General features: G+C 47.2%; 8 protein-coding genes across 15 annotated transcripts in view; 5 read left to right on the top strand and 3 right to left on the bottom strand.

The window, feature by feature from the left end:
* Positions 1 to 6220, bottom strand: part of rab25b (RAB25, member RAS oncogene family b) — a 12707-nt gene extending 6487 nt beyond the window's left edge. Inside the window, exon 1 of the mRNA XM_083919014.1 lies at positions 5978 to 6220. Within this exon, the coding sequence (XP_083775140.1) occupies positions 5978 to 6014 (37 nt within the window). The 5' untranslated portion in view covers positions 6015 to 6220. The remainder of the gene's footprint in view (positions 1 to 5977) is intronic.
* A 2146-nt stretch (positions 6221 to 8366) lies between these two features.
* Positions 8367 to 12207, bottom strand: lamtor2 (late endosomal/lysosomal adaptor, MAPK and MTOR activator 2). Its single transcript, XM_083918094.1, has 4 exons — positions 12009 to 12207; positions 10569 to 10731; positions 10257 to 10346; positions 8367 to 9438 (listed from the first exon to the last, which is right to left on the bottom strand). The coding sequence occupies exons 1-4, from the start codon at positions 12074 to 12076 to the stop codon at positions 9382 to 9384; spliced, it is 378 nt and encodes a 125-aa protein (XP_083774220.1). The 5' UTR covers positions 12077 to 12207; the 3' UTR covers positions 8367 to 9381.
* A 3232-nt stretch (positions 12208 to 15439) lies between these two features.
* On the bottom strand, positions 15440 to 22918 carry LOC310950083 (ubiquilin-4-like; the record flags this gene model as incomplete). Its single annotated transcript, XM_083917746.1, has 9 exons — positions 15440 to 16830; positions 17068 to 17239; positions 17437 to 17552; positions 18742 to 19016; positions 19811 to 19992; positions 20066 to 20217; positions 21355 to 21592; positions 21919 to 22049; positions 22892 to 22918. 9 exons carry the CDS (start codon positions 22916 to 22918, stop codon positions 16690 to 16692), a joined length of 1434 nt encoding a protein of 477 aa, XP_083773872.1. The 3' UTR covers positions 15440 to 16689.
* Positions 22919 to 23094: 176 nt separating this feature from the next.
* Positions 23095 to 25422, top strand: LOC310950082 (1-phosphatidylinositol phosphodiesterase-like; the record flags this gene model as incomplete). Its single annotated transcript, XM_083917745.1, has 2 exons — positions 23095 to 23141; positions 24576 to 25422. The coding sequence occupies 2 exons, from the start codon at positions 23095 to 23097 to the stop codon at positions 25420 to 25422; spliced, it is 894 nt and encodes a 297-aa protein (XP_083773871.1).
* Positions 25423 to 26952: 1530 nt separating this feature from the next.
* LOC310951050 (transmembrane protein 176A-like) lies at positions 26953 to 36823 on the top strand. 2 transcript variants are annotated; one of them, XM_083919124.1, is made up of 7 exons: positions 26953 to 27044; positions 27141 to 27177; positions 28577 to 28764; positions 30343 to 30462; positions 34843 to 34899; positions 35644 to 35856; positions 36550 to 36823. In XM_083919124.1, exons 3-7 carry the CDS (start codon positions 28588 to 28590, stop codon positions 36673 to 36675), a joined length of 693 nt encoding a protein of 230 aa, XP_083775250.1. In that variant the 5' UTR covers positions 26953 to 27044; positions 27141 to 27177; positions 28577 to 28587; the 3' UTR covers positions 36676 to 36823. The 2 variants fall into 2 exon arrangements, with proteins under 2 accessions (XP_083775250.1, XP_083775249.1); XM_083919123.1 differs by having other exon boundaries at positions 26975 to 27173; positions 36550 to 36822.
* A 3364-nt stretch (positions 36824 to 40187) lies between these two features.
* On the top strand, positions 40188 to 44902 carry LOC310950362 (uncharacterized protein). The gene is made up of 7 exons (XM_083918111.1): positions 40188 to 40208; positions 41544 to 41690; positions 41776 to 41886; positions 42155 to 42211; positions 43489 to 43656; positions 43970 to 44086; positions 44315 to 44902. The coding sequence occupies exons 2-7, from the start codon at positions 41553 to 41555 to the stop codon at positions 44384 to 44386; spliced, it is 663 nt and encodes a 220-aa protein (XP_083774237.1). The 5' UTR covers positions 40188 to 40208; positions 41544 to 41552; the 3' UTR covers positions 44387 to 44902.
* A 1962-nt stretch (positions 44903 to 46864) lies between these two features.
* Positions 46865 to 55996, top strand: LOC310950583 (uncharacterized protein). 3 transcript variants are annotated; one of them, XM_083918479.1, is made up of 9 exons: positions 46879 to 46979; positions 47180 to 47377; positions 48002 to 48217; positions 48306 to 48416; positions 51391 to 51447; positions 51611 to 51726; positions 53074 to 53146; positions 54277 to 54393; positions 55900 to 55996. In XM_083918479.1, exons 3-9 carry the CDS (start codon positions 48158 to 48160, stop codon positions 55939 to 55941), a joined length of 576 nt encoding a protein of 191 aa, XP_083774605.1. In that variant the 5' UTR covers positions 46879 to 46979; positions 47180 to 47377; positions 48002 to 48157; the 3' UTR covers positions 55942 to 55996. The 3 variants fall into 3 exon arrangements, with proteins under 3 accessions (XP_083774606.1, XP_083774605.1, XP_083774604.1); XM_083918478.1 differs by having other exon boundaries at positions 46891 to 46979; positions 47166 to 47377; XM_083918480.1 differs by lacking the exon at positions 47180 to 47377 and having other exon boundaries at positions 46865 to 46979.
* A 519-nt stretch (positions 55997 to 56515) lies between these two features.
* LOC310949965 (uncharacterized protein) lies at positions 56516 to 64443 on the top strand. Of its 5 annotated transcripts, none has more exons than XM_083917597.1 (7): positions 56516 to 56575; positions 59824 to 60037; positions 60137 to 60247; positions 60403 to 60459; positions 61272 to 61436; positions 61683 to 61799; positions 63841 to 64443. In XM_083917597.1, the coding sequence occupies exons 2-7, from the start codon at positions 59867 to 59869 to the stop codon at positions 63907 to 63909; spliced, it is 690 nt and encodes a 229-aa protein (XP_083773723.1). In that variant the 5' UTR covers positions 56516 to 56575; positions 59824 to 59866; the 3' UTR covers positions 63910 to 64443. The 5 variants fall into 5 exon arrangements, with proteins under 5 accessions (XP_083773723.1, XP_083773724.1, XP_083773722.1 ...); XM_083917598.1 differs by having other exon boundaries at positions 56518 to 56575; positions 59858 to 60037; XM_083917596.1 differs by lacking the exon at positions 56516 to 56575 and adding an exon at positions 56852 to 56899 and having other exon boundaries at positions 59858 to 60037.
* Positions 64444 to 68346: the final 3903 nt, after the last annotated feature.

The raw sequence follows: 68346 nt of genomic DNA, 5'->3' as shown, positions 1-68346 counted from the left end.
AGTTTTTTATTTATTTATTTATTTAGACAGCCAGGAGTGAAGTTGGCAAGTAAAGGAAGCGAAGCTCAGGCAGGATTGAAACCAGTTGGTGCAGAAATATGGTTTGCAGAAGAAGTAGAGGACTTTACAATCACTTACAATCCTTTTCTTTCATACGTTTGTCCGTAATCGTCCCAAAATAGGCTTGGATTATGGTTTTCATTCATCACTGAAGCTGTGCATCAGTCATGCCTCGCTCGTGGTGTGAGCTGTCGATGTATAGAAACCTATTTTAGCAAAGCAGAAGGACGAATCTACTGTCTTTTCTGTTTTCCTCCACATTCTTGCTTGACGGAGAGGACGCACTTCCCCCTCTAGAAGAACCTACAAGGTACAAAACGTCTCACAAGTGAAGCTTTGTTTCAGGGAAATAAAAGGAGGCTCGAAGGTTGTAAACTGATTCCAAATCAGGTGGAACAAGTTACGCTGCAACTGCCTTTTTATCTTGGTCCCGAGAACCTACCTACTGGGTAAACAGGACGAGAAGGAACACAGACACCCCCTCTGTACGTTTCAGTGACTAATGTTTGGGTTTCAGTCGTTGGCGGCTGACTCAGAGAGAAAGAAGGCTGGGCTTCATTGGCACAGATAGGAAAATGCGGCCGCACCGTGAAAACACACTCTCTGCACAACTGAACAGGACACAGTCACAGCTTACTGCTGAGGTGTGTGCGCTTGTGAACAGTAAGATAATGATCCACGTCCTTGTGACACCTTCACAGCCACTAAATATGGAGTTAGGGTGTGATGGGAAGGGAAAGGATAGCTTGGCATTAGCTCGCCTATTAGCCTGTCCGTCCAAAGGTGACAGAAAAATCCACTTATCAACCAAAGTGGTCAAAAAACACATGATATTGTTTGTTAAATCTGTAGAAAACTGAAATGTAAAAACATAAATTGCGGGTTGTGTGTCAAGCTTGAGGCGCAGGTAGGTGTTTCTTAAAACAAGCTAGCTGTTCCCGGACTTTCTGCTATCCTAAAACCACAAAAGTTTATTTTATATGGATTAAACAAACGAGAGAAAACTGTTAATTAGCGAGGTGGAACTTTTATTTAACCAGTCGGACCCGTCGCTGTTTCGTCTGGTACCAAACAAATGACTGAGGCCTGTGGTGAGTAGGCGCAAATCCCAAGTTTCATCATGATACAGGATTATTTTCAGTTCTTTGGACAATGGACGTAGCATACCGGCCGGGGTCCGTTCTCTCAACTTGATCCAGTCATCCTTGCCCACGGGAGTCGCCATCTTGTCAGACTTTGACTCCGCCTCATTTCCTCTGACCAAAAAAGGGCATGTATGTGACGCTGGGGGGAGGGGCATACGACCATCTGGCTGACGTTTACCTCCGAGGAGAAGTGAGGGCCAGGGGCTAGCTGTCACTCAAGAGGCCACGCCCCTAATTATTCATAAACTTTAACCTCCAATAAAATAAAAACTAGCCCCTCCCCCTCAGTGTTGTCATGGAGATCTGAGCTAAACACACAGACTAGAATGTTCTTTTGTCCTTAAACAGGTTTAATGATGCTGTGTAAACGGCCTGTTTAACATGGGGCTCAATGAGAAACTGCTCTGTTATGAAACCTGCCCCTAGTGGACACTCAGAGAACTGCAGTTTTTGGCACTTCCTGATTGGATCAACCAGGAAGTCGCTGTGGTGAGGGCTTCATCCGTCCACATCAATGTATGGTGACTTTTCTTAACTGGACAAACTCCATCAGCTGATGAAGAACATTAAAAGCAACGGAACAGCTACGAAATAGACCTTCAAAATGGTAAATGGACTTTATACAGCGCCAATGTACTTATATAGCACCTTTCTAGTCTTCTGACTACTCAAGGCGCTTTCACAGTGTTTGTCACATTCACCCGTTCACACAGACATTCACACTGATGGCAGTGGACATCTACAGACCATCTAATCTAACCATTCACACCACATTGACACACCCATGCGCAGCACGGGGAGCAATTCAGGGTTCAGTGTCTTGCCCAAGGACACTTCAACATGTGGACCGGGGGAGGTGGGGATCAAACCACCAATCTCTCGAATGGAGGACGATCCACTCTTACACAGGTATCAAAGGAGCGAATGAGGTTCAGTTGGCGTTCCTGCCGACTCCCATGAAGGCGCAGTCTGACAGCACTTCTTACATCATGTTGAACCTGAAGACTGAGGCCACTACGAAGAGTGTTTTTACAAGCTGATCTACTTTCTTCTAGTTCTAGGTAATTGTTCACTCTGCAACCCAGTCACTTTTTCTTTCAGTGGGTGAGGTGCGAACGCCACTTCTCTCCCTCTGCTACTTCTCCTCCACTACTCAGTAACTTCTTATGCAAACAATACCAACCCCTTGTTTCTATGGCGATACACGACAAGAGGCCTTCAAGCCAGGTTTGTTGATCCAGAGGAAAAACTCACGTCTGTCAGTTAACGTTCAATACCAGGTTACTTAGTTTCATACAATAGTACAAAGGAAAGAAATAATTTGCATAGAAAACTCACTGCTGAAACTATCACTTTACCTGTTTTACACGTTTATATCTATCTATATATATATATATATATATTTATATCTTATCTATATATATCCGCCTCACAGTGAGAGGGTTCCTGGTTTGAATCCCTGCTGGGGCCCTTCTGTGTGGAGTTTGCATGTTGTCCCCGTGTCTGCGTGGGTTTTCTCCGGGTTCTCCGGTTTCCTCCCACAGTCCAAAGACGTGCAGGTGTTCGGTTCATTGATGACTCTAAATCACCCGTAGGTGTGAATGGTTGTCTGTCTCTGTTCGTCTCTATGTGTCCTGTGATAGACTGGCGTCCTGTCCAGGGTGGACCCCGCCTCACGCCCGATGTCAGCTGGGATCGGCTCCAGCCCCCCCGCGACCCCAACAGGGACAAGAGGCTGAAGATGAATGAATGAATTTATGTCTGATTATGCATTTGTTACATCCCTACTAACATCAATTTGCAATTAAAGTCTACTACTGTTATAAACTATTTACTTTTTCTATATTTTATCCCTGTATTATAACTTCCGCACTATGTTATGTATTAAAGTATATATATATATATGCAGCCTTGTTGTCGGGCACCTGAGATCTAAGACGTTCTTTGCCAATGACCGCTTCCACATTGTGCGCGCGTACAGTACGCAGAGGGTCGAGAGCGCGCAGGCTTACATTCCAGGCAACGGCTATAGACTCTGATGTTACTGATAAGTGTCTCTGTTTGACTGAACGGAGCTCAGGTGGAATGAAAACCCGCTCATACCATCAAGATACCATATCACACACACACACACTGCGGCAGTGAGTGAGTTTATTCAGCGATAGCGATCTGTTCCTGAGGGCCCCCAGCCTCCCTCCACTGAATGAAGGAACAGTTCTAATACTTTGGGGAACGCACTTGTTCAGAGTCGAGAGTTAAAGATCAGTCTCATATCTGTGCAGTAGATATGAAGCTAGAGCCTGAAGTCAGGGTAGTGTAAAGACTGGAAACAGAGGGAAACCACGGATGTATAAAAAGAACTGGATACAGCATCGGAGGTGGGGCCGCGTTGTTCAGTGGCGCATGAACCCCAACAAAGTTTGACTTCTCATCTCATCTTCAGCCTCTTATCTGGGGTCGGGTCTCGGGGGCAGCAGCTTTAGCAGGGGACCCCAAACTTCCCTTTCCCAGTTAGAGCACATTGACCAGCTCTAACTGGGGGATCCTGAGGCGTTCCCAGGCCAGTGTGGAGAAATAATAATAAAGGACCAGAATTGCCCACCCCTGCCATAGAGCTAGCAGTTTAGCACAACCGCTGAATTGAAATGGGATTAAATGATCTTGCACCTTTTCTACACTTTCCAAATGTTATCAGGCTGAAGGGTTTAAATTCTGAAATTAGTTAATTGGCGGGGTGATGATGCTAAATCATGACCCAAAGAACGAGCGTGAGTTTGGCCGGAGAATCGGAGCAGCGGGGGCGGTGCTGCAGTCGCTCTACGGCACCGTTGTGATGAAAAGAGAGCTGAGGAAGACAAAGCTCTGGATCTACCGCTCAGTCCTGGTTCCTACCCTCACCTGTGGTCATGAAAGCTGGGTCAGGACCCAAAGAACCAGGTCCAGGTCCAAGCGTCTGAAATGTGTTTCCTCAGGAGGGGGTCTGGAGTCTCCCTTAGAGAGAGGGGGAGAAGTTCAGCATCCGTGAGGAACTCGGAGTAGAGCCGCTGCTCCTTTGTGTTGAAAGGAGCCAGTTGAGGTGGTTCAGGATCATCTGGTAAGGATGAACCCTGGGCGCCTCCCTAGGGAGGTGTTCCAGGCACGTCCAGCTGGGAGGAGGCCTCTGGGAAGACATCACACCAACGTGAACCTTTCGCCGCCATTGTTTTAAATGTCTGCGCATGGTCCCTGCTTCTTTTTTCTATGTCCCAACAGGCGCACAGGAAATGACCTCAGAACCGCCGTAGGCCTCGTGCTCGTACACGTGCAAACGTGCTTTACAAAAGCCCATCTCTCCCAAACGGGCCGTGGACGGCAAGCGTGCCGCTCCTAGGCGCGGTACGGTTGCACTCACACTGGTCAAAGGAACCAGACTTTACCCGTAAAACCTGTTTGGGTACAGTACGGAGGGACAGTGTGAGTGCGCCCTAACACCCCTTTACAAATAAGCTCATAAATCTATTTCTTCATTCAAAGCCGGATGTATCAAGGCAACACATTTACAGATCCAAGAAGTGTCTCTCTAACGGTCTGTTGAGTGAACTATAAAAGTCTGTCTTTGCCGTTGTGACATTTGTTGAAATGGTGTTCCTGTCATTTTTAAACTCCAGCCTTTAGTGAGAGTCAGAACCCGGTGACACGGGCGCCACACGCCCTTTAAATGCTCCCCAAAGTTCCTCATTCAGCTCGTTATCCTCCTTATTTTAACCCATGAAGTCCCGACGTGACGCTGACGGAACATCTTGTCATGTGGTAGCTTGTGAATTTGTGTTTCCATGACAACATTTCCAAGATGGCTGTGTGCCTGGTCGACACGTGACAAAACTAGCTCAATTAAAAATGTTCTGATTCTGATCGTTGACAGCGTAGAGATAGACAGGACGTGTGTGTGTGTGTGTGTGTGTGTGTGTGTGTGTGTGAGTCTGTGCTATAAGAGTAAAACCCACTTGTCTATCTACATCTCACTTCGCAGAGGAGCTCGTTAATCCACTCGGTGCTGCCATCGGATGTTTTGGACACAGTAACTCTGGATTTACCATTCACCCGCAGAGCCTTTTTATCAACATGACACTTTGCACCCAAATGTCAAATCACTGTACCTGAACCAGATCACCTCTCTGAATGACTCCCACTTCCCTCTGCATCTGTTAAGAGCCACCTGGTGCTTTCACGCAGCTGCATCACATACATGTTTACTTTGTCATGTAGGTTAAGTGCAGAACGGACGGAGCGAGCGCGGAGGACAGAGAAGAACACACACTGGATGTGTTGTATGTGGGAAAACCACTGTCTGAGGAGTCACGCACTTTGTACAGAGCTTTAAACCAGATACTTTATAGCACCTTGTTCTGCATAGAAGGCTGCAGATAAGCAGGAATTAACGTACACATCCTGGTTTCAACATTAATCTGTACTATGCATGCTTACTCAACTGACAATGTGAATGTAGTATCACTTAACTTTGTATGAAACTCACCTAAAGCGAGCAAAATACTACAGAAACATAGCTGACAGGGCTGCACAGACATGTAACTTCAGGGTATCAGTCGTCAGAGCTGTGTATTACCATGTATTTACTAATACACTGCACTCTGTTTTTATGTATCCCTGTAGGAAAAGCCACGTTAATAACAAACAAGGAAGTAGCTTTAATGTCACATCAGTGAGAATAAACCCCCTTCAAAGACTGTGGGGATGCATCTGTACATAAAGTAGGCAGGAGAGCACGCACTCACCCTTAAAGACATAGTTGTAGGCCTCATCTGACCCCATATTCTGTCCATCCAGTGTTGCCGCCCCTCACTTCACTGCCGTGTCTCCAGCACTCACAGACTGGCTGCAGGATGTAAGACGACGCTGACTCACACCACAAACCCAGCCTGCCCCTCAGATCCCTCCAGGCTTCAGGAAAGAAAATGGCTGCACAGCGTTTCTGACATGTATGCCAGTCACCAGCTTCCTGCCCTTCGCTACCCTTCCCTATCTGAGTTAATAGTAAGCTGGCTTGTTTGAACAAAACATGCTGTATCCAGGTTGGTCTGCCTCTGCAGCAGGCGGGGCTTGTGTCAGGGAGTGGTGGTGCAGCTGCAGAGGTGGAGTCAGTGCGGGGGCAGGTTGGACAGGTGGGGCGACTGGCAGGTACAGCAGAGAGGGACTGCCAGGCGCCTTCTGCTGGGCCGATCACGTCGCTGCATGCAGGAAGCAGGAAGCAGGAAGCAAGTGTTATTGCTTCATTACAAGGGAAAACCACCCTGAAACAGAGTTCACACGGTGTTTCTGTAAAATAACTCCACGGCAAAGGTTCGATTTGTGATTTTTAATGTTAAGATGAACAGATCTGTTGTTCCTACACGTCCTAATTTGCTTCTTATTGGTTTTAGATATTCTTTAAAGCCTTCGTTTGCAGGTTTTTATTTAAATCTGACACTAAAAACATTGACGGCATTAAACTAGAAGAGGAAAACTGAAACGACGGCTAAATGTAAAGATGAATCAGGGGGGCTGACGGGGCTGAAGGTTCCCAGTCCTCCCAGTGTGTCTGGTGGGGTGGGCTCTGTAGTGGCTGTGGCCATCGGAGTTGGCAGTGAGCTCAGGATAGATGGCCGCTCCACCACGATGCCCTCACGCTCCTGGACAGGGAGACGACTGCAGGGACTGCCCTGTCGTCGTTTAAAGTGATACCTGTGATTAACGTTGTGTTTGCTTTGATGACGGTCACTGCTACTGTCCCAGTGTGATGTTATCGTGAAAGATGCAGTGAAAACCCGCTCTCATGAAGTGATACGTACGTATCATCCAAAACTGTAGATCTGGCACTTTGGAAAGTGGGGTGATTGAAATGTAACTCCTGTCACAGAGAGGATCACCCCGTTTTAAAAATCACTGCTGACAGATTTGTTGGGTCTCTGTAAATCATAAATAAGTCATAGAGTGTGGTCTTTACCTACTCTGTAAAGTGTCCTGAGATAACTTTGGTTATGATTTGACACTGTAAATAAAACTGAATTGAATTGAATCACGTGTTCATATGAGATTTGATCCTTTACCTTCTCCGTAATAAGCGCTCACTCCGTTCAGAGCATAAACACAAACTAAACAAGTGAATATTAATCAAAAAAAACGTTTATTTGACAGCTTGGAAATAAAGTTAAAGGTGCTGAACTCGAAATACTGACAAAACGAAGAGAAACCACCCTGAAACAGAGTTCACACGGTGTTTCTGTAAAACAACCTCCACAGCAAAGGTTCGATTTGTGAACTTTGATCTTCACATTAACAGATGTTTTGTTCCTGTTTGATCCCAAAGATGAAGTCCTGTTCTTTTATTGCATGTGGTAATTTTAGTATTGTGACAATATTCATTCATTACTACTTCATTAATATCACCTTAGCTGTGCTTGTTTCTACTGTTCTGCTGTATTAACCGCCATAACATATGAGTCATATTCACATTAACATAGATATTATTATAGTTACTGTTACGCTGTGGTTGCTTGCATCTCTGGAAGTGTGTCTGTCTCTCTGTCTTTGTGTCTCTCTCTCTGTAAAAACTCTGTGATCAAAGTGCACGTACGTAGAAAGGCTGACGAGGTCTTTCAGGTTTCTAATAATTACACTTTTATTAAAACGTGTTTCAGGTTTTAAAGGCAGCAGATGGAGAGAAGAGTGAGTCGAAAGCCTGATATAATGAAACAAATGTGTGGTGTTTGTCTGTGTCTTAACGCCACATCCTGAAGTAACGGACGTGTTTGCTGCAGTGAATCAAGAAATGCAGATTAGTGAGAAAGTCTTAACGTCAACAGCATCGTGGAAATGTGACTTTGATATAAATAAGAGCAAAATAACAACATGATCATCTCCATGTTGGTTTGCAGGCACCTAAAAGTGTTGTGAACAGTAATACCAATATAAAACATATATAATTCGCTTCTTATTGATTTTAGATATTCTTTAAAACTTTCATTCTCATGTTTTTATTTAAATGTGACACTAAAAACATTGACGCGTTAAACTATAAGAGAGAAACTGAAACGACGGCTAAATGTAAAGATTTGATCCTTTACCTTCTCCGTAATAATAAGAGCTCGCTCAGTTCAGAGCACAAACACAAACTAAACAAGTGAATGTTAATCAAAGAATGTTTATTTGACAGAAATAAGTCGTAGCAAATAAAGTTAAAGGTGCTGAACTCGAAAGTGGGCTGGGATTGTCTCCACACGGCTCTCACCGACTATTCTCCAACTCGTCAAATAGCTACGTGTGTTTTGTCGCGGCCCTCTGCGTCTGATGCCGACACACACACACACACACACACACACACACACACACACACACACACACACACACACACACACACACACACACACACACACACACACACACACACACACACACACACACACACACACACACACACACACACACACACACACACACACACACACACACACACACACACACACACACACACGTGAGACACACAACAGATGACAAAACACACGGAGGGAGAGTGTTGAGAGTGACTATTCTCCAACTCGTCAAATAGTTACGTGTGTTTTGTCGCGGCCCTATGCGTCTGATACCGACACAGGCACATGCACCAACACACAGACACGCGCACACGTGAGACACACAACAGATGACAAAACACACGGAGGGAGAGTGTTGAGAGTGACTATTCTCTGCTCGGGGACTTCATTATTCCATCTTTAAGTAGAATATAAACGTTTGCTGCTGCGTTAAAGCTCTGAATGTCGAGTTCAGCTCCTTTAACTCCATTTCATCACACGGACCGTTGTTCAAATCTCGTCTTTACTGTGAGCATCGCGCCGGCACTCAAACTGCACATGAACGAAGCGGTGACATGACGGTTGAGAGTGGAACCGTCACACTCAGAAGAAGAGTCAGAGGAGGGAGGGCGACATGTTAAAAACCCAGACATGTTAATAGTTTCAATACCATGATTATAAATACACGGACTCCTCCTCACCACACACACACACACGCACGCACACACACACACACACACACGCACATGCTCACTCATAGATATGTGCATGTACACAGAGTGTGACAGTAGTCCATCAGTGACCTGGATCACATGAGGCTTTTTCCCCCGACAGGCAGACAGAAGGCTGAACTATGACGCTGCCACTTGGGTCAATGGCTCCTCCAGGTACTGCACCAGAGCTTCTGCCTGTCAACAAAACACAGAACAGTGTTAACGAATGAGTTAGTTTAAGGCGTTTCCTGATGTGTCTGTACACTAAGGGCGCCCTCCCACTGTGCCTCTGTCCCGTGCCCCGGGCTTTAGGGTCGTTGTCCCCCCCTCCAGGCCCGTTTGTACTCACACTACCTGGGCCTCGGAGAATGCTTCTTGCTGCCTATACGTCATCACGCCGTAACACGTCACACGCATTGGTGACGTCATGGCGATGCGTGGCTTTGTTTCCAGATCTTTCCGTAGACCTCGGAGTTTTTGTGCGTCTTGTCGACTGTTTTTGAATCTTTTCATCGACCAAATCTGCAGTAAACACTCCACCTCCGCATCACACCAACGTGAACCTTTCACCTCCATTGTTTGAAATGTCCGCGCATGGTCCCTCCTTCTTTTTTCTATGTCCCAACAGGCGCACAGGAAATGACCTCAGAACCGCCGTAGGCCTCGTGCTCGTACACGTGCGCACGCTCGTGCTCGTACATGTGCAAACGTGCTTTACAAAAGCCCACCTCTCCCAAACGGGCCCTGGAGGGCAACCGTACCGCTCCTAGGCACGTTACGGTACGTCCAGCTGGGAGGAGGCCTCGGGGAAGACCCAGGACCAGGTGGAGAGATTAGATCTCCACACTGGCCTGGGAACGCCTCAGGATCCCCCAGTTAGAGCTGGTTAATGTGGCCCGGGAAAGGGAAGTTTGGGGTCCCCTGCTGGAGCTGCTGCGCCCGAGACCCGACCCCGGATAAGAAGCTGAAGATGAGATGAGACCATCAGCACTGACCGCTGAAAAAACTCTCACCTTTGCTTTGAGCATCCCGAAGCCCACTGTCTCTTTGGCGTACATGCACAGGAGTAGGTTGGCTACGCGTGTGATGGCCACTCGTCCCTCCTGAGAGAAAGAACGAGAGAAAAGGGCTGTAGTTTGAACACACACACACACACACACACACACACACACACACACACACACACACACACACACACACACACACACACACACACACACACACACACACACACACACACACACACACACACACACACACACACACACACACACACACACACACACACACACACACACACACACACACACACTGGAAGAACTTACCATACAATCCATGAGGATGAACTTGAGTTTGTCTTCGTTAAAGGCCTGGTGGCCGTTCTTGTCGTAGGCCGCCCAGATGTTGCTGGCGATGGCGGCGGTCACCCGTGCGTCAGTGTCCCCGTACCCAGAGTAGGCCAGGAGGGAGCCTTCATTGTTGAGTAAGCTGGTGAAGATGGAAAGGTGGAAGTTTGGGTCTCCAGCAGATGAACATGAACAACATCCCTATCTCTATCGAACTACCGAACATCGTTGGCAACACCTACAACCACACGCTCCTCTGTACACTGCTGTGGATTAAGTGAGTTTGCGGTGAGATTCCCTCAATAAGAGTTTCTTAATCTCTGTTTACAAAGTTTATTTTCTAATCTTCCTTTGTATGTATGGGTATTTATGTTGTATTTATGTTATTATTCTAAATACATACTGAATATAAAGTCATAGGGAACTGTTGTAAAGCCCCTGAACACACACACAGGTGTGTTTCCTCAGGACTGTGTCTACTGTGATCTTCCTGAGGGGTCGTCCACACAAACACGGGTACTTTTGAAAGCGTGTGTTTGGAGCTTGGGTAGCTCCGACGGCAGAGCATCAGACTCTTAATCTGAGGGTCCAGGGTTCAAGTCCCTGTTTGGGGCGGCAGTAGCTCAGTCCACAGGTGACTTGGCTGGGAGCCGGAGGGTCGCTGGTTGGAGTCCCTGTGTGGACCATGAATGGTCGTGGACCATGAATGGAGCGTGGACTGGTGGCTGGAGAGGTGCCAGTTCATCTCCTGGGCACTGCTGAGGTGCTGTTGAGCAAGGCAACGAACCCCCAACTGCTCGGGGTGCCGGTCACTGGCAACCCCCCTCGCTATGTGTATGTGCATATATGTGTATGTGCATATATGTGTATGTGCATATATGTGTATGTGCATATATGTGTATGTGCATATATGTGTATGTGCATATGTGTGTGTATGTATATGTGTATGTGCATTTATGTGTATGTGCATATATGTGTGTATATATGTGTATGTGCATTTATGTGCATTTATGTGTATGTGCATATATGTGTGTATATATGTGTATGTGCATTTATGTGCATTTATGTGTATGTGCATATATGTGTATGTACATATATGTGTGTATGTATGTGTATGTGCATATATGTGTGTATGTATATGTGTGTGTGCATATATATGTATGTGTCATTAAAGTGAGTTACAAAGAGCTACCATTGTAAAACATGCTAATATAGATTTAAGGGTCATTTTTATGACCTAATCTTGTCTTTTATCTGTTAATATATTATTTTATCAGACTCTTTGTGTTTCCGTGTGTGTCCAAAAGCCCACCTTTATAACCGTTACCATAACAACAAACAGCATAATGATAGAAAACCACATTAGCTCCTGTAGCTTAGCATCTCGTTAGCATGCTGCTAACAGCTAGCTGTACTCACAGTGTGCTCTGGACCCCGTTGGTGTTCGCCTGACTGAGAACCTGCGTCAGCGCCTTAGGTCGTAGCATAGCTGCTCACTCACTAACACACACTAATGCTAAACAATATAAATATATATTTATGTCTTTAAACTACCGAATAACTGACTCTCAACTGTCAAAACTACTCAACAACACAAGCAGAGTCAGCTGACAGTTGGCTTCCCTTTCCGGGTGCCGCGTTGCATTGTGGGAAATGTAGGCACATGGTGTTTCTCTAAACGTGCAGTGCAAAGTATGTTTACTCCAGACAAGTAGGCTATTGCACTGAAATGCACTTGAGTATTTGTGTTTTTGTGAAACTACACTTTTCATTCACTGTTATTTCCACCTGTTTATATGTATTCAGGAGAGCTAACTCCTCAGGCCTGGACTCTGCTGCCCACTCACACCTCAAGGAGAAAGCCCACTGCTTTGATGACAGCAATGTCCACATCCTGGACAGAGAGGACAGATGGTTTGAAAGAGGAGGAAAAGAAGCATCTATGTAAAAGTAGAGGAACCATTGCTAACCAGAGGAGGAGGTCTGAGACACCAGGACCAGGACCAGGCTGGGACTGGACCATCGCTAACCAGAGGAGGAGGTCTGAGCCACCAGGACCAGGACCAGGCTGGGACTGGACCATGGCTAACCAGAGGAGGAGGTCTGAGACACCAGGACCAGGACCAGGCTGGGACTGGACCATGGCTAACCAGAGGAGGAGGTCTGAGACACCAGGACCAGGACCAGGCTGGGACTGGACCATCTCTAACCAGAGGAGGAGGTCTGAGACACCATTTATCTCCAGTTTACAATGCTGCCCTTTCATCCCTTCATCCAACAGTCCAACCTCAAAGAACAACTGTTCACACATGGCCCCGTGTGACCCCAACGACTGACGTTCAGACTCAATAGAGCACTAACCAAGTCGAAACCAACTGCCCACCAACGACTGTCACTCTAATGACGGTCGTTGGCACTTGGAGCACAAAGGGTTCCAGTGACATCATCGGCTTTGTGAGAGGTTAAATACCTGGATCTCCACACCAGTTAGTTGGACCAGTCCCAGCCTGGTCCTGGTCCTGGTCCTGGTCCTGGTCCAGTCCCAGTCTGGTCAGATGGGTACATGAACTGATGAAGCCTCTTGGATGAGAGGTGAAACGTCTTCCTGACAAATAACCAAGTCCAGTTGCTTTTGACTGAAATTGCTTTGAGAACGACGACCTGGACACGAGAACATTCACAGGCACCTGTTTATATGGTTTAAAGCCCTGATACAGGGTGTTAGGGCTACACACGTTAGCAGCTGATGACTCCATTTATATGTATATATACATAAAATTGGAACATGAACGTTATTGATTCCAAGTTGACGTCTTCTTTAATTTGCATTATTATATCACACATTAGAAAAGCATCAAATCACCATATCTGAGAAGCTGGGGGCCATGAATATTTAATAATTATTAATACAATTATGGTCTATTTGTCAGTTTAAACCATTCTTGCGGCATGATCTCAAAGCCCCTGAACACACACACACTCACACAGGTGTTTCCACTCTGGCTGATCAGACCTCTGCTTGGGTTAAAGGTGGGCGGGGCTTTGATGGTACTTTATGAGGTCATAGATGTCCACAGGTGTGCTTTGTTCCACCTTCACAGGTGATACAGCGCTAACAGGAGACTCAGGCGTAGTTCACAGAACACGGGTATTTTTGAAACCAAACTTTTATGGCCCCTGGTTCCCGTCCACACCACCGGGGTGATAAGAAATATCTCCGTCCACATCCATCAATCTTCAGCCGCTTGTCTCTATCGGGGTCGCTGGGGCCGATCCCAGCTGACATCGGCAGGAGGCGGGGTCCACCCTGGACAGGACGCCAGTTTATATATATATATATATATTATATTAGCAATGTTGTTATTGTTAAGCTATTTGTGTTCTGCCAATGGATGCTGCTATAGGCCGAGTCTGCCGGGGGATAATCTTGTTCCTGGTCCTCTGAGCTTCTCTCCTCTCTGTCTGTATCATTCATGTCTCATCGGTGCATGTTACTAATTTACTTCTTGTGTGTGCCTGGAACACCTCCCTAGGGAGGCGCCCAGGGTTCATCCTAACCAGATGATCCTGAACCACCTCAACTGGCTCCTTTCAACACAAAGGAGCAGCGGCTCTACTCCGAGTTCCTCACGGATGCTGAACTTCTCCCCCTCTCTCTAAGGGAGACTCCAGCCCCCCTCCTGAGGAAACACATTTCAGACGCTTGGACCCGCGACCTGGTTCTTTGGGTCCTGACCCAGCTTTCATGACCACAGGTGAGGGTAGGAACCAGGACTGAGTGGTAGATCCAGAGCTTTGTCTTCCTCAGCTCTCTTTTCATCACAACGGTGCGGTAGAGCGACTGCAGCTCCGCCCCCGCTGCTCCGGCCAAACTCACGCTCCATCGTCCCCTCACTCGTGAACAAGATCCCCAGGTACTTGAACTCCTTCTGAAGCAAACTGCTTGAAATAATTTATATTCCTGTAACCCATGATCACAATGAAACACAGTAGAATTAGGACGCTGACACGTCAGAGAGAGAATCTTTTATAGTTCAGAACAAAACAATCAGAACGGGGGGAAGTTTATTGACTTTTACAATGTTATTCCACCGGAAATCAAACCTGTGACATAAAAGTTCATTCCAATGACACAGTCTAGACTGGTGGTGGGCAACATGAGTAAGACCCTGTGTCACAGTTTATGCATTTTTCTCTTTAAAGCGATCAGATGGTGTCGGATAATTCTGCAAACGACAAAAACGGACAAATACACTCGAGGAAAACCCTGTAACTCCAACATCAGCTCGGTTGCGTTGCCAGAGATATTAAAGTGGCATCTACGTCAACACGTCTCCATCCTCACTGTGCGTAATGCAACAGTGTCCAACCCTCACCGACGCACACGTTACACACACACACACTTGGTCCTTAAGTTTGATAGGGTTCACTTTCTTTCCCTCCTGAAACATTTTAGGCAGCACGGCAAATGGAAATGAAGCGTCACGCTTTGCGCAGTCGTATATCTCAACATGCACCGCGCGTTACTTCTTCTACGGGGGAACAAACAAAGACTCAGTGCTGAGACACGTTTGGGGGGGAAATACAAAGCATCGAGAAGCCGTCAGGGTGAACAAAAAACAATTAAATGAAGACGTAACTTTAATAAATACCGGTCAGCGAGGAAAGGGGATGAAACACAAACATGGAAATACGAGCTGAGAGCCCAGAGGAGCATCGTCCGACTACTGCAACAACAACACATAAGGGCCGAAATGCAACCTGTTGGAATTAAATAAGTTAATAATAAGGAAGTATGAAAAGTTAAGTTTTGTCATGTCAGGGGTAATTGATTGGTCGAGGCAGTGGTAGTGGTTGGATCATTTTACTTTATTACTGAATCATAGTAAATATATTATTCTGGGTTACACTGTTTACACTATTAATCAAACTGTCACTTTACCCTGTAACGCTCTTTAATCGCTCTTGTTTAGTTCAATTTCTTCTTTTTAGGGCTACACTTATATCATTCATTCTTATCTTATTTTGACCTTTTTTATGTACCGTATTTTCCGCATAATAAGGCGCATGGAACAGACGCCACAGTCGAGGCTGGGGTTATGTTAAGGAATTCACTGATGTTAAGTTTGCGTGCTAGCTCGAGTAGCATCCAGCTGCAGACCCGGAGCACGAGCCCCTCACTTGAAAAAAAAACTTTTGCGTCACTTCCGTCAAGCAAGGGGCTTGTGACAAGTGAGCGGCTTGTGCTCCGGGTCTGCAGCTGGACAGTATCGTGCTAGCGCTGTTGCCTTCAGTGGAACAGTGATCGTACGGACTCTTCTACTTGCTGCTCTCTGTTCAACAACCCACTGTTGGAGTTTGTCCTCCAGCTGCAGCCGTCTCGCTCTGTTCCCTCTAAACTCTGTTTAGTCTTCTTTACTCGGCGCAGGTCGTCTTGTTGCTTCCTCCACTTCCGCACCATTGATTGGTTCATGTTCAACTCTCTGGCTGCTGCTCTATTCCCGTGTTCTGCTGCGTGACTAATGGCCTTGAGTGTAAACTCTGCGTCGTAAGCGTGTCTCTTAACAGGAGCCATTTTGGGCTCTTTACACAAACACACACATGGAAATGAAACGTCACGCAGTCGTATATCTCAACATGCACCGCGCGTTACTTCTTCTACGGGGGAAAATAGAGTCGGCGGCTGCTCACCGTAGTTGAGACCTGTTGTGGCTCAATATTGGTCCATATATAAGGAGCACCGGATTATAAGGAGCACTGTCGGCTTTTGAGACATTTGAAGGTTTTTAGGGGAAACTTATAGTGCGGAGAATACGGTATTTCTTTCTTTGTGCTCCTGCGACGCCTGAATTTCCACACTGGGATCAAAAAGGGCTCGTCTCATCTGCCACGGCATTTAACATAAGACCAATTCATCCTTCCTCAACCTCTCCCACTACAAACCTCCCCATTTATCCTCCCAAAGGTCCACAGGTCATGTGAAGAGATAACTGCACCATGCTTCTGTGTTCACGTATTCCTTTCTTTTAAAAAAAAATCTCCCACGCCAGTCCCAGACTCTACCGTCCCCCGCCCTCAGTCCCAGAGTGAACCGAGAGGGTTAGGCCAGCAGTCTCTCGATGGCGGCGTTGACGTCTCCTCCCGTGGCGATGAGTGCCTGCAGGTTGGCTTGGCGGTCGATGAAGCCCATGGTGTTGAGCTGGTCGAGCTGCTGCTGGAAACGAACCTCGGGGGTCTGAAGCTGTGAGGGAGAAGACGACGCGTGAGGTTAGTGACAGGAGACAGGTTCTACTCGCTTTAGTGAGTGAACCAAATGTTTCTTTATACTCAAACGGCGGATTTTGACCCAATTTTGTACACATCTGCCGGACTTTATCCCAACACTGTACATCCGGTCAGCCAGGCTAACGTCTAGTTAACAATGAGTTGCTCTGTATTTACACAACAGGACTAAATTGTGCATTCGATGGAAACGTACTGATGGCCCTCCTCCTGCGAACATCTGTAACATCTGCTGCATGAGCTGTTGCTGAGAGGGACTGGTGGCTGAGGGGGGGCTGGATCCTGCTGCCATGGCACGGGGCTGGGGGTTCTCTGGGGGGATGCTGCCCCCTGTGGTTGGAGGAACTGAGAGACCTCCGGGAGACAACCTAGAGAGGGGAAAGAAATGTCATCAGTCCAGGAAACTGGGGCAGCTCCTGTGGATTTCAGCTAGGCATACTGTGACTCAGAATGACCACTACCAATACTGATCAACTATTAAACAGTATTCATACAGGAAAGGTAAACCTGTTTGGATAACACATTACATGTATTTACAAACAAGTATTTGATCTAGAGCCGGTACCTGGTCATGAATCCCGGGGCTTCGGTCTGTAAGGTCTGCAGGCCCTGTTGGATCTGTATGAGGGCCTGCATGGCTCTGGGGTTGGTCATCATGGATAGTGTTTGAGGATTCTGCATCTGCTCAATGACAAACCCACACCAGTCAACTCACAAGCCCCTAAAGATGTCCTTAAAGATGACACTTTCATCTTGTGCACCCAGGATAATAATTTGGACTTGTGTGTAAACTCTCCGTAGAGCGTTATAAACCCTGAGGACGCTGTCAGGGTTACTAAGCACCCGGTCCTGGATACGCATCATCTCTTGCATCATCTCTTGCATTGCTTGCCAACTCTATGAAGCCGACAAGGGACGAGAGGATTCAGATAACAAAAACAAACACAGTGAGAGCTGAGGGGGTCTAGAAGAAGCAGCAGCAGCAGCAGCATTGTAGAGCTTTGTTCTACATGAATCACGCTGGTGCCAAAGCTTTCATTCAAAGCAGTGAATTTGCCAACAGTTGAGGAGTGGAAGTGGGTGGTAGACGATATAGAAAGTAAACTGGTATGAATCGGCCCTGTGGTATGAATATTGACCATACCGTGCTTACCAGTAGAGCCCTCATCGCTCGGGGAGGGCTCCAATCAGCGCTGCCAGAGCGCAGTGGCATTACACACGTTCATTCACTCGGTTTATCTTCATTAAATGGTTTAAAACACCTCCAGTCTGCTCGTGTGACCATACAGACTTCTACACACATCGCACAGCTCAGATAGAACACGACTCAGCCAGACGTTTCTCTGATGGAGGAGGAGCTGGATGAGAGAACGCTGAAGGTTTTTCAATGGTTAGCGGACTTCTGCTCCTAGCTTAATGCAGTCAGATCGTTTTTTCAGCCTAACACTGTTGAAACAGAGCAGCTAATATTGGTGTGTGAGTGTGAAGAGAGAAATGTTACCGTAAATGACTGTAAAGTGAGTTGAAATGTCTTTTGGTTCAATTAAATGCATTATTTTTTTAATGATTCTCTTATTCTATGTTAAATATGACCTGGTAGTGTAGTTAAAGGTATAGTAGTAGCTGCCATGCATTTGTCATACCAGTCTTTTGCCCCTTCTAAGCCTTGATATTTACTGTTACAGCCTGTGCTTGAAGTTATAATGTGGTATAAATTTTAGGCCATGCAGTCCAGGTCTGGGTGGAGCGACACCTGTATCACAACACAGACTCTAAGAAAGGTTCTGCAATGTTGTAACAGGAGATGTTCATTTGATGAGTGGACGTTTATCAGTGCACTCATCACTATCATGAGCAGCTCTCCACTGACCTGTCTCATGAGGTCCGGGTTGCTGAACATGCCGGAGACGTCCGGGTTCCTTTCCATGAACTGCTGCATCTGAGGATTGCCGGCAAACATCTGTCTCATCAGGTCCGGGTTGGACATCATGTTCTGGACCATGGGGTTGCCCAAGACCTGCGACATCATCTGTGGGTTGGACATCAGCTGACTCTGCACCTGCTGCTGCATCTCCATGAAGCTGGAGGAGCCCATGCCCGAGCCCATGCCCATGCCTAACAAGCCGGACAGGTCACCGAGTCCACCTAGACGAGGAGGAGGAGGAGTGAAGCTGGAGATGAGTTACTTGCAGATATGTGGACAGGGCTGCAAACTCGCCACTCGCCACTCGCCAAACGCGACCAAAATATTACCCAGGCGTCTTACTTTTGGAGGGCTACATGGGTAAATGTTCGTCCTGATGGTCGCGCTTGTGCAATAAATTATGCATGAAAAAACATTGTAGCAGCTATACAATAAATTAGGACGGTAGCGAACGTTAGCGCTTAACCGGTGATTTGTTGTGTCGCGCTGAAGTAGCTCCCCCGACGTCACAGCTGTAGAAAATAGTTCCCCTCTGTGACTGAACCAAAGAGGAAAACACGGAGGAGATAGGTGGATTTACATTTACACACCCATGTGCAGCACGGGGAGCAATTCGGGGTTCAGTGTCTTGTTCAAGGACACTTCAACATGCGGACCGGGGAAGCTGGGGATCGAACTGCAGATCTCTCGAATGGAGGACGACCCACTCTACCGCTGCCCCCAGTGTCTGATGAGTGCTTTTATTCATTTGTTCTTAAGGTTTAGATTTCACCATCTGATCTTTAAATCGGACGTAACACCTTTTCAAAATACAACTTCTGGTTCCAAACGCTCTATCGGACAAAACAAACAACATTGGCCGAACCCGTGAACCTTTTACAATCACTTCTTTACTCAGGGAGACGTTTTATAATTTGACTCGGATCTGTTCAAACCACTTTTATCACAAGTGCATAATCTAGTGACAGCATCTGCCGTGTAAAAGCAAACAAGCAGGTTATATATTTGTACTCACTCATTGGATTGGCCGGTTGTGTTGGCGTCTGACTCGTGACACCTCCTCTGCTCTCTGTCCCAGTGGCGTCGGTGCTGCTGCTGCTGCTGCTGCTGCTGCTGCTGCTGCTGCTGCTGGTCGTGGTTGTATTTTGACGTGCTGCAGAAACGGAACTTGTCTGAGACGCACCGTCACCTGTTGATCTTAGGAAAGAAGTGAACCATCATTAAAAACTCCTCCTAACACACACACACACACCTCATGTACTGTACTTACTTGGGGGCAGTCTTGATGACAAGATGAACGGTCAAGCCATCTTTGATACCGTGCTGTTTTAAAGAATCGCCATCCTTCAGAATCTTTCCGGCAAATATCAACACCAGCTGGTCGAGCTGGGCCTCAAACTTTTTGGAAACCTCCTGTTTGAACTGGACCAATAAGACAAGAGCAGGTGAGCCACTGAAGCAAGTACAGAACAATATCAACTGTGCTATTGTGAAGCCTCGTGGGCCTCGGTCCTACGTTCCCTGGTCGCATGAGCCTCTGTCTTCGCTGATTTAATTCAGAATTTTGTTTGGGTTAGGTTTTAGGGTCTACATAGGACCCTTCCTGTGAAATGTGGGGAACATAGGACCCTTTAAAAAACACAAAGGTCCGCTGTTTCCCGGTCACAAACAAAGTGAGAACACAGGACCCGGGGGACACAGGATCCGGGGGACACAGGATCCGGGGGACACAGGATCGGGGGGGCACAGGACCAGGGGGGGCACAGGACCAGGGGGGGCACAGGACCAGGGGGACACAGGACCGGGGAAAGCAGGACAAGGGGTACACAGGACATGGGGAACACAAGACATGGGGAACACAAGACATGGGGAACACAAGACAAGGGGAACACAAGACAAGGGGAACACAGGACCAAGGGACACAGGTACGCTCCCTTTCTAAGAGGGGTCCTGTGTCAGAATTTTAAAAAACTTAATTGTTTTAGTTTATATTGTGTCCACATGGTGCTCATTCCTCATTCTGGATATCTTAATGTAGTTCTCACTAGTGAAATTGCAGCAGTACATAAACATAATGACATTTTTAATAGTCAAAATGTATTTTGGATAGTCAAAATTACATTATAGATATCTAGAAAGGTTTTTTTTACTTTGAGATATCGGAAATTAATATGATGATTGTAGATATCTTAGTGAGAATCACTTGTTTATAAATGTTTACTCTAGATATATCAAATGTAATCGTGGATATCTGGAATTTAAAGCCCAATACACATGAATGGCAAACGTGACGTCATAAGTACTAGTGCCGTTTTTTTCCGTTATCGCCCAAATGTCCCCCGTCTTTGGGAAAATGTCGGATTTAAACGTAGATTTCGCACTGATTAAACATTATATTAACGCGGACAGACAGTAAACACATGTTTTCCCATGTAAACACCTTTAAACACGGGTTAAAAGGGGCCGTTTTGACCTTTCCTCTACTTGTTTGCGAGGAGACGCTTCGTGACGTTAGCTTGATTTCCGCTGCCGGATGTTATAAAATGTCCGTTACGTCACCTGGGAGACAGAGGAGCCCTCCGGGATAGAAATGTCCTCTTTCCCGTTGGGTGTTTTGACGGTGACCACCATCACAGATGCTCCGGGAGCAACGTTTTTATCCATGTCGGTTTCCTCCGTACGGTCTGTGCTGCTGTTGTCCGCCATCTTTACTTCTTCTTCTTCGTCGTCGTCGTCTTCTTCTTCTTCTTCTTCCGGAAGAGTGGAACACAAAGGTCCGCCGGCGTGTTGCTGCCACCTAACGGTCAATAGTTCAACAACAGCTTTATATTTACGGATAAATAAGTTCTGAATCAATAACAAAATGTAATATTCAGAACTTTAACTTAAGTAAAGTAGTAATTCCACACTGTAGAAATACTCTCTTACAAACAAAGGTACTGTATTCTTTATTATTTATTAAAAGCTATATTTAAAAACAAATAATGCACCCACGGGGAGTTTTGAGGGGTACAGAATGAAAGTATTGCTTTTCTATAAAAAATATATTTAGTCTGAATTAGTATTTTACATTTTTTGATGGGTTTAACAGTGACTTTCTGTCAAGTTCTGTTTACATTGTACCAGCCATTAAGCGGCCGTGTTGCGGGTTGCCAGGGTTGTCTGTTGTTCGGCGCAGCTACCGGAGGCAGCGAAGAGGGGGCGGCTGAGTGAGCAGACGGGCAAAATCCAGAGTCAAGCATTAACTCCATGGACTGAGAGAAAGGAGTTCAACGGCATTAAAACGCAAGCCGAGATGGCTTCCATTCTCCTTGACCAGTAAGCTAACTTTCATCTCTACTTAGCTGGAACGGCTAACGCTAACTGTCAGTCAACCTCCTCTAATCCTTGTTTTTATGGTGTGATTTGAGGGGACGGGTTCAAACAGGCTCAAACAGACTCCGGTCTCCTGTAGGATACTGGGCCAGGTCTGACCAACCTGGCAACCTGAGCGGTGGAATTATTTTTTGTTGTTGCGACACAACATCATATTTCATAAGCTCTTCATTTGTAAAGTAGCTAGTAATTAAAGATGACGGACATATGTAGTGAAGTAGAAAGTACCATATTTCCCTCTGAGATGTAGTGTAAAATTATTATTGTTATTTTTACTTAAGCTAACTACAGTAAATGTGCTTAGTTCCAGTTGTAGATCCTCAGCTCCACCCTGTTTTCATTCGGGGACAAACCTTTATCGTATCGTTGCTGGTAAATGTTCAGTGGTGTCACCGGTTCTGTGGTAGAGACGATATCTTACAGGGCTCGGTGACTGTTTTGGTTGCACTGGTGTGGCTGCTTGCATTCCAGATAACTCCTGTTTAACTTTAATCTTATCCGACCCGATTCTTTCTGTTTTTAGGGACCCACCTTCTCAAACACCGCGGGAACAAACACCACAATCTGTACAAACACGTTGGATCGTCCAACGCCAAGAACTATGAGTTTAAATTACACGAAATATGAATTAATTATTAATAACAGAACGTGGTATTTGTGGTCCACGCCTCGAATTCTGCAGATAACCGAGCAATATAAGTTCTGCCGTCCACTTTCAGACCATCGGAGTGGACCGCTGTGACACCATCCTGGCTGTGAGGTAGAGTACATGCATTCATATGACCTGCTGATTAAAAGTTCATGCCTCTACCTTCGATAATTAATGTGTCTTTTATTCAGAATGAGTGATTTTAAAGGGATAAATGTCGGCCAGTCATTCTTATTTTACCCATTATTTTCCAGATTGCTCGACGTTCTGCAAGAATGAATCCCAAGCGTCTCCTTTTCCACGCCGTTTTGCTGTCTGTCACGTGAGTATAAGTACGGTTTTGTGTCAGGTTCAAACAACCTAAAACATCCAGAACACAACAAAACAGAGAAAGACAACAGTTTTATGTTCTACTTGCAAGGAGAAGGGACAGAGATGCGTTCAGGTACAATCTCCTACCGCTCTGAAACACACTCTGCCGAGCCCTTTCTCTTTATTTCCTTTCGTTGGTCCCTAGTTACAATATGAGTTACAGCTGTAAGGGTGAGGGGACACACAACTGCAACTCTTCACACGCTGTAAGTTGTTGTGTAAGTGTATGTTTTTCTTTTCAGAGCACTGACGACCCAAATTTGTACAAACCACCCCCTGCTGTAGGAGGTCCCCACTATCACAGCTTAGAGGACACGCTGTGCATTTGTCCTCAGTGCGATAAGAACCGATACGTTTAATATATAATACAAGTTTGTTCAAGTACCTCGGGATCATGTTCACGAGTGAGGGGACGATGGAGCGTGAGTTTGGCCGGAGAATCGGAGCAGCGGGGGCGGAGCTGCAGTCGCTCTACCGCACCGTTGTGACGAAGAGAGAGCTGAGGAAGACAAAGCTCTGGATCTACCGCTCAGTCCTGGTTCCTACCCTCACCTGTGGTCATGAAAGCTGGGTCAGGACCCAAAGAACCAGGTCCAGGTCCAAGCGTGTGAAATGTGTTTCCTCAGGAGGGGGGCTGGAGTCTCCCTTAGAGAGAGGGGGAGAAGTTCAGCATCCGTGAGGAACTCGGAGTAGAGCCGCTGCTCCTTTGCGTTGAAAGGAGCCAGTTGAGGTGGTTCAGGATCATCTGGTAAGGATGAACCCTGGGCGCCTCCCTAGGGAGGTGTTCCAGGCACGTCCAGCTGGGAGGAGGCCTCGGGGAAGACCCAGGACCAGGTGGAGAGATTAGATCTCCACACTGGCCTGGGAACGCCTCAGGATCCCCCAGTTAGAGCTGGTTAATGTGGCCCGGGAAAGGGAAGTTTGGGGTCCCCTGCTAAAGCTGCTGCCCCCGAGACCCGACCCCGGATAAGAGGCTGAAGATGAGATGAGACAAGTTTGTGACGTTTGAGACGTTTAGGTGCCTTTGTTTTATTATAATGTTGCCTTCAAGAGCTACTTGTTACTTCAAGTTGTTGCTAATCTGTCTTTAAACAGATGAGCAGCTTCTGTTTTTGCACAGATAAACCTCTTCGGTGACACATCAGCAGTCACGCTTATCTGATTTCTCCTACCTGCAAAACAACTCTGCACAAATCAGCTGTACACACACACACACACACACACACACACACACACACACCAAGTAAGGTTCGTGTATATGTTAAGGCAATTGGAGTAGATGTGAGATGACTTTATGTACAGTTATTCCAACATTTTGCAGTCAAATACAAAAATAGACATTAAAGTATTTTTAACATCACAAAACCTTGTTCTTGCTCATCAGTGTTTTCTGCCGTGGGAAGGACGTGTTCTTCAGCGACGATGGAAACCTCATCCTCCCCGGGTCCTACAATATTCCATGGATGGCGGGCATCGAGAATTTCCGCACTCTTTCTCTCATCACCCTCCCCGGTACTCATAACAGCATGGCCCTGTACGGAGGTCCAGAGTCCGAATGCCAGGCCTTGTCCCTGAAGGATCAGCTCCGGGCCGGCGTCCGCTTCCTGGATCTCAAAGTGTTTGGACTTGGTGACACCCTCTACGTCATGCACGGAGTCATGTACCAGCACAGCACTTTCAAGGACGTCCTAGACACTGTCCGCGCCTTCCTGTCCGAGTTTAAGACCGAGGCTGTGCTCGTCAGAGTCCAACCGGAGTCTTTCGAGAAGAAGACTGTCAATGAGATGGTGCAGAGTCTGATCGGCGACGACCAGCATGTCTGGGTGCAGTCTGGGATGCCAAATATGGGTCAGGTCAGGGGGAAGATAGTCTTTCTGCAGAAGAGCACCTTCACACTGGGGGTTCCCCTCGTAGATACAGACGGCAAAGGCAACGCCAAGGTCAGCAACGTTAAAGATAAAGACAACAGACTAATGAAGCAGCTGAACCAAGCCACTGAAGCCTGTGGAGGGGATAACGCGGTTCTGACTTACAGTAGCGGCACCGGCTTCGGTACTTTCTGGGGAATGTTCCTGACTCCGAAGAGAGTGGCTGAAAAGGTAAACCCGTGGCTCAATCAATACCTGAGACAGTTTTACCCCAACCAGCCCAGACCGTGCTTCGGTATCGTTGCCACGGACTTCCCCGGCTTCGACCTCATTCAAACTATTATCAATTTAAACTGGTGGTGATTAAAACGGTGTGTGTGAGTCGGAGTCTGATGAACCGAGGTGAAATCTAAATGTGATCTGAAAACTGATACTCTGCGCATCTTTGTTGTATCCTCAACTTTGTCATTTTGGAAGCAATGAGATTTTGTGACCACATAACATGACAAAAATAAATACTATTGTATTGCCTCAGTGTCGCTCAGTGACCTTCTTTGTAGCTTAATGCTGCCTCAATGTGCTCCTTATAAAACAGTCTCAAATCTCATCTCATCTTCATCCGCTTATCCGGGGTCGGGTCGTGGGGGCAGCAGCTTTAGCAGGGGACCCCAAACTTCCCTTTCCCGGGCCACATTAACCAGCTCTAACTGGGGGATCCCGAGGCGTTAGCGTTGAAAGGAGCCAGTTGAGGTGGTTCGGGCATCTAGTAAGGATGCCCCCTGGGCGCCTCCCTAGGGAGGTGTTCCAGGCACGTCCAGCTGGGAGGAGGCCTCGGGGAAGACCCAGAAAAGGAGTCTCAAATCTATTATTTTAAAGTAATAAAACATGCAAAACTCCTTTAAAAGTAAAAGAAGCACATTCAAAACCTTACTTCAGTAAAAGTACAGAAGCATTATCAGCACAATGTATCACAAGTGAAAGTCCTTGCTGTGCAGCGAGGCCGAATGGCTGCTGTTAGAAGAAGAACTTTATTTATCCCGCAACGGGGAAATTGAATTTTTTTCACTCTTATTATTAATCATGTTACACACACAGGCCCGAAATACACACACATGCACAGACAGGACCTATGTACATGCAATTAAGGAGAGAACAGGTGACTCAGAGTTTAGAGGGAAGAGTTTAAAATCCAACGCCGACTTGTCGACTTTGGGTTTTTTGACCACATCCTCATCACCGGCGGGCCTGTCACCCTGTCACCCTGTCACTCACTTTATCTCACACACACACACACACACACACACACACACACACACACACACACACTCTCTCTTGTCATCCCTCACTACTTTTCTGTTTACTCCGTCCAGACAGCGGCGGGCGTCAGGCGCTGACATGAAGTCCAATTCTTTTTTTGTGGTGGGGGTCATTTCCATACTCCCATCATCCTCTCCTCCTCCCTTTCCGTCTGTCACTCACTCACTCACTCACACACTCACTCACACTCATCCGGCATTTAAAAACCTTAAACTGAGTTTCCCTGGGCTATACTGTTTAAATCAAATGTATCTCCCTTTGGAAAAATATTGGAAACTGCATTTAGAAAACCATGAAGCAAGATCAAAAGTGCAGAATCTATAATTAAACAGTTAAAAGTTAAGTTAAAATAAATAATCTTGGTTGTACTGGGCTCATTTGTGGCTGCAGCCCTGCATGACACTGACACTGTTCTTTAATTCAGGTCTTAAAAACAGTGCATATTTAAAAAAATAAATAAATAAAAACATGCAGAGTCTTCACATTAAGTCTGTCTTTGAGTTCAGCTGCAGGATCAGCAAAGGGTTAAGTTGTTTCATGGTTTATGGTTCCAGGGGAGGGGAGGGACTTCTGGGAACACTTTCCATTTCCTGCAAACAACAACAACAACAGGACCGTGTCCGGTGCAGCTCCAGCTGTTTATTTAGACACACACACACACACACACACACACACACACACACACACACACACACACACACACACACACACACACACACACACACACACACACACACACACACACACACACACACACACACACAGGACACACACACAGGACACACACACACACACAGGTAAGTCCTGTCTCTGTTCCTTTGAAGTCACTTTGTTTACGGAAGTAATTCAATGTTTAGCAAATCCACATGTTGCAGTGATTGGCTCTGTGTTATGGAAGGAAACATGCATTTAAGGGTGTTAATGGATGATTGTTTAGAGCTTAAAGCGACCGGAGGATGTGTGAACATGCTGATAACTCATCGGGGTTGAACACATGTTGGTCAGGCAGGTTTTAAACAAAGGAAACAGGACTTTAAAGAAGGACGAGCGCGAGATTTGTGGTAAAATCACATCATGTGGAAATCCAAGATGGCGCCGGGCTTCTTCTTTGCTCCTTAGACAGTTTAAAATAATAATAACTATTGTTTTATTCGACTATATTATAATTATAACTCATATAATATAACTATTTTTCTGGTAAATGTTTGTTTTTATTAAATTATTTGGGTTTGACCAGGTTAATCCTACGCGTTATGGAAAAGTAACGGATTTAATTTGATTTAATTTGAATTAATTTGTAATTTCCAGGTTTGAATAAGTTTTGAAAAATGTTTCTAATGTTTCCAGACTTTTATCTTATGTTCTAAAATAAATATATATATTAATAAAAACATTTACTAACCTGTAGATTATGTTAAACTAATCAAGCTGGCTGTAGGATGGTTACCATGGTTACCGATGCTCATTTATTTATTTTTTCCGTACGTGTCGTCTACATTTTATTTATGAGTTATTTTATTTATAATTATTTTTTAATTAAATAATTATTTAATTTATTTCCATACGTGTCGTCTACATTTTATTTATGAGTTATTTTATTTATAATTATTTTTTAATTAAATAATTATTTAATTTATTTCCATACGTGTCGTCTACATTTTAATTTACAAGTTCTTTCTTATTAAGTTATTTTTTCTTATAATTATTTTATTTATAATTATTTTATTTATTTACAGTATGTTTACTCCATGTAATTTCTCATTTATTTAATTTTTTCCATTTGTGTCGTCTACATTTTATTAACAAGTTATTTTTTATTATAATTATTGTCTATTTATAATTATTTTATTTATAATTATTTTTTATTCATAATTTTATTAATTTAAAATGTTTACACCATCTACGTGTCGTCTACATTTTATGTACGAGTTATTTTTTATTTATAATTATTTTTTATTTATAATTATTTTATGTGTGTTTACTCCAGCTAGGCCTGTGAATGTTCTTTACTCCATCTAACTTCTCATTTATTTATTTTTTTTTTCCATACGTGTCGTCTACATTTTAATTAATAATTATTTTTTATTTATACTTATTTTATTTATTTTGGCCTTTAGGGGCGTACTGGCCCTTTAATCGGCCGCATCAACCATGAGCTGATTTAAAGCTTCTTTACTCTTTTGTGTCTGTCACCCTCAAGAAACCGGCAGGATGTCCGTGAGCATGACCAAGGCGGATGGGGTCACCGTGTTGACTTTGACCTCTGACCCCCAAAGCGTTTGTCCTCCACTTTGCCAAATCCTCAAAAGCCTCTGCTACAGCCCCGTGTGCTGCTCCGTGTCTCAGCCCCTGAGGAGGATCCAGGGATCTTCTCAGTCAGTCCTGGGGGTGAGTTACGACCTTTTTATACGTTTTCTCTTCACCTCGTGAACTCGATTCTGAATTCAACTTGTGAGTAAATCATTTGTTTTTGTGGGAAAATTCAATAAAAGACCAACTTTTGTGTTGATCTCTGCCAAAAAGCTGCAAACGTTATCGTCGTAATCACAAACGTGCATTTTGAAGGGAAGTTTGGGGTCCCCTGCTGGACCTGGTCTACATTATTATGTTCACTTGTGATTTTCACTCATAATAACTTTTAATAACGCAAAATAAAGCAGTGCTGACTGTAAACCAACTATAAATGCTGGTTTGCTCAGAGTTGATACAGCTTTAAACAACCGTTGCAAATAACAACTTTTGGATTTACTAGAGACATCTCTCTGCTCCATAAACATTTATATTTATAGATTTATTCTGTATGAATATGGATCCTCACCTTTGCACCACAGAGGTCACGGTTCAGAGGTCACCGCAGCTGCTTTAACTCATGCAGAGTGAAACAAATCATCACAGTAACAGAAGAGAATTTGGTCTTTGAATAGAATAAAAGACTCTGGAGGGACGTGAAGGTTAATCGGTTTGCTCAGAGTTGATACAGCTTTAAACATCCGTTGCCAAGTATTTCTGTCAAATATCTACTTTTGCATTTATGACGATGACTCATTATTGTAATGAACGCCATGTCTCTCTGTTTCCATGTTCACTTGTGTATTTTTAATTGGCAACAAGCCGACTGATGTAAACGTGCAGCGGGACAATCGTGCAGAAGCCTGTTGTGATGAATGAGGACGTGATGTTTGCAGAACTTGCACTAAATGTTGGGTGAGACTGACGCGTTCAAACGCTGAATACAGAACATGAGATCTGCTTCTGCCTCTGCTCCTTTGATTTTATTTATTTGGTTATGTGGAAGGGGCTTTTATTTTGAAAGAGCTTGCGACATTCATTAGATTTTGGACATTTTGAAAAAAACAACAAAGCAAACAAAGGCTAATAATTATTCATGAGGGTGTTAGAAGACGTAATTAAGGAACTCGGAGGGACTGAAAGGGTTCGCTGTGATCGGCCCAAAGAATCAAACCTGAACCACAGCGGCAGTTTGGGCCAAAATGTGTGTCCTCAGGAGGGGGGCTGGAGTCTCCCTTAGAGAGAGGGGGAGAAGTTCAGCATCCGTGAGGAACTCGGAGTAGAGCCGCTGCTCCTTTGCGTTGAAAGGAGCCAGTTGAGGTGGTTCAGGATCATCTGGTAAGGATGAACCCTGGGCGCCTCCCTAGGGAGGTGTTCCAGGCACGTCCAGCTGGGAGGAGGCCTCGGGGAAGACCCAGGACCAGGTGGAGAGATTAGATCTCCACACTGGCCTGGGAACGCCTCAGGATCCCCCAGTTAGAGCTGGTTAATGTGGCCCTGGAAAGGGAAGTTTGGGGTCCCCTGCTGGAGCTGCTGCCCCCGAGACCCGACCCCGGATAAGAGGCTGAAGATGAGATGAGACACAGAAAGTGGTCGAATATAAAAGTGTGTTCTGCTCACTCTCGTCACCATGTAGTTCAGACATTTGTTGTTCATTTTGTGTTTCCTCCTCCGCAGGCTCTGCACATTATGGTCGGCCTGCTCAACATCGGCCTCGGAGCGATCCTCTTATGCGCGCGCAGCGGCTCTTGGTGGCAAATGGATGAAACCTGGTTTCCTGTTTGGCTGGGAATACTGGTAAGCAGGCTGATATCATCTTTGTTCTTTTGTGTCATAATGGATTAATATGTATTGCATATGTAATGCATTCTATATAGCCTCACCTCTCGTCTATCCGTGCCTCACCTCTCGTCTGTCCGTGCCTCACCTCTCGTCTGTCCGTGCCTCACCTCTCGTCTGTCCGTGCCTCACCTCTCGTCTGTCCGTGCCTCACCTCTCGTCTGTCGGGGCCTCACCTCTCGTCTGTCCGTGCCTCACCTCTCGTCTGTCCGTGCCTCACCTCTCGTCTGTCCGTGCCTCACCTCTGGTCTGTCCGTGCCTCACCTCTCGGCTGTCCGTGCCTCACCTCTCGTCTGTCCGTGCCTCACCTCTCGTCTGTCCGTGCCTCACCTCTCATCTGTCCGTGCCTCACCTCTGGTCTGTCCGTGCCTCACCTCTCGTCTGTCTGTGCCTCACCTCTGGTCTGTCCGTGCCTCACCTCTCGGTTGTCCGTGCCTCCCCTCTGGTCTGTCCGTGCCTCACCTCTGGTCTGTCCGTGCCTCACCTCTCGGCTGTCCGTGCCTCACCTCTCGGCCGTCCGTGCCTCACCTCTCGTCCGTCCGTGCCTCACCTCTCGTCCGTCCGTGCCTCACCTCTCGTCCGTCCGTGCCTCACCTCTCGTCCGTCCGTGCCTCACCTCTCGTCCGTCCGTGCCTCACCTCTCGGCTGTCCGTGCCTCACCTCTGGTCTGTCCGTGCATCACCTCTCGGCTGTCCGTGCCTCACCTCTCGTCTGTCCGTGCCTCACCTCTCGTCTGTCCGTGCCTCACCTCTCGGCTGTCCGTGCCTCACCTCTCGTCTGTCTGTGCCTCACCTCTGGTCTGTCCGTGCCTCACCTCTGGTCTGTCCGTGCCTCACCTCTCGGCTGTCCGTGCCTCACCTCTCGGCTGTCCGTGCCTCACCTCTGGTCTGTCCGTGCATCACCTCTCGGCTGTCCGTGCCTCACCTCTCGTCTGTCTGTGCCTCACCTCTGGTCTGTCCGTGCCTCACCTCTGGTCTGTCCGTGCCTCACCTCTGGTCTGTCCGTGCCTCACCTCTCGGCTGTCCGTGCCTCACCTCTGGTCTGTCCGTGCCTCCCCTCTGGTCTGTCCGTGCCTCACCTCTGGTCTGTCCGTGCCTCACCTCTCGGCTGTCCGTGCCTCACCTCTGGTCTGTCCGTGCCTCACCTCTGGTCTGTCCGTGCCTCACCTCTGGTCTGTCCGTGCCTCCCCTCTCGTCTGTCCGTGCCTCACCTCTGGTCTGTCCGTGCCTCACCTCTGGTCTGTCCGTGCCTCACCTCTGGTCTGTCCGTGCCTCACCTCTCGGTTGTCCGTGCCTCACCTCTCGGTTGTCCGTGCCTCACCTCTCGTCCGTCCGTGCCTCACCTCTCGTCCGTCCGTGCCTCACCTCTCGGCCGTCCGTGCCTCACCTCTCGGCCGTCCGTGCCTCACCTCTCGTCCGTCCGTGCCTCACCTCTCGTCCGTCCGTGCCTCACCTCTCGTCCGTCCGTGCCTCACCTCTCGTCCGTCCGTGCCTCACCTCTCGGCTGTCCGTGCCTCACCTCTGGTCTGTCCGTGCATCACCTCTCGGCTGTCCGTGCCTCACCTCTCGTCTGTCCGTGCCTCACCTCTCGGCTGTCCGTGCCTCACCTCTCGTCTGTCCGTGCCTCACCTCTGGTCTGTCCGTGCCTCACCTCTGGTCTGTCCGTGCCTCACCTCTGGTCTGTCCGTGCCTCACCTCTGGTCTGTCCGTGCCTCACCTCTCGGCTGTCCGTGCCTCACCTCTCGGCTGTCCGTGCCTCACCTCTGGTCTGTCCGTGCATCACCTCTCGGCTGTCCGTGCCTCACCTCTCGTCTGTCTGTGCCTCACCTCTGGTCTGTCCGTGCCTCACCTCTGGTCTGTCCGTGCCTCACCTCTGGTCTGTCCGTGCCTCACCTCTGGTCTGTCCGTGCCTCACCTCTCGGCTGTCCGTGCCTCACCTCTCGTCTGTCCGTGCCTCACCTCGCGTCTGTCCGTGCCTCACCTCTCGTCTGTCCGTGCCTCACCTCTCGTCTGTCCGTGCCTCACCTCTCGTCTGTCGGGGCCTCACCTCTCGTCTGTCCGTGCCTCACCTCTCGTCTGTCCGTGCCTCACCTCTCGTCTGTCCGTGCCTCACCTCTCGTCTGTCCGTGCCTCACCTCTGGTCTGTCCGTGCCTCACCTCACGGCTGTCCGTGCCTCACCTCACGGCTGTCCGTGCCTCCCCTCTGGTCTGTCCGTGCCTCACCTCTGGTCTGTCCGTGCCTCACCTCTCGGCTGTCCGTGCCTCACCTCTGGTCCGTCCGTGCCTCACCTCTCGTCCGTCCGTGCCTCACCTCTCGTCCGTCCGTGCCTCACCTCTCGGCTGTCCGTGCCTCACCTCTCGGCTGTCCGTGCCTCACCTCTCGGCTGTCCGTCCGTGCCTCACCTCTCGTCCGTCCGTGCCTCACCTCTCGTCCGTCCGTGCCTCACCTCTCGTCCGTCCGTGCCTCACCTCTCGGCTGTCCGTGCCTCACCTCTCGGCTGTCCGTGCCTCACCTCTCGACTGTCCGTCCGTGCCTCACCTCTCGGCTGTCCGTGCCTCACCTCTCGTCCGTCCGTGCCTCACCTCTCGTCCGTCCGTGCCTCACCTCTCGTCCGTCCGTGCCTCACCTCTCGTCCGTCCGTGCCTCACCTCTCGGCTGTCCGTGCCTCACCTCTGGTCTGTCCGTGCATCACCTCTCGTCTGTCCGTGCCTCACCTCTCGTCTGTCCGTGCCTCACCTCTCGGCTGTCCGTGCCTCACCTCTCGTCTGTCTGTGCCTCACCTCTGGTCTGTCCGTGCCTCACCTCTGGTCTGTCCGTGCCTCACCTCTGGTCTGTCCGTGCCTCACCTCTCGGCTGTCCGTGCCTCACCTCTCGGCTGTCCGTGCCTCACCTCTGGTCTGTCCGTGCCTCACCTCTCGTCTGTCTGTGCCTCCCCTCTGGTCTGTCCGTGCCTCACCTCTGGTCTGTCCGTGCCTCACCTCTGGTCTGTCCGTGCCTCACCTCTGGTCTGTCCGTGCCTCACCTCTCGGCTGTCCGTGCGTCACCTCTCGTCTGTCCGTGCCTCACCTCGCGTCTGTCCGTGCCTCACCTCTCGTCTGTCCGTGCCTCACCTCTCGTCTGTCCGTGCCTCACCTCTCGTCTGTCCGTGCCTCACCTCTCGTCCGTCCGTGCCTCACCTCTCGGCTGTCCGTGCCTCACCTCTCGGCTGTCCGTGCCTCACCTCTCGGCTGTCCGTCCGTGCCTCACCTCTCGTCCGTCCGTGCCTCACCTCTCGTCCGTCCGTGCCTCACCTCTCGGCTGTCCGTGCCTCACCTCTCGGCTGTCCGTGCCTCACCTCTCGTCTGTCCGTGCCTCACCTCTCGTCCGTCCGTGCCTCACCTCTCGGCTGTCCGTGCCTCACCTCTCGGCTGTCCGTGCCTCACCTCTCGGCTGTCCGTGCCTCACCTCTCGGCTGTCCGTCCGTGCCTCACCTCTCGTCCGTCCGTGCCTCACCTCTCGTCCGTCCGTGCCTCACCTCTCGGCTGTCCGTGCCTCACCTCTCGGCTGTCCGTGCCTCACCTCTCGGCTGTCCGTGCCTCACCTCTCGACCGTCCGTCCGTGCCTCTCCTCTGGTCTGTCCGTGCATCACCTCTCGGCTGTCCGTGCCTCACCTCTCGTCTGTCCGTGCCTCACCTCTCGTCTGTCCGTGCCTCACCTCTCGGCTGTCCGTGCCTCACCTCTCGTCTGTCTGTGCCTCACCTCTGGTCTGTCCGTGCCTCACCTCTGGTCTGTCCGTGCCTCACCTCTGGTCTGTCCGTGCCTCACCTCTCGGCTGTCCGTGCCTCACCTCTCGGCTGTCCGTGCCTCACCTCTGGTCTGTCCGTGCATCACCTCTCGGCTGTCCGTGCCTCACCTCTCGTCTGTCCGTGCCTCACCTCTGGTCTGTCCGTGCCTCACCTCTGGTCTGTCCGTGCCTCACCTCTCGGCTGTCCGTGCCTCACCTCTCGTCTGTCCGTGCCTCACCTCGCGTCTGTCCGTGCCTCACCTCTCGTCTGTCCGTGCCTCACCTCTCGTCTGTCCGTGCCTCACCTCTCGTCTCCGGAGAGACTCCGTTTATTTCAGCAGGAAACACAGAATTTTAAGACCAATAGGATGGACCACACCAAAATCATAGTCCAGAGGACAAATATTAATACTTATTTTATTATTTCGTTTCTTTTTCCTCTCATGACGTCAGCGGAGGCACGGCCCCACCCGCCTCCCCTGACTGCACGTCACTGCTACACATGACATGTATGAATAGTGGTGTTTGTGTGGAAGAAGCAGTTTTAAAGATTCTGTTTTTTGTCTTTTCTCTAGTTCATTGTGTTTGGCATCCTCGGCATTTTGTCTGAAAAGTGCCCCAGTCCATGTCTGGTGAGTAGTTCAGCTTTATAACGTATTCATGTTTCCGTATTTTCCGCACTTTAAGGTGCACCACATTATAAGGCGCATAGAACAGACGCTACAGTGGAGGCTGGGGTTACGTTCTGCATCCATTAGATGGAGCTGCGTTAAAGGGAACGTCAACACAACAGTCAGGGGAGGTCGTCTTGTTGTTTCCTCCACTTCGGCACCATTGATTGGTTCATGTTCAACTCTCTGGCTGCTGCTCTATTCCCGTGTTCTCCTGCGTGACTAATGGCCTTGAGTGTAAACTCTGCGTCGTAAGCGTGTCTCTTAACAGGAGCCATTTTGGGCTCTTTACACAAACACACACATGGAAATGAAACGGCACGCTTCACGCAGTCGTATATCTCAACATGCACCGCGCGTTACTTCTTCTACGGGGGAAAATAGAGTCGGCGGCTGCTCACCGAAGTTGGAGACCTGTTGTGGCTCAATATTGGTGCAGATATAAGGAGCACCGGGTTATAAGGCGCACTGTCGGCTTTTGAGACATTTGAAGGTTTTTAGGTGCAACTTATAGTGCGGACAATACGGTACATTAAAACTGACTTCTTTCAGTTGTTTTCTTGTTTTATTTGAAGACAAATAAAATGGAGGATACTGTTGCTTTATTCACGGTACCTGAAACCTGACAATCAGAGCCGCCCAGCTGTTCCCATTAAATGCCACGAGTGTTTATTGCCTGGTGTTCTTCTGCGTCTTTTACTTTAGGTCATCGTTAACGTGATCCTGAACCTGGCAGGAGTTGGTTTTGCCATTGCAGCCATCGTCCTCTACAGCATCAATCTGGCAAACATATGGCTCTGGTGGATGTGTCACCGCGGCGATTATGACGGCGGTTGGGACGACAGACCGACTCCAACGCTGTCTCGTGAGGATCAGATCCTGAAGGAGAAATGCTTGGAGGGCAAAGAACTGCTTCTGGTAAGTGCACCTCACACTGTCCTTCCGCACCGGGCCTAAACAGGTTTTTCAGGTCAAGCCTAGTGCGTTTGACCAGTGTGAGTGCAACCTCTCCGCGCATAACTGCGGCCAGCTTGCCGTCCACGGCCCGTTTGGGAGAAGTGGGCTTTAGTAAAGCGCGTTTGCACATGTACGAGCACGAGCATGCGCACGTGTACAAGCACGAGCACGACACCTACGGCGGTTCTGAGGTCATTTCCTGTGCGCCTGTTGGGACATAGAAAAAAGAAGGAGGGACCATGCGCGGACATTTCAAACAATGGCGGTGAAAGGTTCACGTTGGTGTGATGCGGAGGTGGAGTGTTTACTGCAGATTTGGTCGATGAAAAGATTCAAAAACAGTCGACAAGACGCACAAAAACTCTGAGGTCTACGGAAAGATCTGGAAACAAAGCTACGCATCGCCATGACGTCATCAATGCGTGTGACGTGTTACGGCGTGATGACGTATAGGCAGCAAGAAGCATTCTCCGAGGCCCAGGTAGTGTGAGTACAAACGTATTAGAACAGTGCAACAGCACACAGTAAGTTTACACGTCTGATGGAAATTGGACAAGAAGGAACAAGTTCTACTAATTTTCTTACAAATAAATCAATAAACCAAATGTGTTCATACATAGTTAAAGGTTCTCACTGTCCTCTGTGTCCCTCCAGATGATTCTGAGAAGCATCAATGCTGTTCTGATCGTGCTGTCAGCCCTGGAGCTCTGCCTCGTCGTCAGCTCTGCCGTCCTGGGGATCAAGGCTCTGCGGAGCGCTCAGGAAAGGGAAACAAGGTAGAGTTTTGTAAAATGACATCTTACTGTTAAATTCAAGGGTTCTAGACGTCGGCCCGTGAAGCTACCGTTAGCAAACGGCAGCTAAGTTTAGAGTTTGAGCATCCTGCGTGTTTACTCTTCGTACTGACGCTCTGCTCAGAGCCGCAGGGTTCAGGTTTCAGGCTGTTCCCCCGTCAACTAGTGTTTCACATATTAGACAGAGATTGGTTTATTTACTAGTGACATTGGAGGAGGAGGAGGAGGAGGAGGAGGAGGAGGAGGAGGAGGAGGAGGAGGAGGAGGAGGAGGAGGAGGAGGAGGAGGAGGAGGAGGAGGAGGAGGAGGAGGAGGAGGAGGAGGAGGAGGAGGAGGAGGAGGAGGAGGAGGAGGAGGAGGAGGAGGAGGAGGAGGAGGAGGAGGAGGAGGAGGAGGAGCTATACACATGCAATTAATGGAGAGATGTCAGACTGGGGGGGCTGCCAATGGCTCAGCTTGGGGGTACGTTGCCTTGTTCAGCAGCACCTCGGCAGTGCCCACGCTTCATTCATGGTCCACACAGGGACTCGAGCCGACGGCCCTACGATTCTCCAGCCGAGCTACTGCCGCCCCCTCTGAGCTCCGAGAAGTGCACAGACATCTTCTCCTTCAGTAGAGGAAACCCCTCTCTACTGACAAAATTTGTTTAGCTACGGGGCGGCCGATGGTTGAGTGGTTAGAGTAGTCGCCCCATGTAAAGAGGCGGAAGGGCCTCGAGGCAGCGGCCGCGGGTTCGACTCCGATCTGTGGCACTTTGCTGCATGTCTCCTCCTCTCTCTCACCCCATTTCATGTCTGTCCTAAATAATGAAAGGCCTCACGATAGTCAGTGTCAGACATTTCAGAGGACAGAAACCAAGAAAACACTGTTCTGAGTGGAGGCTAGGGCGACTTGAGTATGTCTGCACCACTGATTAATCCTGTTAATGCTTTTCTCTTTTTAGAAGATTGGCGATGGTGAAGGGGACCTGGAACAGTACAGATCACTGCTGGAGGAGGTCCCCAGTGACCCCACAGCCTAATGCAAACCCCTCAGTCAGCAGGTACCATACTCCTGTGCATTTATACCACTGACTGCATTTACTCTAATGTCAATGCTCTACTCTCGTTCAGCTCATACGATCTCTGCCAAACGTCCGGGTCCTTTTCCAACGAAGCCTTGCTTAAACAGTTTTGCACTTTCTTGACAATGACTTGCACTGAATGTATACGCTGCTCTCCATTTTACTGTCTGATGATGTTCATTTAAACTCTCCTGTTAATCGTGATTTTCTATCAGATATGTGCCTTGTGTTCAACGTGTTTGTAGGTAAAAGAGAGGTTCATGCACGTGTGTGTGTGTGTGTGTGTGTGTGTGTGTGACATGGATGGACTGATAGAGCTTTTGTTTGCTGTTTTATTATATGAAGTCGTGTTAGAAAATAAAGTCATGACTTACAATCAAAGCGTTTGTGTTGTTTGTATTTCTGCTGTCTGCGTTATACTCAACTTTAAAGCATGTTTAGAAAGTGAATCAGGTTCTTCACTCGTATGTTTGTTATTGGATACTTCAACTTCACTACATTTCAAGTTATTTAAGGGCGCACTCACACCGTCCATCCGTCCCTTGCCCAAGCACGTTTCACGGCTAAAGTCTAGTTAATTTGTGAGTGCAACCGTACCGCGTCTAGGAGCGGTACGCTTGCCGTCCACGGCCTGATACTACGTCTGTACTTTTACTTGAGTAAGACATTGAACGCAGGACTTTTTTTTTGTAGTTTTACTGCAAATAAATGACTCTTAAGCAGCTACAGAGAGCCAAATGATGCCAGTTAGTCATTTTGTGTTGGAAAGAATTGGGTTAGTTAATATTGTAGAACAATGTATTATAAAAATAGAAAGGTCTACAAGAAGGAGTCAGCAGAGTCTCACAGCTGTCGAGGGGAATTTATTAAATCAAGGTTTGACACTCATCACAGAGTTACAAGTGTCTCTGAACAGAACTTCCCCTCTCATACTGAGGTCCGTGTGCTGACGACTTTTACACGCCCCGTCAGGTCTTTCCAATACACACTCAGTACATTTACCATCAGTGGCGTCTACTTTGTGTCCAGACGTCATCGTGCTCTAATGCACTTCTACTGTTCTCTAAACAGAATGTGCTTCGTCAGGCGTCTGTCCCCGTCACACGGTGACCTCGTCCTGTTATTCACTTTCTCAATCATGTTTTCTTCCACATTAACTTTGGGTGACAGTTACCAGATGCCTCAAACTTAACAAAGGGGCTTTCTGCATAAATCTACGCTAATATTGAACCAACCAGTGAGGACGACTTCCACCTGATGAGAACAAATCAAGGGAAGTGACTACTCAATATTTTGCCTTGTGTTTTTGTTCATACTTCTCCGTTATGAAGAATGTTGCGTTCACAGAGCGGGATACTTCCTGTTTTTCTGTCTGTTGCCGTTGGTGATATGCGTGTTCTGGCTGAGAGTTTGCAGTTTGCTTCTTGGTAAAATGCCTCATCACAAGATACGTCGAAAATCAACACACACACCCTGCTTTGACTCCTTTGTGGTGCAGGGGATCAAATTCCCCGAAGGAGGAAGTAGGTTCCCACACAGCGTTGGTGGGAATCTACCTTTCTCTTTCCCATCAGGCCTGTTTGAACTCGATCAGCATTCACTGTTGTTGGTACGGTCACCTCCTAGTTTCCTTTGCAGGCTTCGTGCCCACTGAGCCGCTTCACTGTGACAATCAGGAGCAGGGACGTGCACGGGCATTTTGAGTGACTGTCGCTCTAACCCAGGGCTGCCCTAGCCGGCTCCTAGAGGGCCACTGTCCTGCATGTTTTAGGTTTCTCCCTGCTCTTACACACTTGAGTCTAAAGATTTTCAAACATGTGACGAGCTTCAGCTGCTTGATAACGAGCAAATCATTAGACTCAGGTGTGTTGGAGCGGAGAGGAACCTAAAACATGCAGGACAGTGGCTCTCCAGGAGCAGGGTTGGGCAGCCCTGCTCTAACCTGAGAAAGGCTTAGCACACATATGTAGATTCCTACAAAGACGACATCTAACATAAGAAAACGAGATCACTTCACCCTTCTGTTACCCTCAAATTGTACTAACCCTTTTTATCCTTCGTCAATTTGACCCTAACAATTTAAACGTCCAGAAAATGATCATAATCAAAGTTGTTACTTAAGTTTTGATGTCAGGTACTCTGAGGGTATTTGTTGACAGTTGCCCCTCCTGAGGGACCTCATTTCAGACGCTTGGACCTGCGACCTGGTTCTTTGGGTCCTGACCCATGTAAAAAGTTACTCAGAGAACCTTTAGGTCTCTTTCCTCGTGGTGTTCCTACTTAAGTAGGTCTAGTGATTATTTGTTGTTTTTTGTGAGAGATCATTTTGGTAAAGACGCTTTTATTTTGAAGAAATCAAAGAGCGACAGGAAGTATCAGGTTTGGTTGCTGCTGAACTCCAAATTGGTCGCTGAACACCAGTTACAGCAGTTACAGTGTGCAGCCACGAGCTCCAGGTGAGTTCACACACACACACACACACACACACACACACGCACACGCACACACACACACTTCATAATAATTTGAACTTCACATAAGAAGAGCAAGAAAGAAAAGAGTTACAGCTCTTTTTTAGCCAACTTTCCATTTCGAACACTTGTTTTAAATGTGTGTTGTTGGTCGACACCCTGATTCCACTTTTTCTTACATTTTCATCAACACATATTTCTTCCACACAAACCGAGGACTTATAGTTTACTGTTGCAGGTTTGCAGACACTCACCCTTTCCTGTATTAATACACGGTAACACACACTGGACTTGCACGGCTCACATACAGGAGAGGATCTTATTGGACACCTGGATCGTCGACAGGGGTGGATGAAGAAGTGCCACACTGTCGAAAAACTCTGCTACAAGTTAAAGTTCTGCATTTAAAGTGTTACTTGAGTAAAAGTGCAAAAGTAACAGCATCAAAATGTACTTAAAGTGCAAAAGGTAAAAGCACTCATGCAGAATCGCCTGTTTCAATGATGCATAAGCTCATCTCATCTCATCTTCAGCCTCTTATCCGGGGTCGGGTCTCGGGGGCAGCAGCTTTAGCAGGGGACCCCAAACTTCCCTTTCCCGGGCCACATTAACCAGCTCTAACTGGGGGATCCTGAGGCGTTCCCAGGCCAGTGTGGAGATCTAATCTCTCCACCTGGTCCTGGGTCTTCCCCGAGGCCTCCTCCCAGCTGGACGTGCCTGGAACACCTCCCTAGGGAGGCGCCCAGGGTTCATCCTTACCAGATGATCCTGAACCACCTCAACTGGCTCCTTTCAACGCAAAGGAGCAGCGGCTCTACTCCGAGTTCCTCACGGATGCTGAACTTCTCCCCCTCTCTCTAAGGGAGACTCCAGACCCCCTCCTGAGGAAACACATTCCAGACGCTTGGACCTGGCCCTGGTTCTTTGGGTCCTGACCTGGACCTGGGTCTTTGGGTCCTGACCCAGCTTTCATGACCACAGGTGAGGGTAGGAACCAGGACTGAGCGGTAGATCCAGAGCTTTGTCTTCCTCAGCTCTCTTTTCATCACAACGGTGCGGTAGAGCGACTGCAGCTCCGCCCCCGCTGCTCCGATTCTCCGGCCAAACTCACGCTCCATCGTCCCCTCACTCGTGAACACGATCCCGAGGTACTTGAACTCCTTCACTTGGGGTCAGGACTCGTTCAGACTTTTGTTATTTATGATTAATTTCTTCATGTATGTGTCAGTCAGCTGCTGTAACGCTGCAGTTGTGATTGATGAAGTACTGTATCTGCACCGGCCCAACCTGCCGTCTCAAAACCTCCACGTCGTGTTGCAGGTGTGAAAGATGTCCGTCACCGTGTCGTCTGACAGTGAGAGCACGTTTCCACCGCGGTGTCAGATCCTCAGGGCTCTTCGCTGCAGTCCGAAGTGCTGCTCAGTGCACGAGGGGCCGATGCACACCAGCGTCACCGCAGCTCTTGGGGTGAGAGACATTAACATGTATTCATTCATGTGCATGTTCAAGTATAAGACAACAAGATTAAATAGGTTTTATTCTAAATTCACAGACTCTCCAGATCATGGCGGGTCTGTTCAATATCGGACTCGGACCGGGACGGATATGGACACATCCTGATGATCTGGCCAACCTGGGAGCTGCTTACTGGCTGGGCGCTGTGGTAAAATCATATTGTTAATATTATTTTCAGAGCACCTTCATGTATTTATGTCTGTATTATTAAAGAGTACACTCACAAAAGCAGGAATGAAAACAGACACATTTACATTTTTCCAATGGTTTTAATGGTCAGAGGTTTAAGACGTCTACTGGTTAACTTTACGTTTTTATGAAAAATGGTTTATAGAAATATTTTTTTCTTTCCTATATGTTTAAAAACAACAGTTTTATTAATCTAAATTCATTCCACTGTGCTGTCCTCTCTTCAGTTCGTCATAGCTGGAGTCACGTCCGTTCTTGCCGGCCGCTTCAACTCTCTTTACGTGGTAAGATTTAAAAAGCCCTTTTCACACATGCACCCCGTTATGTTATGATGAATGGGAATTGAACATGCTGGACAAAGAGAGTCAGTCGAGTAGAGTGGAATCATACCATGCATTGGAGAAATTACATTAGGGTGATGGAGTTACACCAAACACTGAATAGGCAGGAAATGTCCCCCGTACGTCTTCGGGGAACAGCAGAAATAAGGTCCATGCAAGTACGCTGAACAAGCTTCGAGCTACACAAGATCAATTCCACATGTCTGGGATCTACCGTATTCTCCGCACTATAAGTTGCACCTAAAAACCCTCAAATGTCTCAAAAGCCAACAGTGCGCCTTATAATCCGGTGCTCCTTATAAATGGACCAATATTGAGCCACAACAGGTCTCCAACTACGGTGAGCAGCCGCCGACTCTATTTTCCCCCGTAGAAGAAGTAACGCGCGGTGCATGTTGAGATATACGACTGCGTGAAGCGTGCCGTTTCATTTCCATGTGTGTGTTTGTGTAAAGAGCCCAAAATGGCTCCTGTTAAGAGACACGCTTACGACGCAGAGTTTACACTCAAGGCCATTAGTCACGCAGCAGAACACAGGAACAGAGCAGCAGCCAGAGAGTTGAACATGAACCAATCAATGGTGCCGAAGTGGAGGAAGCAACAAGACGACCTCCCCTCACCATTGTTCACGGTTCTTGTAGCTTCTCATCTCATCTCATCTTTATCCGCTTATCCGAGGTCAGGTCTCAGGGGCAGCAGCTTTAGCAGGGGACCCCAAACTTCCCTTTCCCGGGCCACATTAACCAGCTCTAACTGGGGGATCCCGAGGCGTTCCCAGGCCAGTGTGGAGATCTAATCTCTCCACCTGGTCCTGGGTCTTCCCCGAGGCCTCCTCCCAGCTGGACGTGCCTGGAACACCTCCCTAGGGAGGCGCCCAGGGTTCATCCTTACCAGATGATCCTGAACCACCTCAACTGGCTCCTTTCAACGCAAAGGAGCAGCGGCTCTACTCCGAGTTCCTCACGGATGCTGAACTTCTCCCCCTTCTGCTGTCCGTGTCTGGCCAGTTGAGGCCCCTCACCTTCACTGCCACCCGTGCAGCACGTAACCCCAGCCTCGACTGTAGCGTCTGTTCTATGCGCCTTATAATGTGGTGCACCTTATAGTGCGGAAAATAAGGTAACCTCTGTTTCTGAAAAGGTCTAAAAAGGAAGGGAATGTGTAAAAACATCGTCTGCGGTGGAGCGCGGTCTAAAGAGTGATGGCCTCTGTCCTCTCAGGTGGGCTTTGCTGTGTGTGTGAACATTGCCGGATCTGTCTCCGCCATTGTTGGCCTTGTGCTGTACGTCAGAGACGTGGTGGATGCCCCCACCGCCGACATGTGTAACTGGCACGGAAATGGGCGTTTTTATGATGTCAACTGCCCAAAAGTGGTGCACTTTGCCCAGGTAAGGATAGATGATAAACTTTTATGCTACGTTTTTCTTATTGTCCACGCACCCCCTAAAAAAACCCAAAAGGTTACTCAAAGACGAGTGAATAGAGCATTTGTTGGGGACTATTTTCAGCTGCGGATTAATACACATTAGGTGCTGTAGTAGGGAGTATTTGGTGTATGTGGGATTGATTCAGACTAAGCTTCAGTGTGTGTGTGTGTGTGTGTGTGTGTGTGTGTGTGTGTGTGTTCAGGGTGATGGAGGAACACGTCACCCAGTGCAACAACAACTGAAATTTCTCCTTCTTATGTCTCGTCTACTTCAGCGTTTGTTGACAGCCATGAACGTCACTATGATCGTCCTGGCTGTTCTGCAGCTGTGCGTCTGCATCAGCGTTGCCGCTCTGGGCATCGAGGCCGTGGTCCGCAGGAAGAAGGAAGAGGTAGAGTATGAACCGCGAAGACAAATGCACAGACGTCCACATGAACCAGAGGACAGGTGGTTTACTCAGAAAGGTGCAGAAAGCCTGTGGTTGTTGCAGTAGGGATAAAAGCAGCAGTTCTCCTGGTGCAGTTTTCAGTATTTGCACATTATATATTCAGTAAATAGTAGAATCCTCAACTTTGTGCTTGTTTTGCTTCATTAAAGTCATTTTTTTCTGTGCAAACAGGTTGATGTTGATGATCAGCAGCTACAGTTGAAGGAATTCTTCCTGACCGGCCCTTGTGACGCGACACCGTGACTATGATACGTCTTACACTTGTTTTTTAAAAGTAATCAAAATGGTTTTATATTTCTAAGGACACTTTTGTTTCCACCAGTCTGTGTGTTCATGCTTTTTTTCTAACTGCTGGTGAATGATCTTTTTAATCAAACGCTCTTGAATAAAAACATGAAAAATGGTGAAAACGGTCCAAAGAGTGTGGAAGAAAACATGACTGAGAAAGTGAAAAACAGGCCGAGGTCACCGTGTGACGGGGACAGACGCCTGATAAACACAGTCTGTTTATAGAACAGTAGAAGTGTGTTTGGGCATGATGACGTCTGGACACAAAGTAGACGCCACTGATTGTGATGATGATGATGATGATGATGATGATGAAGCCCTTTATTTGTCACTAGTCACAAGTACCAGCGAAATTGCAGCGCCACCTGTCCAAACATACATGTACATACAATGTGACAGAGGGGTAGACAGGACAGGAGGCAGGGATTGGATTGAGAAAGTTACAGCATAACATGAGGAGAGGGAGGAGAGAAAAAAAGGCAACCCCCAGACTGTACTCCAGAGGGAGTGCAGTGTGGGAACAGGAAAAAACACCTCAGCAACAAAAGCACATAATCACTCTTACAACAGAAAAACTCAAGACTAGCAACAGGGAGGGGGTGAGGGTGGGGGGTGTAACCCAGGGTAGACAGCAGCCACCCGGTCCTGCAGCCATATTCGGCGCTGGTCACGGACCCGTCTGTCTCACTGGGGGGGGTACAAAGCTGCAGAGACGTGGGAGAGGGGGAGGAGGGTGGATGCATATCTGTATAAATGTATACTGTATGTGTGAGCCTGGGTCGTCACCCCGCCCGGCGTCACAACCTCGGTGCCTCAGTCTGATCCAACGGAGACGGCCTTGATCATGACCCAGGCAGAGTCAACAATCAGCAGGTGTCTGTGGGAGGTGGGGGAAGGAATGAAGAGCGTCTTGTAAATGTACTGAGTGTGTATTGGAAAGACCCGACGGGGCGTGTAAGTGTTGCCAGCCTTATTATAAGACGGGAAGTTCTGTTAAAGGTATTGTAATTTTGGGATTGTGGATCTTGGAGCTCTGTGACGAGTGTGTCAAACCTTGATTTAATAAATTCTCCTCGACAGCTGTGAGACGTCTCTGCTGACTCCTTCTTGTAGACCTTTCTATTTTATAATACATTGTTCTACCATAAATTAGTGACCCCGACGTGACTGCCAGACAGGAGGGGGCTGTAACTGATAGCACCAACTGAGAGGACATAGCCGTTAGCTATAGGCCCAAATAGCATAGCTACCTGAAAGGCTAATCTAAGTCTTAGCATTTAAAATTGATTACAGCTATAACCATAGCCTAGCTTGGCATAACTAGCATAGCTAAGGCTAAGCTGATTAGCATTGAGCTAAAAACTAGCATATTAAATTGGACTTAGCCATAGATTTAGCTTAGCATAGCTAAGGCTAAGCTAATTAACTCTTCTTAAGATCTCTCATTACACTACACACACCTTTTACACTGAACAGTCACAAATAGGCGACACATCTCACTCCACTCAGTCACGTCTTTGCACTGCTCGCATCTTTTGGCATTATTGTATCGTCGTTGTTTGGGACTGTCTGTTTTGTATGTATTTATTTATTTGGTGTAAATTGAATCTGCCCTGAAAAAGAGGAATTTCTGTCACTTGTGACAGACAATACAGTTTTTCTTCTTCTTCTTCTTCTTAAAAATAATCAAAATTGCTCTATATTTTGCTGGGAGGAGGCCTCGGGGAAGACCCAGGACCAGGTGGAGAGATTAGATCTCCACACTGGCCTGGGAATGCCTCGGGATCCCCCAGTTAGAGCTGGTTAGAGTCTGTTGGAGCCAGGGGCAAAAATTCACAGGGGGCCCCTCGAACCAACGTCATCGCCTTGTTATGAATGATCTGAAACATTGTGACTAAAGTGCACATTTTAGTTATTATTTTAAGAGGTAGTCATTTTCAAACTTGTAATTCAAATATATAAATTTGAATTTTGCGTTGAAAGGAGCCAGTTGAGGTGGTTCAGGATCATCTGGTAAGGATGAACCCTGGGCGCCTCCCTAGGGAGGTGTTCCAGGCACGTCCAGCTGGGAGGAGGCCTCGGGGAAGACCCAGGACCAGGTGGAGAGATTAGATCTCCACACTGGCCTGGGAACGCCTCAGGATCCCCCAGTTAGAGCTGGTTAATGTGGCCCGGGAAAGGGAAGTTTGGGGTCCCCTGCTAAAGCTGCTGCCCCCGAGACCTGACCCCGGATAAGAGGCTGAAGATGAGATGAGATGAGATGAGAGAGAGCTCTAATCCTTAAAATCTCACACTATGTGCACAAGTCTGCTTCTTTTACACCAGAGACTGTTCCTACTTTTTGTGGATGCTTTTATTTTGAAGAAATCAAAGCAGAGACAGAAAGCAGACTGTGGGTTTTGTTGCTGCCTGAACTCGTCCCAGACTCTCACAGTCACGGGAGTCTGAAGCAACGGACCGGGGGAGTCACCTGCTCACAAAACACACAAGTCTGAATAATCTCAACTTCACAATAAGACGACCTGCTCACTGAGCTCCACGCTGGCTGGTATGGATATTTCTGATTTTATAATAATCCTGTCTTTATGCTCTGTAAGAGAGAGAGGAGAGTCAGGGGAAGAAACATGTTACAAACTTCATTTGTTATAGACATTTTACATGTATGACTTGTTTAAAGGTGTGTTTTTGTTGACACTGATTCCTCATTTATCGTATCCTTTTTTGGTAACTCTAGTAAAACATCCTCAGGGGGCCTAAAGGATTGGGAGGTGTCTCTGGTCTGGCCCCGGGCGACTAGAGGAGCCGCTGCACCTTGGTGTGGAGGCTCCTGTCTGCCCGGGTTGGGGGGGTCTCTGTGGCGGTGGTCTCTGTGGCGGTGGTCTCTGTGGCGGTGGTCTCTGTGACCTTGGACTGGGATCTCTCCCGGTGTGGTTGACCCCCCCAAAGGTAGCTTCCTCTAGCCTCCTCTGTACCTCAAGTCTCTCTGCCCGGCCATGTCTCTGTAGTGACAGCTAGTGTTTGTGTAGGTGTGAGTGTGTGTGTCTGTGTGTCAGCGTGGCTGTGTGTGTGTGTGAATGTGTGTATGAGCGTATACATATGTGTGTGTGTCGCTGTGCATGACTGTGGGAGGGTTGGGTTCTCTTTCTCTGTACGTCTCTGTAACTTGGCACTTTGCGATACTTTCTGTATGAAAAGCACCAAATAAATAAATAAAGGTTGATTTGATTTGAACATGTTCACATGGCACACACAGATTAAGCACCATGGGAAACTGAACCGACCTCCGCCTAGCTGTCCAAACCTGTTTGTGAACCTAAACCTGTGGGTGATACTTATTATTCTTCACGCGGTGATAGGCAGAATAATTCGTGGGAACCTTCTTAAAGGTGTTGAATACCTGGAACAGTGGCTGGGTCACGTTGCTGCGACTTACTCAGTGAGTCCACAACTTAAAGTTTTAATTCTGGCCACAGTAATCAGTGCAGAAGTCCCTTTTTAGCTGATTTGTGTCCCTTTTCAGTTGTTTGGTTTCTCCTGTAAGTTGCTTCTGTGTATCTGTTTGATTGACAGCTTGTGCCGCCCCTCTGGCCCCGCCCATTATTCATCCTTCCAGCGTGAGAAAACCCAAATAGTTTTATTTCTCCTTCACGCAACCTGCCATCTCCAAAGGTGTGGGAAGATTTCCATCAGTGTTTTGAAAGACAAGTCGGCGCCTGTAGGACGAGCATGTTACCGCCGCGCATCCTCCAGGGGCGGATGCAGACCCATGTAACCGCGGCTCTTGGGGTGAGAGGCGTTCAAATGCATTGGTAATGGTGGTCTTAAGATGTTAAATGTAAGACACTGAGGTTAAATCCTTTTGAATCTTTGACAGACTCTACAGATCATGGTGGGCCTGTTCAACATCGGGCTCGGACCGGGGCGGATAAAGACGAATCCCGAGGATCTGAGCAGCTTGGGAGCGGCTTACTGGCTGGGTGCTGTGGTAAAAGGACGTTGTTTTATTACCTTTTTAAAGCAAAAGAAGGATTTCACAGTGGTGGAAGTAGTAAAATCCTTTAATTAAGTAAAAGTACTTCTACAACACAACTGACACAACTCCACTGCGGGAGTAGCTCAGTCCATAGGTGACTTGGCTGAGAACTGGAGGATCCCCAACTGCTCGGGGCGCCGGTCACTGGCAGCCCCCTCGCTCTGACATCTCTCCATTAATTGCATGTGTATAGGTCCTGTCTGTACGTGTGTGTGTGTGTGTGTGCGTGTGTGCGTGTGTGTGTGTGTGTGTGTGTGTGTGTGTGTGTGTGTGTGTGTGTGTGTGTGTGTGTGTGTGTGTGTGTGTGTGTGTGTGTGTGTGTGTGTGTGTGTGTGTGTGTGTGTGTGTGTGTGTGTGTGTGTGTGTGTGTGTGTGTGTGTGTGTGTGTGTGTGTGTGTGTGTGTGTGTGTGTGTGTGTGTGTGTGTGTAAAATGAAAAAATGTCCCCATTGCGGGACGAATAAAGGAATTCTTCTTCTTCACTACAAAAAAGTCCTGCGTTCAAAACATCAATTAAAAGCTAAACTTTAAAGTATTTAAGTTTTCTCGTTAAAGAATCAAAATGCAGATATTGTTCTCTGTCAGTGTTTACTATCGGACAGGGGTCTGCAACCCTTCAGCCCCTTATCAGTGTCTCCCTGTAGCTTTGGCACAAAACATATAAACAATGTGTAAATAACGTGTTTTGTTGCACAGTGGACAAGGGAAAACATTTAAACTTGGAGTTCAAGGTGATATTGAAACAATATTAGGTGAAACTGAAATATGCATCACATCCTTGGTCTACAGCCCAGCGCCTGTTACTGCAGGAGGCTAAACTGGAGTTGGTTACCCGCACTGCTGCTGGATAAACCCCCCCCAAAAAAAAAATAGCGAGGAAAATAGTGTTTCGTGGACGTATTAATTTGCTTTCACATGATTGTGTCTCACCTGTGTGCCTGATATGTGGTGAGAAAGTAGAGAACAACCAAAGTTTAAGGACAGGTAACAAAGCCAGGAAACAGTAACTTTATATATAAACCTTTATAAGCTGTGGCGTCAAATATGTTTTGCGGCTCCAGACACATTTTATCTGGTGGAAGAGGCAAAATGGCTCTTTTGATAGTGAAGGTTGCAGACCCCTGCTATAGGACGATGTTTTGGGATTAATATTACTGCTGCATTAATGTGTGTGTTGCATTTCACTGCCTGCTGCAGGATGTGTATAGTTTATTTACCTTGAGAAGAAGTTCGTCCTTCACTTTATCAGGAACATTCAGATTTGGAGCTAAAGGGTTCAAACTGTAACGTATGAAAAATCATTACAGTGGGAATCATTCATGTCTCATCGGTGCATGCAATTCAACTTCTTCCCTGGAGTTGTTTGTGCTTTGTCGTCTCTCAGGTCTCTGCTGATGGTGGTGGTGCCTGCTGCCGTGGTCCTGTGTGCAGGTCTCTGCTGATCGTGGTGGTGCCTGCTGCCGTGGTCCTGTGTGCAGGTCTCTGCTGATGACGGTGGTGCCTGCTGCCGTGGTCCTGTGTGCAGGTCTCTGCTGATGGTGGTGGTGCCTGCTGCCCTGGTCCTGTGTGCAGGTCTCTGCTGATGGTGGTGGTGCCTGCTGCCGTGGTCCTGTGTGCAGGTCTCTGCTGATGGTGGTGGTGCCTGCTGCCCTGGTCCTGTGTGCAGGTCTCTGCTGATGGTGGTGGTGCCTGCTGCCCTGGTCCTGTGTGCAGGTCTCTGCTGATGGTGGTGGTGCCTGCTGCCGTGGTCCTGTGTGCAGGTCTCTGCTGATGGTGGTGGTGCCTGCTGCCGTGGTCCTGTGTGCAGGTCTCTGCTGATGGTGGTGGTGCCTGCTGCCGTGGTCCTGTGTGCAGGTCTCTGCTGATGGTGGTGGTCCCTGCTGCCGTGGTCCTGCATGACGCTTCCTGCTGCTATTAGTCATATAAATTATATATTTGTAGCCATAAAAACACCATCTGTGGTGTGTCTCGCTGTATCGTAGCTGCTATTGCCGCTACTCATTATTGATCATGTTTGCCACCATAATTATTATCATTTTCATAATCTGTCACCTTGTTTTGCGTCTGATTTTAGTTGTTTCATCACCTTAGCTGTGCTTGTTTCTACTGTTCTGCTGTATTAATAAGTCATATTCACATTACTATAGATATTATAATAGTTACTGAAAATGCGTCTCTGTCTTTGTGTCTGTCTTTGTCTCTCTGTCCATCTGTCCGTCTTTTCTCTCTCTCTCTCTCCTTCTCTTCCTCTCTCCGGTGCAGACAGATGTGCGTCCTCCACAGAGCTGGGTCTGTCTGACGTTCCTGTCTGTTATAGTGAAGGTTTTCAACGCCACCGTACTCTACGGGGGAATTGTTGGTTCTCTGTAAATCATAAATAAGTCATAGAGTGTGGTCTTTACCTACTCTGTAAAGTGTCCTGAGATCACTTTTGTTATCGCATCTACCTGGCTATTGAAAGTGCGAATGAACTGGCTTTGCAGAAAGCCAAAACAGAGATTACGCGGTTAATCAAGGAAGAGCTCATCAGATTACAATATTCCTACCAGCCGACGAGCAAAGGCCGGTACAAAGTGTTGTAGAGGAGGAACAACAGCTCACTGGAGGAGTTTCCATCTCTCAACAGTCCCCCGTCATCTCTACAGTGTCTTCAAAGTGGTTGAAGAATATTTTAGTCTATATTTTTAATACTGTTTTTGTTGTTATGAATTGAATTGAGTAGTAGTAGAAAAAAAAATAGCAGAAGAAAAAGGTCAATATTTGCTCGTGAGATGTAGTGGGATAGAAATCTAGTGAAGTCCCGTCCCTCGTATTTGCACTTGAGCGCAGCAGCTACTTGAGTAAAGGTATTAAGTTACAGTCCACCATTAGGATTTAACAGCTTTAATTAACTTTTTATTGATTGTGATCATTTCTCCTCTCTTCAGTTCATCATAGCTGGAGTCATGTCCCTTCTTGCCGGCCGGTTCCCCTCTCTTTGCCTGGTAAGTTCAGACTTTCAGACGTGGAAACCCTTTTTGTTCTCGCTGATGAGGATTTAACTGGGAAAGGAAAAGTGAGATGGTGGTGTTGGATGTGGACAGTAATGGCTGTCACCCTCGCTGTGATGGAGCGCTGTCTAAAGAATAATGGCGTCTTCACGTTCAGGTGGGCTTTGCTGTGTGTGTGAACGTTATCGGATCTGTCTTCGCCATCGTCGGCATCGCGCTGTATGTCCGAGACGTGGTGGAGCCCCCTGGTGAGGAAATGTGTGACTGGACCAGGTAGGGACTTGGTTTGTTTTAGTTTCTGTATGTTTGTTTGTTGACTGAAGAGTAAAGGGCCAAGAATAGATCCCTGTGGGACACCACTCATGTTCATTCTTGGAGATGACAGAACATTATTCATTGCTGTCTGATGACTTAGGGCGCACTCCCACTGTGCCTCCGTCCCGTGCCCCTTGCTTTAGGGTCCTTGTCCCCCCCTCCAGGCCCGTTTGTACTCACACTACCTGGGCCTCGGCGAATGCTTCTTGCTGCCTCTACGTCATCACGCCGTAACACGTCACACGCATTGATGACGTCATGGCGATGCGTGGCTTTGTTTACAAATCTTTCCGTAGACCTCGGAGTTTTTGTGCGTCTTGTCGACTGTTTTTGAATCTTTTCATCGACCAAATCTGCAGTAAACACTCCACCTCCGCATCACACCAACGTGAACCTTTCACCGCCATTGTTTGAAATGTCCGCGCATGGTCCCTCCTTCTTTTTTCTATGTCCCAACAGGCGCAGAGGAAATGACCTCAGAACCGCCGTAGGCCTCGTGCTCGTACACGTGCGCACGCTCGTGCTCGTACATGTGCAAACGTGCTTTACTAAAGCCCATCTCATCTCATCTCATCTTCAGCCTCTTATCCGGGGTCAGGTCTCGGGGGCAGCAGCTTTAGCAGGGGACCCCAAACTTCCCTTTCCCGGGCCACATTAACCAGCTCTAACTGGGGGATCCTGAGGCGTTCCCAGGCCAGTGTGGAGATCTAATCTCTCCACCTGGTCCTGGGTCTTCCCCGAGGCCTCCTCCCAGCTGGACGTGCCTGAACACCTCCCTAGGGAGGCGCCCAGGGTTCATCCTTACCAGATGATCCTGAACCACCTCAACTGGAAGTTGAACTACAAAAGCCCACCTCTCCCAAACGGGCCGTGGGCGGCAAGCGTACCGCCCCTACGGTTGCACTCACACTGGTCAAAGGAACCAGACCTTAGCCGTGAAACGTGCTTGGGCACGGTACGGATGGACAGAGTGAGTGCGCCCTTAAAGACATTTGAAGAAAAGATACAATCAGAAAGTTTAGAGAGTAAGATATTGTGGTTGACAGTTCCTGAAATACCTGAATCTCTCTGATGTCTTGCTGCCACCTCTGAGAGATTTGCTCGGACCGTACCAGTAAAAATATGAAGTTAGTCCATCACAACCTTTTCAGGAACTGTTGAGATGACCGGGGTTTATTGGAGTTATTTACTTAATGTGAGTTTCCAGCTTTAAAAAAACGGTTTCATTATGTGTAACTTCCATGCTGTTGGGTAGATACGCTTTTGTATAGAGGCGTTGATGATGTCTGTTTGCGTTTCTCGTAGGTTAATGAGTCCATACCGCATATTTATACTTAGTGAAGCTGGAAATTGCAAGAACGTGGCATACTTTGTCCAGGTAAGGATGCTTTTTTTCTCATTGTCAACAAACCCTATGAAAAGCCTTTAGACTTTAGTAAAGTACACAAACAGGAGTCAATGTAGAGCATTTTTATTTTTCAGATGTGGATTAACACACATTTGGTGCTCTAATGTGGAGTGCTTTTAATAATATATGGACAGCAATGGTCTATAGCAGGGGTGTCAAACTCAGATCTGGTCCACGGTGTAATTATATTTGGCCCGCAAGATCATATCAAGGTTCTCTGAGAGCTGGTCCACGAGTATAAAGCACATCCACGTCTACTTTTCTGTTCACAAACATGAGCATCCATGCTACCAGTCTCTGCAGACACACTGAATCCACCCCTCCCCAAAAACGACCCAAAGAAAGATGGAGGACAGGATCTTTCAGCAGCGGTGGGAGGCAGATGATCTGTCTTTTTTTTTTCTTTTTCAGTAAAGAAAGATGAAAACACCACAAAAAAGTGACAAAACGAGTAAAAACAGACGCAAAACATCATAAAAAACGTGACAAAATGACTAAAAACAGATGCAAAACACCACAAAAACATAACAAAAAGACTAAAAACAGATGCAAAACACCACAAAAACATGACAAAACAACTAAAAACAGACGCAAAACACCACAAAAACATGACAAAACGACTAAAAACAGATGAAAACGACCCAAAAACGACCCAAACAAAGATGGAGGACAGGAGCTTTCAGCAGATGATCTGTGTGTGAAGGTAAAGAGCTGTTTGTCACCGTGGCTGTAACCAAAGAATCAAACAGAAGAAACACCACGACAAGAACAAGGACCTGCACTGGAAAGGTTCAACGTTACACATCTGGAGAGAAGGGAATATGCACATATGCAGACTTTAAATTTGTCCCACTGTGAGCTGGAGTTTGACACCGCTGCTCTATACCATAGAAGAATAAGATGTATTATAATTTATTGTTGTCTTTTAAATGGGATTGGTGAACAATGACACAAACATAGACGTTTTCTAACCTTGTCAGTTAATGTTAACTGTAACTGTACATCACGGCTATACCTCGTAAATCATTAACACTCACATTTCAAAGCGAAGTTCAAACCTTTTCTGATTGAAATTCTTTATTTTTTCTCGTCTACTTCAGCGTTTGTTGACAGCCATGGACGCTACTATGATCGTCCTGGCTGTTCTGCAGCTGTGCGTCTGCATCAGCGTTGCCGCTCTGGGCATCGAGGCCGTGGTCCGCAGGAAGAAGGAAGAGGTATAAACCAATGGCGCATGAATAACACACCAATTTCTTAAGACATTTAATGTGTTATCTTCAAATCTCGTGTGGCATTTCACCCCATTTAGCCTCCACTGACCCATATTGTAGGGCGACACGGTGGCATGGTGGTTAGCACTGTTCCTGGTTCGAATCCCGACTGGGGCGGGCTGTGTGTTTGTGCTCCGTGTCTGCATGGGTTTTCTCCGGGTTCTCCGGTTTCCTCCCACAGTCCAAAGACGTGCAGGTGTTGGGTTCATTGATGACTCTAAATCACCCGTAGGTGTGAATGGTTGTCTGTCTCTGTTCGTCTCTATGTGCCCTGTGATAGACTGGCGTCCTGTCCAGGGTGGACCCCGCCTCACGCCCGATGTCAGCTGGAATCGGCTCCAGCCCCCCGCGACCACGACAGGGACAAGAGGCTGAAGATGAATGAATGAATGACCCATATTGTGGCCTAGTATAAAGAGCGGGGAAAACAGTGTAGGGAGGTGGATCAGTGCGTCGCAGATCACATTATTTTCATTTACTGATTTATTATTATTTAACTTACTTATTTAAACCGAAACCAGAATATTTTTCATGAACCTAACCACGTTGTTTTGTTGCCTGAACATAACTGAGTAGTTTGTTTGATGTCATAACGTTAACTTGGTGTTTAAAACCGTGCTTGTAGTCATAGTTTGACTTATAGCACTATGCAGTACAGTGTGTAGAAGTGAAGAAGTGCTGCCAAGGGGTCCTGATCAGAAGCGTTAGGTATCACAACAGGGCGTGAAACGACGGATGAAATGCCCCAAAAGGTGCCATGCTCTTTATACACTTCTCCATGAGATGACGTCAACTGTCAACTCACCTGCAGCCCTAGTTGACGCCTGGTTGTCTCGGATTAAATCTGTGATTTTTGACCGTTTGACCAGTCGTTGGTGGAGGTAGGTCTGGACTTGGTTAGTGCTCTATTGAGTCTGAACGACAGTGGTTGGAGTCACAGGAGGACGTTTGTGAACAGTTGTTCTCTGAGGTTGGATTGTTGAATGAAGGGATGAAAGGGCAGCATTGTAAACTGGAGAGAAGTGGTGTCTCAGACCTCCTCCTCTGGTTAGAGATGGTCCAGTCCCAGCCTGGTCCTGGTCCTGGAGTCTCAGACCTCCTCCTCTGGTTAGAGATGGTTTCTCTACTTTTACATAGATGCTTCTTTTCCTCCTCTTTCAAACCATCTGTCCTCTCTGTCCAGGATTTTGACACTGTTGTCATCAAAGCAGTGGGCTTTCTCCTTGAGGTGTAAGTGGACCGCGGCGTCCAGGCCTGAGGAGTTCGCTCTCCTGTCTTCCAAGTCCAGTTGCTTTTGACGGAAATAGCTTTGAGGATAACGACGACCTGGACACATGAGAACATTCACAGGCTGAATGAAATGAATTTCAGAGAGTCACATTGTGGAATTCTCCACTTTTCCCTGTTTTGGCTGAATTAAAGTTGTTAAAACCTGTTTTTCTGTTTTAACAGACACAGATGACGGAAGCCCTCCTGACCAGTCCTGATGCTTAAAGTCCTTTCAACCAAACACACACAAGCAAGACTTTGGATACCTGTGCTTTTACACACACACACACACACACACACACACACACACACACACACACACACACACACACACACACACACACACACACACACACACACACACACACACACACACACACACACACACACACACACGCTGAAACTAATGGTAACTGCTTCGTATCACAAGGACACTTTCTTTTCATGCATGCAAGGTTTATTTTTTCTACTTGTGTATAGTTTTTTAAGTTTACTGGCTTGAATGTAAAATGGTAAAAACAGTACAAAGAGACACCTTAGTTGTTTTTGGGGGGGAGGTCAGATACAAATCCAAACAAAGTGTAGTTTCTTAGTGTGTTCTGTCTGATCTTTGGACTACGGATGCTCTCACCTGCCCCAGTGCAGTCTGTTTACACACCTGTGTCCAGTCCAGAATAAAGAAGATGGAATCTGTGAAATCGTTTTTGTACTAAAGGAAACAGAATTGATGGTTTGGTACGGACTCTTATTTTGAAGGATTCAAATGAGCGACAGGAGGTGTCAGTTGTGTTGTTCCCTAAACTCAGAGCACACACTACAGTCACTGTTGCAGTCACAGGAGTGTGTAGACACAGATCAGGTGAGTTCTCTGCATAATTAATTATTTATAATTATTATAATTATAATTAGTGTTCCCCATATATATGTATATAGGTCCTGTTTGTGCGTGTGTGTGTGTGTGTGTGTGTGCGCGCCAAGTGTTCCCCATCTGCTTGTAAATGATCTTTTTTCTGTGCTTAAATGAAAACGTACCGTTTCAGTTAAATTGCTGCGCTACAGGTGATTTCGACGCTTTTATTTTGAAACACATAAATAAAACGAGCGACAGGAAGTGTCAGTTTTATTGCTTCTACCCGAACTCACAGAAGCGTCGCAGTTACAGGAGTGTGTAGACACAGACCGGGTGAGTCTCTGCACACAGAAACATTATGGACTTTGGACTTTTTTTAACGTGTGTGTGTGCGTGTGTGTGCGTGTGTGTGTGTGTGTGTGCGTGCGTGCGTGCGCGCGTGCGTGTGCGTGTGTGTGGATGTTTCAGTTCTCATGGTTTTTATGGAGCGTTATGGGAAGAAAGATGATGTCATTGGACTTTGATTAAGTTTTTTTGGTGTGTGTCTGTGTGTGTGTGTACGTGTGTGTGTGTGTGTGTGTGTGTGTGTGTGCGTGCGCGCGTGCGTGTGTGTGTGTGGATGTTTCAGTTCTCATGGTTTTTATGGAGCGTTATGGGAAGAAAGATGATGTCATTGGACTTTGATTAAGTTTTTTTGGTGTGTGTCTGTGTGTGTGTGTGTGTGTGTGTGTGTGTGTGTGTGTGTGCGTGCGTGCGTGCGCGCGTGTGTGTTCATTTTCACAGACTTTAACACACCCTTTTTTTGGGGGGGTCTTAGTTTTATTATAGACCAGGAAGTGCTGCCCCCTTTCTGGGACACTTAAACGTCCCTTCCTCCAAACGCCAAAACCAAAACTGTGTCTGCACCTGAAAACGTTTTGTTTTGACCCCGATGACGATGGACGCCATGGTCCCTATGGACCTTATGAAGTGTCAGATCCTTCAGGTCTGGCTGGCGTAGCTGTGAGTGTTTATCAGTGGCTGCCGTTGTTTGACTGGTTTTCATTTACAGTAATCCGGCTTCAGAGGGAGGGACTTCTGCAGAAGCCACAACATGCTCTGCCTTGGCACCCAGAGGAGCTGCTGGGCTCTAGTTTATCACTTGTTTTAAGGAACACCAGACACACTAGACACAGTAGACACAGTGGGAACCATAGTGGGAAATGCCAAATAAAGATTCAAGACTCAAGAGGGTTTAAAGTCATAACAGCTGTAAACACAGTGCAACGTGAAAGTGTTTAACCAGGACCTCAGTGCGACGTCAAAGCACAGGACGACACACTACATATATAAATACACTACAAAGGAGCCAGTTGAGGTGGTTCAGGATCATCTGGTAAGGATGAACCCTGGGCGCCTCCCTAGGGAGGTGTTCCAGGCACGTCCAGCTGGGAGGAGGCCTCGGGGAAGACCCAGGACCAGGTGGAGAGATTAGATCTCCACACTGGCCTGGGAACGCCTCAGGATCCCCCAGTTAGAGCTGGTTAATGTGGCCCAAGAAAGGGAAGTTTGGGGTCCCCTGCTGGAGCTGCTGCCCCTGAGACCCGACCCCGGATAAGAGGCTGAAGATGAGATGAGATACACACACACATACATACACATGGTGCATAACAACCTCACCGACTAAAGTGCAAAAAAGTAAATAGAAAAAGTAGAAAAGCAGAAACCGAGGTGTCATAATCGCGTCTCGCCGACGTCCAAAACCCTCAAATATTCACTTTACAATGAAATGAAACGGGGAAACGAAACAAATCACTTTTGAGAAGTCGGAACTGGTTTTTTTTATTGGTATTGAAAAAAGCTGACAGACAAAAGATTATCAAAAGAGTTCTTTAGGAAGTAACCGTCGCAGCTTCAGTCGCACTGCTCCAAAGCACTTTCCAATGATGTCAGAAACTTTTGAATGTGGGGTTCAGACCGGGACACACTCTCATTAAAGACGGAGGGCAGGTTATGGATACAAATGTGTTTCTTGACGTGTGTGTAAACTGTACATGACTAATAGTCACGTCTCTTTGGGGTCGTTTGACTTTCCAACAAGAAATGGTCACAGTGGCTTTGTACCGAGGCTCTGGTCCAGGGTCCAAGTCCTGTATTAAACCCGTTTAGTAATCCCTCCAGGATACCAAGGGCGCCCTCCCACTGTGCCTCCGTCCCGTGCCCCGTGCTTTAGGGTCCTTGTCCCCCCCTCCAGGCCCGTTTGTACTCACACTACCTGGGCCTCGGAGAATGCTTCTTGCTGCCTATACGTCATCACGCCGTAACACGTCACACGCATTGATGACGTCATGGCGATGTGTGGCTTTGTTTCCAGATCTTTCCGTAGACCTCGGAGTTTTTGTGCGTCTTGTCGACTGTTTTTGAATCTTTTCATCGACCAAATCTGCAGTACTCCACCTCCGCATCACACCAACGTGAACTTTTCACCGCCATTGTTGTTAAATGTCCGCGCATGGTCCCTCCTTCTTTCTATGCGCACAGGAAATGACCTCAGCTTTACAAAAGCACGTTTAGAAGAATCACTTTATTTAGAAATTCAATTTTTTCACTCTTTATATACACAAACAGGACCTATATACATGCAATTAAGGAGCGATGTCAACGACCAGCGCCCCGAGAAGTTGGGGATTTCGGGTTCGGTGCCTTGCTCAATGATGAACTGGCACCTCTCCAGCCACCAGTCCACCAATCCGGGGACTTGAACCCAGCCTAGTCACCTATGGACTGAGCCTCTGCCTCTGTAATTAAGTTTAGCTGATGTACAACATGTGCTGCATGTGTTGGAGGGTTTTAAAGTTAGGGCTCGTCCGGGATTTGAACCCGGGACCTCTCGCACCCGAAGCGAGAATCATACCCCTAGACCAACGAGCCACATAGTCCCATTAAAACGGGCCTTGGATGGAAATCGTGTTTCTCCTAGACGTGGTACGGTTGCACTCACACTGGTCAAAGGAACCAGACTTTACCCGTGAAACGTGTTTGGGCACGGTACAGAGTAACAGTGGGATTGCGCCCCACGACTTCTGTCTGAGGGGGGCACCAGGCCACCCCTCTGACTCCGTCCGTGTTCACAGGGTTGGTCTGTTAGTCAATACCATACCAGATCCTCCTCGGGTCCATTGAAAGTTCTTCAGTCTTCCTCTTCTTGTCCTCACGTTGTTTGTTTTGTGATGCATTGGTGACTTGGTTGTGGGTTAATAAGTGCTCCATCTATCCAGGTGTCCATCTCAAGATCTCCGTGTCGTGTTGCAGGTGTGAAAGATGTCCGTCACTGTTGTCAAAGACAAGGGGGCGACTGTGATCACGGTGTCGTCGGACAGAAAGAGCATGCTTCCCCCGCTGTGTCAGATCCTCAGGGCTCTCTGCTACAGTCCCAAGTGCTGCTCAGTGAACGAGGGGCTGACGCAGTCCCGTACGATCTCAGTGTTAGGGGTGAGAGACATTAAAATACTTTAAAGTGCAGTATTAAGTGGTGGTCTTGAGATGTTTAAGCGTGGACAGCATGATGTTACAGTTTTGAATCTTTCACAGACCATACAGATCATGGTGGGCCTGTTCAACATCGGGCTCGGCCCAGGACGAATAAGCCATCATCCTGAGGACTTTGCCCATCTGGGAGCTGCTTACTGGCTCGGCGGCGTGGTAAAATAAAACTGCTGCCGTGCAGGAACTGTCCTGATGGTTCTTGTTCTTGTTTTAGCCAGACCGACACAATTAGCAGAACTCATTCATGGGAATATAAGATAATGTTTTATAAAGAGTTTTGTTTGCTTGTTCTTCTCTAATGTCTTCTCTAGTTCTTCGCAGCTGGACTCATCTCCATTGTTGCCGACAGGTTTCCCTCTCGTTGCTTGGTAAGTAAAGACTTAGGGCGCACTCACACTGTCCTTCTGCACCGGGCCAGAACAGGTTTTTTCGGGTAGAGCCTAGTTCGTTTGACCAGTGTGAGTGCAACCGCTCCGCGTCCACAGCCCGTTTGGGAGAGGTGGGCTTTTGTAATGCGCGTGCGCACGTGTACGAGCACGAGCACGACGCCTACAGCGGCTCTCACGTCATTTCCTGTGCGCCTGTTCGACATAGAAAGAAAATGGTGTGATGTGGAGGTGGAGTGTTTACTGCAGATTTGGTCGATGAAAAGATTCAAAAACAGTCGACAAGACGCACAAAAACTCCGAGGTCTACGGAAAGATCTGGAAACAAAGCCACGCATCGCCATGACGTCATCAATGCGTGTGACGTGTTACGGCGTGATGACGTATAGGCAGCAAGAAGCATTCTCCGAGGCCCAGGTAGTGTGAGTACAAACAGGCCTGGAGGGGGGGACAAGGACCCTAAAGCACGGGGCGCTGGGCGGAAGGACAGTGTGAGTGCGCCCTTAAGGCCCTTTCAGGTGGGCCTGATGGCATCGGTGTTGGAAACGGATCCAACATCGCTCTAATGTTGTGTTCAAAAAATTTGCACAATTCGAATTGAACTCGCGTGGATAAGCAAATGATGTGAATTACGTGTTTCAAATTGCGCCATTTGCATTGTTCGCTTCGCCTGTCGTGAATTCACGTCCATTTGCATTGACTTCGTATGTGACCACGCCGCCGGATACATGAGAAAAGTGTCCGGTGTGAACACGACATACTGTAACGGATAGAATGTTTGTCTTTCCTCTCAGGTGGGCTTTGCTGTGTTGATGAACGTCTTTGGATCGGTCTTCTCTGTTATTGGCGTCGTGATGTACGCCATCGACATGGCAGATGTCTCTAATGCCAGATTCTGTGACAGCTGGGGCGCGGGCTCTTTTAATAATAACTGCATATATGTGCAATACTATTTCCAGGTAAGCGTACTTTTAAAAGAAAAAGCTTTTATTGTGTATTTTTTGTCTGTTCATTTATTGTAAATTAAACTGGAAAACACAACCCTGCACTATTTAGCATCCAGTGAAGTCTTGACAGTGTAATTTAAAACAGACGTTGGCACTTTCACAGTGTTAGAATGTCTTTATCGCGTGTTTGTACCTCATAAATCACTAATACTCACGTTCCAAAGTGAGGATTAAATCTCTGTATTTCTTCTCCATCAGCGTTTGGTGACAGCCATGGACATTACCATGATAGTCATGGCTGTTCTGCAGCTTTGTGTGTGCATCAGCGTCACTGTTCTGGGCATCCGGGCTCTGGCCAACCTGAGGAAGAACGAGGTATGAACCGAGGCGAACACACCACCGCACAACCCGAGCGAAGATGGTGACTAACTGTCATGCTGCCATTCAAAATCAGTGTAAATGACGCGATGACGCGCGATGTGAGCGATAAGAACAATACGATGTAGCGTCCGTCGCATCCATCGCGTGTGACGCTTGAAGTTGAAAAATTTTAATTTTTCAAGCAACAGCGAAGAAGAAGAAGAGGAAGAAGGCCGTCAGTGAAGAGTGAAGCATATCCCGGTCTGATCTCCCAGAGATCGGGCAGCATCTGTGCAGCTACGGAGGTTAAATCACTGTCGGCCTGATCTCACTACAACACAACGACTCAGGCCCAAAATGCACACATGCACAGACAGGACCTATGCATGCAATTAAGGAGAGATGTTAGAGCGAGGGGGCTGCCAGCGCCCCGAGCAGTTGGAGGTTCGGTGCCTTGCTCAACAGAACCTCAGCAGTGCCCAGGAGATGAACTGGTACCTCCAGCACTAGTCCACGCCTTAGTTGGTCCACACAGGGACTTGAACCAGCAACCCTACGGTTCCCAGCCAAGTCACCTATGGACTGAGCTACTGCCGCCCCAATTAAGATTAAATGATGTGCATCATGTGCTGATCTGACACATTGTACGTGTTGGAGGGGACTCCTTTACTTATTTCAGTTAGGGCTCGTCCGGGATTTGAACCCGGGACCTCTCGCACCCGAAGCGAGAATCATACCCCTAGACCAACGAGCCACGCAGTTTGGTCAAAAGGGCCGTGACTTAGAATCGTGTCGCTCCTAGACGTGGTACGGTTGCACTCACACTGGTCAAAGGAACCAGACTTTAGCCGTGAAACGTGTGTGGGCACGGTACGGAGGCACAGTGGGAGTGCGCCCTCCGACTTCTGTCTGAGGGGGGCACCAGGCCAACCCGTCCGTGTTCACAGGGTTGGTCTGTTAGTCAATACCATACCAGATCCTCCTCAGGTCCATTGAAAGTTCTTCTCAGTTTTAGTTTTTATTACTTTAATTCTTCAGTCTTCCTCTTTGTGTCCTCGCGTTGTTTGTTTTGTGATGCATTGGTGACTTGGTTGTGGGAAGAACCTGAGGAAGAACGAGGTACGAACCGAGGCGAACACACCACCGCACAACCCAAGCGAAGATGGTGACTAACCGTGCAACCGTCACTAACCGTCAAGCTGCCATTCAAAATCAATGTAAACGACGCGATGACACGCGATGTGAGCGATACGATGAAGCGTCCATCGCATCCATCGCCCCATCGCCCTCATCGCGTGTGACGCTTGAAGTTGAAAAATTTTAACTTTTGAAGCGACAGCGAAGAAGAAAGCCGTCAGTGAAGAGTGAAGCGTATCCCGGTTTGATCTCCCAGAAATTGGGCAGCACCTGTGCAGCTACGGAGGTTAAATCACTGACGGCCTGATCTCACTACAACACAACGACTCACTTCCTCTGAGAGCTCATTTCTGTTCTTTTAAAAGCATTAAGATCCCTGTTAGCGTTAGCATAACGTCCGTTTAGCACAACAGCAGAGTAGGCTGAGCCGGGGTTAGCTTCAGTTAGCTAGCCGCCTCGGCTGCTACCTGCGATTGAAGCTACCTGACAAATGTGAGCTAGCGACGCGATACTCGTGTTCTGGGCGATCGCCTCCATTGTTTTTGGGGCGGCAGTAGCTCAGTACATAGGTGACTTGTCTGGGAACTGGAGGGTTGCCGGTTCGAGTCCCTGTGAGGCCCATGAATGGAGCGTGGACTGGTGGCTGGAGAGGTGCCAGTTCATCTCCTCTCAGAGCAAGGCACCGAATCCCCAACTGCGCTGGTCACTGGCAACCCCTTCGCTCTGCCATCATTCCATTAATTGTGTGTGTGTGTGTGTGTGTGTGTGTGTGTGTGAGAATGCACGGTAATAATACTTATAGCAGTGTTCCTGGCTTCAGTAATGTAGTAGGTGTACAGTATATGTGGTAACAGCTTGTAGTGTACACACACTTTTTCAGGTTACTTTATAAAAGTGTCACTTTGTTGTGTGTCCGCAGGGGGGCAGCGGTGAGGACGATACTCAGACAGTGTTGAAGGAAGTCCTCATGAACAGTCCTGGTGCTTAAAACCACGCAGACACAAACATGTTGGAGTATAATAATAATAATCCTATATCAGCAAAATTCAAAACAAAAATTACACAACAACAATTTTATCAAACCTTTAGTCTGAATCAATGTTATTGATGTTTTTAAATCAGCCTGTGAATTATGTTTTAAAGTGCTCTTGCTTGATTCAAAATACAAATTATGAGTTTTTATTATTATTATTTTGGGTGTTTTAATCATTTCAATAATGACATTGTATTAATTTAAATCAAAATGACATGGATGCCACTGCAGTGGGTATTTGTGTATCCATAAAACTTTTCCTATGAAAATAAAAACCTGTGAATTTTCTGATACAAAATCAAAAGCGTGACGTCAGAGGGGCAGAGACTTTACATTTAAGAGAGGGAAACATTTTGTGATGCCTCACTTTCTCAAATCAGTCTGAAATCATTGGTATCCCCTTTAACTTGTGCTAGGAAACATCTCTTTATTCATCAAGAATATGATTTATAATCCGAAGTTTACACTGAATAAAATGGTTTATAGTGAGCTATCATCTGTCAGGAGTATGTACTAAATATTATACTGAATATATATATATATATATATATATATATATATATATATATATATACAGGAGGGAACTATGTGTCTGTGGTCCAAGTGAAGTAAACACAAACACATTAAAGTTAAGTTCTGATGTGAAACAATTAAATATAATTAAACTTCTGTAACTGTGAAGTGAAGAGGGTCAAAGACACCACCGGGCACCTTTTACCCACAGGCAGTTGGTTAAGTATTGTGTGTGTGTGTCTGTGTGTGTTTGTGTGTTTTAAGTAAAATGTCACAGAAACAGACTAAATAATAACCATAATAATGATAAATGAGTGTAAACATTTCTAGATAACATAGATAGATTGAATTGAAAGTGAACAATATTAACACCAAAACATAAAGTGCACTATAAAGATGATTTTTTAGGGCTAGGGTTAGGGTTGGGGTTAGGGTTGGGGGTGGGGCTAGGGTTAGGGTTGGGGCTAGGGTTAGGGTTAGGGTTTAGGGTCAGGGTTAGGGTTTCGGGGTTAGGGTTAGTTTAGAGACTTGAGACTTCGGCTACCCCCCTATTTATGGCCGCAAGCTTTACATCGGTAACAAGATGGAGTCTCTACGACGTTCCTGTCAAAAGTTATGGTCTATTTAAAATAGGGCTAAGGTTTAGGGTTAGGGTTACGGTTAGGGTTAGGGCTGGGGTTAGGGTTAGGGTTGGGGTTAGGGCTAGGGTTAGGGTTAGGGTTGGGGCTAGGGTTGGGGTTGGGTTAGGGTTAGGGTTAGGGTTAGGGTTGGGGTTGGGATTCCGGCTAGGGTTAGGGTTAGGGTTAGGGTTAGGATTGGGGTTTTGGGGTTAGTGTTAGTTTAGAGACTTGAAACTTTGGCTACCCCCCCTATTTCATGGGTGCTGAGTGCACTCGTGCTGGTTTCGTTGCGATCGGACATCAGGAACCCTTTGATCTTAAACAATTGTGTGCATAACGTTTTTCCCTTAGCTGCTCATTTGTTGAGACTTTGCCTATTTATGGCCGTAAGCTTTCCATCGGTACCAAGACGGAGTCTCTACGACGTTCCTGTCAAAAGTTATGGTCTATTTAAAATAGGGATAAGGGTTAGGATTAGGGTTAGGGTTAGGGTTAGGGTTAGGTTTAGGGTTCATGATTAGGGTTAGGGTTAGTTTAGAGACTTGAAATTTTGGCTACCCCCCCTATTTCATGGGTGCTGAGTGCACTCGTGCTAGTTTCGTTGCGATCGGACGTCGGGAACCCTTTGATCTTGAACATTTGTGTGCCTATTTTTTTTTCCTTAGGTGCTCATTTGTTGAGACTTCGCCTACCCCCCTATTTATGGCCATGGGCTTTCCATCGGTACCAAGATGGAGTCTCTACGACGTTCCTATCAAAAGTTATGGCCTATTTAAAATGGGGTTAAGGTTTGAGATTAGGGTTAGGGTTAGGGTTAGGGTTAGGGTTAGGGTTTGAGATTAGGGTTAGGGTTAGGGTTCAGGATTAGGGTTAGGGTTCATGATTAGGGTTAGGGTTAGTTTAGAGACTTGAAATTTTGGCTACCCCCCCCTATTTCATGGGTGCTGAGTGCACTCGTGCTAGTTTCGTTGCGATCGGACGTCGGGAACCCTTTGATCTTGAACATTTGTGTGCCTATTTTTTTTTCCTTAGGTGCTCATTTGTTGAGACTTCGCCTACCCCCCTATTTATGGCCATGGGCTTTCCATCGGTACCAAGATGGAGTCTCTACGACGTTCCTATCAAAAGTTATGGCCTATTTAAAATGGGGTTAAGGTTTGAGATTAGGGTTAGGGTTAGGGTTAGGGTTAGGGTTTGAGATTAGGGTTAGGGTTAGGGTTAGGGTTCAGGATTAGGGTTAGGGTTCATGATTAGGGTTAGGGTTAGTTTAGAGACTTGAAATTTTGGCTACCCCCCCTATTTCATGGGTGCTGAGTGCACTCGTGCTAGTTTCGTTGCGATCGGACGTCGGGAACCCTTTGATCTTGAACATTTGTGTGCCTATTTTTTTTCCTTAGGTGCTCATTTGTTGAGACTTCACCTACCCCCCTATGTATGGCCATGGGCTTTCCATCGGTACCAAGATAGAGTCTCTACGACGTTCCTATCAAAAGTTATGGCCTATTTAAAATGGGGTTAAGGTTTGAGATTAGGGTTAGGGTTACGGTTTGAGATTAGGGTTAGGGTTAGGGTTCAGGATTAGGGTTAGGGTTCATGATTAGGGTTAGGGTTAGTTTAGAGACTTGAAATTTTGGCTACCCCCCCTATTTCATGGGTGCTGAGTGCACTCGTGCTAGTTTCGTTGCGATCGGACGTCGGGAACCCTTTGATCTTGAACATTTGTGTGCCTATTTTTTTTTCCTTAGGTGCTCATTTGTTGAGACTTCGCCTACCCCCCTATTTATGGCCATGGGCTTTCCATCGGTACCAAGATGGAGTCTCTACGACGTTCCTATCAAAAGTTATGGCCTATTTAAAATGGGGTTAAGGTTTGAGATTAGGGTTAGGGTTAGGGTTAGGGTTAGGGTTAGGGTTTGAGATTAGGGTTAGGGTTAGGGTTCAGGATTAGGGTTAGGGTTAGGGTTAGGGTTAGGGTTAGGGTTTGAGATTAGGGTTAGGGTTAGGGTTCAGGATTAGGGTTAGGGTTCATGATTAGGGTTAGGGTTAGTTTAGAGACTTGAAATTTTGGCTACCCCCCCTATTTCATGGGTGCTGAGTGCACTCGTGCTAGTTTCGTTGCGATCGGACGTCGGGAACCCTTTGATCTTGAACATTTGTGTGCCTATTTTTTTTTTCTTAGGTGCTCATTTGTTGAGACTTCGCCTACCCCCCTATTTATGGCCATGGGCTTTCCATCGGTACCAAGATGGAGTCTCTACGACGTTCCTATCAAAAGTTATGGCCTATTTAAAATGGGGTTAAGGTTTGAGATTAGGGTTAGGGTTACGGTTTGAGATTAGGGTTAGGGTTAGGGTTCAGGATTAGGGTTAGGGTTCATGATTAGGGTTAGGGTTAGTTTAGAGACTTGAAATTTTGGCTACCCCCCCTATTTCATGGGTGCTGAGTGCACTCGTGCTAGTTTCGTTGCGATCGGACGTCGGGAACCCCTTGATCTTGAACATTTGTGTGCCTATTTTTTTTTCCTTAGGTGCTCATTTGTTGAGACTTTGCCTACCCCCCTATTTATGGCCATGGGCTTTCCATCGGTACCAAGATGGAGTCTCTACGACGTTCCTATCAAAAGTTATGGCCTATTTAAAATGGGGTTAAGGTTTGAGATTAAGGTTAGGGTTAGGGTTAGGGTTAGGGTTAGGGTTAGGGTTTGAGATTAGGGTTAGGGTTAGGGTTCAGGATTAGGGTTAGGGTTTAGGGGTTAGGGTTAGTTTAGAGACTTGAAATTTTGGCTACCCCCCCTATTTCATGGGTGCTGAGTGCACTCGTGCTAGTTTCGTTGCGATCGGACGTCGGGAACCCTTTGATCTTGAACATTTGTGTGCCTATTTTTTTTTCCTTAGGTGCTCATTTGTTGAGACTTCGCCTACCCCCCTATTTATGGCCATGGGCTTTCCATCGGTACCAAGATGGAGTCTCTACGACGTTCCTATCAAAAGTTATGGCCTATTTAAAATGGGGTTACGGTTTGAGATTAGGGTTAGGGTTAGGGTTAGGGTTAGGGTTTGAGATTAGGGTTAGGGTTAGGGTTCAGGATTAGGGTTAGGGTTTAGGGGTTAGGGTTAGTTTAGAGACTTGAAATTTTGGCTACCCCCCCTATTTCATGGGTGCTGAGTGCACTCGTGCTAGTTTCGTTGCGATCGGACGTCGGGAACCCCTTGATCTTGAACATTTGTGTGCCTATTTTTTTTCCTTAGGTGCTCATTTG

The sequence above is a fragment of the Echiichthys vipera genome (assembly GCF_963691815.1).
Source record: "Echiichthys vipera genome assembly, chromosome: 8".
NCBI lineage: Eukaryota > Metazoa > Chordata > Actinopteri > Perciformes > Trachinidae > Echiichthys > Echiichthys vipera.
Note: the sequence above shows the minus strand (reverse complement) of the source record. Positions and strands in the feature narration are given on the sequence as shown.

Excerpts from the sequence above, each read along its gene's own strand:
- LOC310950362 (XM_083918111.1), top strand. The coding sequence starts at position 41,553 with ATGTCCGTCACCGTGTCGTCTGACAGTGAGAGCACGTTTCCACCGCGG. Across the intron at positions 42,212-43,488 it reads GCTTCAACTCTCTTTACGTG|GTGGGCTTTGCTGTGTGTGT; the intron begins GTAAGATTTAAA and ends CTGTCCTCTCAG. Across the intron at positions 44,087-44,314 it reads TCCGCAGGAAGAAGGAAGAG|GTTGATGTTGATGATCAGCA; the intron begins GTAGAGTATGAA and ends CTGTGCAAACAG.
- LOC310951050 (XM_083919124.1), top strand. The coding sequence starts at position 28,588 with ATGTCCGTGAGCATGACCAAGGCGGATGGGGTCACCGTGTTGACTTTG. Across the intron at positions 28,765-30,342 it reads CTTCTCAGTCAGTCCTGGGG|GCTCTGCACATTATGGTCGG; the intron begins GTGAGTTACGAC and ends CCTCCTCCGCAG. Across the intron at positions 30,463-34,842 it reads CTGTTTGGCTGGGAATACTG|TTCATTGTGTTTGGCATCCT; the intron begins GTAAGCAGGCTG and ends TCTTTTCTCTAG.
- LOC310949965 (XM_083917597.1), top strand. The coding sequence starts at position 59,867 with ATGTCCGTCACTGTTGTCAAAGACAAGGGGGCGACTGTGATCACGGTG. Across the intron at positions 60,248-60,402 it reads CTTACTGGCTCGGCGGCGTG|TTCTTCGCAGCTGGACTCAT; the intron begins GTAAAATAAAAC and ends TGTCTTCTCTAG. Across the intron at positions 60,460-61,271 it reads GGTTTCCCTCTCGTTGCTTG|GTGGGCTTTGCTGTGTTGAT; the intron begins GTAAGTAAAGAC and ends CTTTCCTCTCAG.
- LOC310950583 (XM_083918480.1), top strand. The coding sequence starts at position 48,158 with ATGTTACCGCCGCGCATCCTCCAGGGGCGGATGCAGACCCATGTAACC. Across the intron at positions 48,218-48,305 it reads ATGTAACCGCGGCTCTTGGG|ACTCTACAGATCATGGTGGG; the intron begins GTGAGAGGCGTT and ends AATCTTTGACAG. Across the intron at positions 51,448-51,610 it reads GGTTCCCCTCTCTTTGCCTG|GTGGGCTTTGCTGTGTGTGT; the intron begins GTAAGTTCAGAC and ends CTTCACGTTCAG.
- lamtor2 (XM_083918094.1), bottom strand. The coding sequence starts at position 12,076 with ATGCTACGACCTAAGGCGCTGACGCAGGTTCTCAGTCAGGCGAACACC. Across the intron at positions 10,347-10,568 it reads TCATCCTCATGGATTGTATG|GAGGGACGAGTGGCCATCAC; the intron begins GTAAGTTCTTCC and ends TCTTTCTCTCAG. Across the intron at positions 9,439-10,256 it reads TCGGGATGCTCAAAGCAAAG|GCAGAAGCTCTGGTGCAGTA; the intron begins GTGAGAGTTTTT and ends TTTTGTTGACAG.